The sequence below is a fragment of the Ammospiza caudacuta genome, chromosome Z (genome assembly GCF_027887145.1).
Source record: "Ammospiza caudacuta isolate bAmmCau1 chromosome Z, bAmmCau1.pri, whole genome shotgun sequence".
NCBI lineage: Eukaryota > Metazoa > Chordata > Aves > Passeriformes > Passerellidae > Ammospiza > Ammospiza caudacuta.
In genome coordinates this window covers 2,162,124-2,234,212 of record NC_080632.1, presented here as the reverse complement: position 1 = coordinate 2,234,212, position 72,089 = coordinate 2,162,124, and the positions used below count along the sequence as shown (strand labels likewise).

At 41.5% G+C, this 72,089-nt stretch overlaps 2 protein-coding genes across 4 annotated transcripts; one reads left to right on the top strand and one right to left on the bottom strand.

The window, feature by feature from the left end:
• Positions 1–4,821: 4,821 nt before the first annotated feature.
• LOC131571223 (spidroin-1-like) lies at positions 4,822–5,556 on the bottom strand. The gene has a single exon (XM_058823858.1). The coding sequence runs from the start codon at positions 5,554–5,556 to the stop codon at positions 4,822–4,824; it is 735 nt and encodes a 244-aa protein (XP_058679841.1).
• Positions 5,557–37,152: 31,596 nt separating this feature from the next.
• On the top strand, positions 37,153–70,500 carry HAPLN1 (hyaluronan and proteoglycan link protein 1). Of its 3 annotated transcripts, none has more exons than XM_058824149.1 (5): positions 37,153–37,252; positions 39,029–39,031; positions 50,435–50,815; positions 62,375–62,677; positions 70,211–70,500. In XM_058824149.1, exons 1-5 carry the CDS (start codon positions 37,153–37,155, stop codon positions 70,498–70,500), a joined length of 1,077 nt encoding a protein of 358 aa, XP_058680132.1. The 3 variants fall into 3 exon arrangements, with proteins under 3 accessions (XP_058680132.1, XP_058680131.1, XP_058680130.1); XM_058824148.1 differs by lacking the exon at positions 39,029–39,031 and adding an exon at positions 38,696–38,698; XM_058824147.1 differs by lacking the exon at positions 39,029–39,031.
• Positions 70,501–72,089: the final 1,589 nt, after the last annotated feature.

Genomic DNA, 72,089 nt, shown 5'->3' with positions numbered 1-72,089 from the left:
TGTGAAAATGTCACCCCTTGGAGTCGCTTCTAAGCTCTGAGAGAGCCACGAGTGCCTGAAATGATGTGGTTTGTGGTGTTAAACACCAAAAATCAGTCATGTTCATGCAGACTGGAGAACGCCACCTAATCTGTGTGGGAGGGTACCTGTGATCTCGGTGGGGTGATGCAGTCCCCACACATGGGGAGTTACTGATTTTCCAGCAGTCACAGTGGATACTCACTGCTCCTGAGACTCAGCTGGCATTGCAGGCACACGTGTGACTAAAAAATGAGAGCAGTAAGGGCAAATCAAGTAATTGGAACTGATTATTTTATTTCATTTTGCCTGAAAAAACAGTGCTTAAGACAGCAGAAGTTGGTCCTTTGCCTTTAAAAGTATCTTACCCACTGGTGAGCCTGTTCAGTTCAAAGGTTGCCATTCAATATTTCCCTTTTATCACTTCCTAAACCAGATTCCTGCTGTCTCATGGAATAAAACTCTCTCATTTCTGGGGTGTGCAGAGCACAAACACTCACGACACCTCTGAGAGCTGCAGAAAGCATGGTGAAAATGCAAAGTATTTCAATTACTTGAGTGCTGGTGGCAGAAACTTTCCTGCTCCTATTTATTATAAATCCTTGCTCCCCATCTTCCTTCTTGGACTCCTGAAGATCACTCTCCATTGCTGCCCCACCAACTCACCCTCCACCAGGAGAACAGAAACCCAATTGACATTTTGGGTTTGCAGGAGCTGAGGGAACGCTCCTAGCCTGGCCCTGCTGCTTGTGAGATTGCAGAATCAACAGCAAAATAATCCTCACAAAAAAAAAAAAAAAAAAAAAAAAAAAAAAAAAAAAAAAAAAAAAAAAAAAGCCTGGACAGGGGCCCAACAACGTGCTAATGAGTCAAATCAGATTCCAGGGCAAGGCAAGAGATAATGCAGATCAGGAGACAAAAATCAATGGATATTCTGGAGAGGGCTGCGTAAAGATCGCGTGATGGAGCGCCAAGTCAAAAGTGTGTTTATATGAAAATCATTCTCCTGATACAATCAGGCAGGATGGAGACCACGCAAATTCCTTTTGCAGAGCCCACCCATCCATCTCCAGAGAAAGTGATGTTGGGAGAGAGATAACCTGAATTTTTTTCCACCAATTTTTTTTTGTTGGCGTTCCATTTCTCAAGCCATAGGAATGAGAATGCTGTGAAAAAGGAAAAGATTATGCAGACAGGAGTATTAAAGAGCTACAAATATCTCACTGAAACCTGAAAACCAGTCTGAAGAAAACAGCCTCATAGTGTAAAAAGCTCAACTTGTAAAAAAGAAGGAGAAAACTCTGTAGACTGAGAATCTATAAATAATCTCAAATGGAAAGCTGACTGTTCAGCTGGCATAAAATAATTTCCTTTATTTTCAGTCAGTTTGGAAAACCAGTCCTTTCATATATTTTCTTTTGACTAAATAATTTTTAACGAGCGTTACTTTATTTGTCACCATATTTGTATCTCTCTTCTGTGTTTTCTTCTCCTTTTCATTAAAAATTTGCACGAATGTGTAGGCTTGTTTCCAGAAAAAAAACAAACAAACAAAAAAAAAAAAAAAAACCAAAAAAACCCCCCCATAAATAAAAAGAGTATGTTCTGCTGCCTTTTTTCTTTTTTTTCTCCAGGAGATTTCACTAGCTTTGTGCCAGTGACTCATAGCGTCCACCCTGCTGAATTTTCCAAGCAGAGCAAGTGAATAACTCACATTTTTCATCGTATTCTTAGCTTTTACCTCACATCTTCCCCAGCGGGATCAAGGGTGCTTCATTTCTGCTGCCTGAATCCTTCCCTTTTCCCGGATTCAGAGTGGGCACCTCCCTGGAAATGAGATTTGGGGTGAGGGGCCACAGGAAGGGTGAAGGAGGAGATGCCTGGGGTGTCCTGGGGACCAGCAGCAGATCCACCACCGGTCTGCAAGACGTGTGCAGGAGGAATAATTGTGGAATTTGAAGGCATCTGGCAATGAAAGAGGTGCTGAGGGCAGCTGCACGGAGAAAATGGACTGTGAATTTCATGCAGGACAATAATCTTCCTGCAAGATGTGCCTGCAAACACCGGGTTTTTCTGACAAATCCTAAATGCACCGCGCCGCGGCACTAAAGAACGCAAATTTTTACATCAGTTGTGTATGTTTATGGTTTTATCTCCTTTTTGTCTCACTCCCCCCATGAAAAACCCTGATGGGCACCAACTCCTGTGACTGGAAAATTTCTAAGGATTTCAGGGTGGCAGGACTTCTACAAGCTTTAAAAGCAAGTCCCTCAAGAAGTAAGCAATGTAAAATCAGAGTGATAAACCTGTTAAAAACAAACACCCGAAACTCTTCCTCCCCTGATTTTTTATGTTTATTTGGAATATTATGCTTTAGGTGCTGTTTTCCCGGTGTCCTCCTCCTCCAAGCCTGAAAAATAGCCAATTTTAAGTGGCAACAGTGGGAATTCCCAAAATCTTTTTCCATTGTAGTCCAGTGCAACACAAATGGCAATACTTCCTTTGGCAGAAAATGCCATCTTTGCATCCACATTAAAAAGGAAAACTCAAAAATCTTTCACAAAATGGTTCTGAATGTTCATTTTTTTGGCGGGGTTTTTTTTTTTTTTGGAGTTGTTGCTGTGGTCTGAGGTGCCAGGAATAATAATCAGCAGGCCTGTGCAGCTGACAGTGCTCCTAGGTAAAAGCAAACCTAATATATCTATTCATCTTATCTGAGCTGGGTTTAAGCAAACAGCTTTCACTCTGCACCCTTTCATGGTCAGATACTGGGAGGGGGAAGGAAAAAAAAAAAACCCCAAACTCTGCTTGGAATAAAGGCAATGAGTATCCCTGATCACTATTATAGATATGGTTATTTAATGTTTCGGGGTGTGCGCGGAGCACAGGGAGCAACTCTTCAGCTGGAGCTAACTCCACATCTCTCAAAAATCCCTCCACGGGGCTGGTGCTGAAACATCACCATCAAGACATGCAGACGAGGCCTCCAGAAGTGTCAGAAGTGTGTGAAATCAGGGGTTCTGTTGCTTTTTTTTTTTTCTAACCTCTGTTGAGTGCTAACCAGGCAAGTTCCTTTGAGATGGTGCAGCAGCTCGTGTCATGCTGAGCAGAGATTTTGGGTTTAACCCAAAACTCATGCAGAATTGCGTTTCTCCCCTCAAACAAACCTCATAATTCACATTCTGCTTGTTTTGAGCCCATGCCTTTGGTGAACAAAATGACAACACACATATTGCCCCAAAATGACATTCCTGTGCCCAGCATCTGGCCCGGCAATGTTCAGTTGTGGGGGCCTGACGGATGACTATGGAAAAGCCAAGAAAAAATGAACTTTCCGCAGATCTATCCTCTTGGCATCCAGCAGCTCCATTGGCTGGTCTTCAAACCTCCATAAGGTGCTAGAATTAATTTTAAGATTTACAAGAAGGCTTTATTTTAAGACTCTGTGATGTTTCACCCTCTTAGTTACCTGAACCTGACTTATAACAGAAACCACACAGGTTCACTTTGCAGTTCCTTTCGGTTTACTCTGTCTAATAAACCAAGAAGAGAGGCTCTAAACGAAAAATAGGGCTCTTAAAAGCCTTGCTGACCCAAACCCCACAGCACAGGGTGTGGATGAGCTGGAGTCTCTCGGCCCAAACCCGCTGCAAATCAAACAAGTAAATAACTCGAGCAAGAGCACCGGGGGAAACAAACATCATGGAACATGAGGGCAGTGAAAAACTCAGCAAAATGCCCATTTCTGGTCACTTTCATGGCTCTCCCCACGGCATCTCCCCTCGGAGGGGAGGGACAGGGTGGGGACAGTGAGGTGAGAAGGGCCCCAAGGTGGGAATGGGAGGGGGACGCTGTCCCAGCCCCGCTCTCCCGAGTGTCCCCGGAGCTCTGTGCTGAGCCACCGCTGCCCGCGTCCCACCTGCATCCCACCCACACCCTGCATCCTGCATCCTGCATCCCACCTGCATCCCACCCTGCATCCCATCCCGCATCCTGCATCCCACTCACATCCTGCATCCTGCATCCCACCTGCATCCCACCCACACCCTGCATCCTGCATCCTGCATCCCACCTGCATCCCACCCACATCCTGCATCCTGCATCCTGCATCCCACCCACATCCTGCATCCCACCCCACATCCCGCATCCCATCCCGCATCCCGCATCCTGCATCCCACCCTGCATCCCACCCTGCATCCCATCCCGCATCCCGCATCCTGCATCCCACCCTGCATCCCACCCTGCATCCCATCCCGCATCCCGCATCCTGCATCCCACCCACATCCTGCATCCCGCATCCTGCATCCCACCTGCATTCCACCCACATCCTGCATCCCAACCCGCATCCCGCATCCCATCCCGCATCCTGCATCCCACCCACATCCCACATCCTGCATCCCACCCACATCCTGCATCCCACCCCGCATTCCGCATCCCATCCCACATCCCGCATCCTGCATCCCACCCTGCATCCCACCCTGTATCCTGCATCCCACCCTGCATCCCACCCACATCCTGCATCCCACCCTGCATCCCACCCTGCATCCCATATCCCACCCACATCCCACCTCGCATCCTGCATCCCACCCTGCATCCAAATCCCACATCCCACCTGCATCCCATCCGGCATCCTGCATCCCACCCACATCCCACCCTGCATTCTGCATCCTGCATTCCACCCTGCATCCAAATCCCGCATCCCGTCCTGCATCCTGCCCCGCACACCGCCCTGCATCCTGGCCCTCGTGCCACATCCCTCCCTGCATCCTGCTCTGCATCCCGTATCCCGTCCCGCCCCGCAACTCACCCCAGATCCCGCATCCTGCCCCACGTCCTGCTCCACCCCGCCCCGCCCCACACACCGCCGGGCATCCTGCCTCTCATCCCGCCTCCTGCCCCGTATCCTGCCTCCCGCATCCTGCCTGCTCTCCATCCCACATCCCGCTCCCCATCCCGCATCCTGTTCCCCACATCCCGCATCCTGCTCCCCATCTCACATCCTGCCCCATATCCTGCATCCTGCTCTCCATCCCTCATTCCACATCCTGCTCCCCATCCCGCATCCTGCTCCCCATCCCGCATCCCCCTCATCCCGCATCCCACATCCCGCTCCCCATCCCGCATCCCGCTCTCCATTCCCCATCCCGCATTCCCCGCTCCCCATGCCGCATCCCGCATCCCGCATCCCGCATCCAGTATTCCCCATCCCGCATCCCGCCCTCGGGGCCCCCGCGGCTCCTCTCGCCCACCCGGCCCCGGCCCCGCCGCCGGAGCTGCGTTTTCTCGCCGTGGCCCATCAAAGCCCCCTCTGTTATTGAAATCCGAGCCCGCTTCCCCCGCGGCGGAGGCGGGGACGGACGGACGGATGGACTGACGGGCGGACGGGCGGGCGGGCAGCGCTCCGGCCGCCCCGAAGAATCGTCCCTTTGTTCGGCCGGGAGGGGCCGGGAGGGGCCGCGCCCCCGCCCCCCAGGAGGGTGGGAAGCCCCTGCCCGACCCCCGGGTGCCGCATCCCGCTCCCCATCTCACATCCTGCATCCCACAACCTGCATCCTGCTCCCCATCTCACATCCTGCCCCATATCCTACATCCTGCTCCCCATCCCGCATCCTGCATCCCGCTCCCCATCTCACATCCTGCATCCCACAACCTGCATCCCGCTCCCCATCTCGCATCCTGCTCCCCATATCCTGCATCCTGCTCCCCATCCCTCATTCCACATCCCGCTCCCCATCACACATCCCGCATCCCGCTCCCCATCTCACGTCCTGCCCCCCGTCCCGCACCCCCCATCCCGCTCCCCATCCTATATCCCTCATCCCATCCCCGGGATGGGGACCCAAGCCCCGGGTTTACCTCACATCTTCCCCAGTGGGATCAAGGGTGCTTCATTTCATGCCTGAATCCTTCCCTTTTCCCGGATTCAGAGTGAACACCTCCCTGGAAATGAGATTTGGGGTGAGGGGCCACAGGAAGGGTGGAGGAGGAGATGCCTGGGGTGTCTTGGGGACCAGCAGCAGATCCACCACCGGTCTGCAGGATGAGTGCAGGAGGAATAATTGTGGAATTTGAAGACATCTGGCAATGAAAGAGGTGCTGAAGGCAGTGCACGGAGAAAATGGACTGTGAATTTCATGTAGGACAATAATCTCGGCCATGTCCGAGCGTCCTTGGTCCCCGAACACCTTCCCTGAGGCCGCCTGCACCTCGATATTTCACCGCACAGAAGTGCATTGCAGGCCTTTCACACCCCCCTTCCCCCAGTAAATTTTAATTAATAACCTTTAATTAATAAACCTGAGGTTTATTAACAACCTCACACCGATACCCTGATACTTTGTGGGATTGTCGGGGTGTCCTGTGCAGCTGGGCTCCCGTGATCCTCACGGTTCCTTTCCATGTCAGGACGCTCCATGATTCCAGACAGGGCCGTGTTTATTTGCCCAGGGTTTGTTTTATTTTTGTTTTATTTGTTTTATTTTCATTTTATTTGCTTTATTTTCCTTTTCTTCTCCCTTCCAGCGGGCTGTGCTGGAGGGAGCCCGTGTCCCCTCTCAGATGTGCCTCAGCTCTGGCATTTCCTGCATTGATGGGCTGCTGCAGCCTCTTTTGATGAGAGTTTTGACACCCACCATGATAAAAGCCGAGCAGGGTCCCGGGCTGGAAAATGATGTTGGGGACCTGCAGTGGGTGTGACATGGCCTCATTCTTCTGCTCAGCATCAGAGAAGGAGCAGGGTAAGGGGAGAGGATAAAATTCATCCACAGGACCAAGTTGGCTGGACCGCCTGTGCTTTTTAACCTAGCAAATTTTAGGAGTTAAGAACTCATTTATTTCCTGATGCTGTTGGGAGATTTAGACATCAAGAACCTCGTTTCCCTCAAGCACGGTAAAAACCAGCACCTGCTTTGCACAAGGGACACGATTTGAGCCCAAACTTGCCAACACGTAGTGCACCAACAAGGCTTGGCCTCTTCCCCGCTCTGTCCCTTTCATCTGCTGTTGTTGGATTTGGGGTTTTGCTCCTGGTTGGTTGCTTTTTTAGATTTAGACACGTTCAGAGATGCAACACCATCCACACCTTGTGCCTCCAGTTATCAGGTGTGAGATTTGACTCTGCGTGTGCTTCTCACACCGTGGCGTTTAAGGGGTTAAAACCACACGCTTTGTGGATTTTGGCAGATCCCTTTGGGGCTCTGTGTCTTACGAGGTGTAGGGCACAACAGCACAGAAATTTTTGGTGCTGGAGGAATAATTTGGGGTGGCATTCAGGGATTGCACGAAGCCTTGGGATTTGGGGATGCCAGGGCCCTGAGCAAGGTGTGTTCTGGTTTTGGGGTGTGATGAGAGAAGGAGGGTTTGTTTCCTGGGTTTACAGCCCTGCTGGAAGCTGGGGGTGAGGGAAGAACAGGAGGGGATCCTGTTGGGTCCAGCTGTTTCCCCCCTTTCCCGCTTTCCTGCATCCCTCCCTCGGAGTTAATGGGTAAAAAAAGGAAAAAAGGAGCGGGGGCTGGGAGGCAAGCGGTCAGAAAAGCGTCACGTTTCCCCGGGTGTCACACACCCTAAATCCCTAAACTCAATGCTCTCTTCATGAGGAACACACTACCAACTTCTTTCTTTTTCTCTCCCCTTTTTTTTTTTTTTTTTTTTTATTTTTTTATTTTTTTCCTTTTTTTTTTTTTTTTTAAGTCGCGTGTAGCTTTTAGCTCGGGACTCGCAGCGGAGTTTGAGAGAGGCTTTTTTAGGTGCGGATCTGGGCGGGCAGGACCCGAGGGGCGAGGACAGGGACCTGGAGAGGGGGGACAGAGCATCCTGCAGCTCCGGGGAGGTTTGGGTGTGTGTGTGCGAACCGCAGGGCAAAAACCGCGGAAAAAAAAAAAAAAAAAAAAATTAAAAAATAATAATTAAAAAAAAAAAAAATCCTGCGGGTTTGATCCCCCCCCCTCTCATTCCTGGGAGCTGTAATTAAGACATCTTGGAGGGCGTACTTAACTCATGACGTGTTGCTTTTCTTTTCCTCTCGGTGAGAAAGTGGCTCTCCCTTGCCTGGGTCGGGTCCACAAAGAGACGCTCGGGACACAGACAGACGCACGGACACGACTTAAGGTGAGCGCCACAAACTCCCCTCCTGCGCTTCCCTGCCCTCCGTCCCCCGCCGCTGGAGAGCCCCGAGAGCATCTCGACTCGCCGGGAGCCCCGCGCAAGGTAAAGGGGAGGGGGGGGAAAAAAAAGCGAAAAATCAAACTTTTGGGAAAGTTTTTTGGTGACTTTTTTGCTGCTCCGGGTGGGATGGGGACCCGGCGAGCAGCGCCTGCGGGGCTGCCTGCTCCAAAGGGGTTTTTGGGAGCTCTGATTTGGCAGATGAGGAGGGTGAAAGGAGGATTGAAACCGGCTAAACTTCAGTGTATTTGACTTTTGAGCGCTCTGTGCTGCCGAAGGAGGGATCATGTTGCAGCTGCAGAAAGACAAAAAAGTTCTGCTCTGTGGCTTCCTCCTGTGGGATTGTTCTCCTCGCAGATATTTGTCCTTTCTTTTTGTTTATTGTTTATTCGTTTGGTTTTTCGTTTTTAAGCATTGCTCTTTAAGTATTTCCCCATCCATTCAGGTGCTTTTGCAAGTTTTCAGGACGTTTTCAGGGAAAAAGAGCATGGTAGACTGAAAAACAAAAAAATGTTTCAAGGGCTGGAAGCAGAATCTGCATAAAGTTCTGCCCATCCAGCTAGAAGCAAGAGGATTTTGATAAGATGTGATATGTTGCATACTGATGTCATATTTGGCTATTTATTGTCGAGGGAAGCCTGAACAAGGTTTGGCACAGGCTCCTGCACCATCTCCATCCCTGATAAAGCTGGGATGCCTCAGCTTTATCATTTTACAGATGTACATTTTGCAGATGTAGCTGCACACGAGCTGGTCCAGGGCTCTGGGAGCTGCATCATTTCACTGCCTGTTTATTTGGGGTCAAACCCATAGAGAAATCGCCATTCAGAACGTGTTTTTCATGGCAAAACTCCCTGTGTGGTGGGTTGAGATAGCAAGGGCTGGAGAGCTTTTGGTGTGTTTGAATTAAGGAGGTTTATTGCTGTTTGTGTATAATTAGTGAGGGTTTAATTGCTGCTGGGGTCTTTCAGGGCGCAAAGTGCTGCCAGATATGTTGGTGCTCGGTGTGGTGTAGGTGATGAGCAGCAATAAATTTGTATTTATGTCTGTCTCAATGCCTAAATGTGGGAAGAAGGAAGCCTGGAAAGAGCCCTGCTGATGTCAGGAGCGTGTGTGATGTGGTGTTTGACAGCACAGATGAATTTAGGTGGTGTGGACGTGGGTGCAGACCCCTCTAAACAAACACAGATTCTAGAGACAGGTGGGGAAATGCAGATCACAGTCAGCAAAACTCATCAGTGGCCGCTGTGAGGAAGGGACCTGCAATGCCAAGGTGTGGCAAAGCCCTCCTGCCACGAACACAGGCAAGAGTTTTTCTGGTTTTCTCGGGGTTTTGGGTGGGCTGAAGCCACCAAAGCTCAGTCTTGTAAAGCACAGCTCAGCAAAGCTGCACCTGAGACCCCAACCCTTACACACCTGCCAAGGGGAAAGGGGAGGAGGAGGAATGCAGGAGGGAACAAAAAAAAAAAAAAAAAAAAAAAAAAAAAAAAAAAAAAAAAAACCAAAAAAGACCAGTTTGTGATGATTTTCAACTCTTTGAACCGAAGTAGGGTGGGAAAGATGTGGATGGAGAGCAGCTTTTGCAAGCTAACACCCCTAAAAAATAAATGTGATAATGAAGACACTGCCAGTCCTCACTGAAATTTTGCCAAAAGGCTAGTTTTCCTAATGAGATTCCTGGATGTACCAGCAGATTCCAATAGGAAAGAGGAAAAAAGCCCATCAGGAAGAAAAGTGTTGTCCCGGCCAGAGGCTTCACAGCAGAGCATCCTCTCATCCGAACCCAGGGGGCTCAGCTCCTTCCCATGCCACTGAGCCTGGTTAAAACAACACAAATGCTAAAAAAAAAAAACACCCTAAAAAGTCAACCAAACAAAACCCCAAAGGACTTCAAAAGCTTGGGGCAGAGGGAGAAAAGGTTTCAGGAAAGGATGGAGGGGTTCTGTTGCATTGCAGTTTGTAAAACTGGCAAGAAAAGTGTTTTCTACTGCAGGCCCCCAAAAGTTGTTATTTTTATGCTGATATGTGACTAAAAGGAATGGTTTTGTCACAGCCTGCAGCCAAAAGGACAGTTATCAATATTTAATGAGGCCACTTAACATCCTTTTGCCCCTCAGTAAAAAATTTGCAACCAGTGTGGACCACCCCTTAAAAGGTGCTCTGAGCTCCTCAAGTGGAGGGAGACCTTGCAATTGCTTGCGTTTAAATATATTTAAAATTTTCCAATTCGCTGCAAGGATGAAGGTGCGAAAACTGGAATTAATGTTTTCTGCTTTACATTTGCTTTTTTCTCACTGAAGCAGCGCTTAAAACCATTCCTGGAAGTTGAAATATTCAGCATTTCTGTTTTGTTGTAAACCTGACGGTGCATTTCGTTGCTCGAACTCTATGGAAATGAAAAAAATTTTGTGGGGAAGGGAAAAAAAAAAATAAAGTTATTTTCACATGACAAGCTGCTTCTGTTGGTGGTGAGGAAGTATTAGACATTCTGTCTCCTCTGGTAGGAACTGTAGCACACAGTGCAGAGCCTGAAAAGGCAGCTTGTAACTTGTAGGTAACAAAATGTTCTTTGGGGTAGGGGAAAAAAAAAATAATTTAAAAAAAAGCAAAAAAAAAAAAAAATTAAAAACTCTGAATATGCTTAGGATTTCAATCAACGGTGTTTAAGGAGGATTAGAGGAAGCAGCTGGCTAAACAAATATTAGGTGTAGAGTGGATGCAGTGGTATAAATTAATAATGCAGCTCTTTATCTGCCCTATGAATGGGAGGTTTTGTGGAGATAAGGCGGCCCAAACGCGGTCGCTGGATGCCACCTAGTGGAAATTGCCGAGTCTTTTGGCAGAATTCTCTTAAATTCTCAACATCTGTAACTAATTCAGGTGCAGTTTGACTGTAAGTAGTTAGTTTTATTCACGTTTACCATTAGAAACCAAAATCAGCTTTTTATTGGGGTTATTTTAAATTATATTTTTAGGGAGGTTGTCTCTGTGTTTTGAATATCCATTAGATATGACAAAAATCATATGGGTTCTATTTATAATCTATTTAAATCATCATAATTCTATTTAAATCATTTGGCTTCTATTTATAATTTGACACTAACATCTATTTGCAGAGGCTTTTTAAACCACTCAGTCAAAAAACGCCCACAACTTAACAACCAGTTTGGCTGTTAGTGTGCAAGTGAGGAAATTTCTCCCCAAATATTGTGCCAGGAGAAGCTGTGTCCAGCAGCAAGGATTTCAAAGCTCCTTCCAAAAGTCCTTGATCACATAGGATGTGCTTTTCTTAATTCCCTTTGTTTTTTCCTGAATATTGTGTCAGTGATAGTCACAAAGAAAATGCATTTCTAATATCTGATAAAAGATCGTAAACTTTTTTTTTTCTTCTTTTCACCTGCTGTTTATCCCCACCTTCTTCAGAAGTCAGACACACTCACAGCTAAAAATTGCCTTTTTTACTGGGGAAAGGAAAAATTGTTTATTTAACCATTGTAAAGATTGTTTATTCAGTGGTAGGAGTTCAGGTCCTGTCAGTTCTCATAGCTCTTAAAATGATCCAATCCATGACAAAGGATTTTAGGCAGGCAAACATGCATCTGGATGTACTTTGTGATGGGATTTATGGAATCTCACAGGCTTTTACTTCCTCAGCTTTTCTTTTAAAATGCCTCCATCAACACTGCACATCGCCCAAACGAGGTGGATACATGGTTCTGATCCTACGAATTTAAAATAAGTGCCACAGTGGCTATTGGGGCAAAAGAGTTGTTAAAATAGGTAAATAAGTGAATAGTTATTAAAATAGGCAAATTCAAGCTCCCTGTGCTTAACTTTCTCCTGGTTATCATCACTGAGCAGGAAATCAAATGGCAACGTCACACTCAGCAGAACAGAAAATTCCTGCGCCCTTCTCCTTCTGTCAGCTTTGAAAACTTTGGGTTTTTTTTGTTTTATTTAGATTAGGACAACAGGCTGGGTGTCTCAAACATGATCAATACCTAAAAAAAAAAAAAAAAAAAAAAAAAAAAAAATTAAAAAAACCCACAAACATTTAAACCTTTTCCCAAGGCTCACGTGAAATATTGCCACAGGAGGTTGTTACCAAAATGGTGAGTTAACGGCTACAGCCTGCTTTCCCATTAATCAGGAAAAGTTTATGAATTACAGACTAGGAAGGCAAAATATCACAGCAGCAGGTGAGCTCATTGGCTTTGTCTTTCCCTTCAGCTCTGCCCAGCCTGGTGCTGTGAATCGCAGGGGAAAAAAACAAAAACTTCATTAACAAGGGGCTCTGCAAGGCTCCTGGGACCAAGTTTTCCACTGGCACACAGAGCCACTGCCACTGCAGGGCACATCAGGGCAAAATCTGCATCATTAATGGCTTGGCATAGCAGAAAAAAAAAAAAAAAAAAAAAAAAAAAAAAAAAAAAAAAAAAAAGAGGTGAGACAGAAGAATGTCGCTGGATAAATGTGTCGTGCTCCAAAAAATGTCATCTTGGCATTTGCCTCACTGCAGGAGACTATTATCTGGAGACATCTTTCCATTAATAACAGCTTCTAATTACCTTAAGCAAGGAAATATATCCAATGCAAGGAAAATGTGGGCTATTGGAGGCAGATTAAAATGCAGACAGGCTTGACAGAAATGTTAGGTGGTAAGAAACAAAAAGTTTCAAACTGCTCCAGCGCAAAAAGAGGGAAAAGTTGGGAACATGGAATTATTTGGGTTGGAAGGGGAGCTTAAAGGTGATCTAGTTTCAGCTTCTCTGCCATGGGTTTACTCAGAGATAGCTCAAATTTGGGTTTGATCAGTTTTGTTAGGGTGTATTAAGGGGTTTTTGCATGCCTTATGTTAATTTGCACTGCCTGATAATTCAGCCGGCACCTAAATTGTGTCAAGAAGCGAACCCTGCCATGAGGAATCCCTAAATCTGCTGTGATTAACACTTTTTAATGCTCAGAATCCCCTCCCTGCAGTGCTGCCTGCACACAGGGAGAAGTGGCAGCCTGTGTGCATCCTCTGCTCTGGGAGATCCAGAAAAAACAGAAATAATCAACATTGCTCACGTCAGTGATGGGGTGGAATCAATGGAAACTCAAACAGCCCTCAGTGAATAAAACTTTTCATCTATTTGCATACGCACATGGCTGATCAGGAAGCAGCTCATAAAGCCCCAAATCTGCTCAGATTTTATAGATGTGAGTACCTACAAGGTGATGTCAATAAAGCATTCAGCAAAACTCTGCTCATTTGCAAAGAGCCGAGGAACCAAGGCCTGTACCCTATGGAAGAAGGACATGATTAATGTAGGAAAAAAGAACTTTCATTGCCAAAATAACTTCCCAAACTCTCCAATTGAAAATTAACTACCCACCTATTCATTAACATGCTACACTCCAATATATTTATGTGATTGCTGGTTGGGTTCGGTTAGGGTTTTTTTTTCCCATAAACTTATTTTCAGGCAAAAAAGAAAACCACCCCTGAGCCACATAAAAATAACACTGCCTAGAAATAGGAAAAGCACGGTGAAAAATGTGAAAACACTGGCGTGTTGGGCCCAGTCAAAAGATTTTTAAGAGCCACATCAGAGAAAAATAACGTTGCAGGATGTGTGGTGGTTTTCCCACTGAAATGTCAGTGATGCACGCGAGGGGCAGCTGCAGCAGAGCGTGGTGGTGCCACCACTTTCTGACCATGCTGCCCATGGTCTGAGGTGATTTGCTCAGCTTTTTTAACCCCCAAGGTGCTGCACACACAGCAGGGAAGGTCTGGGATTTTCATTTCAGGCTTAACCTGGAGGATTTATGCACGTGCTGTTATTTTCAGAAAAGCCGCGTTTCTGGGTTTTCAAATATCTGTGGCAAAATGTTGGGTTTTGCTGAGTCTTTGTGACTTGTTTTTCTGATTGCTTTGATTTTATAGGTCTAAAATATGCACATAAAACGTGACTCAGCTTTTGTCAGCACGTCAGGCAGAGAGATCTTTTGTGTTGGGTTGGGTTGGGTTGGGTTGGGTTGGGTTGGGTTTTTCCAGCTGTTGCCGTATTTATTCCTTGTTTAGTTTCACTAGAACCCATTCGCAAGTAAATAAAATTGATGTTTCCTGAAGTTCTTCTCTGAGCCAAACCATTCTGAGATCTGTGTAAATGCGGTGACTGTGCCTGGTGCTGGCGTGCCTGGTCACATTCATCATCCTTGTTGTGCTGTGGGGACATGGTGGCCATCTCTGTGAGCCAAGATCCAGGGAAAGACAGCAAAGATGTTGATCTCCCAAGAATTTTCCAGATTTTGCCCAGCTGAAAAAGCAGATAGGGAGACCACTAATTCATGATGCAGAAAATACAGACAATTCTTGGGTTGTTGCTCCCAATTTCCAGGCACTTCATCTGTTTTCTCCCCACAAGCAGGCTAAGAGAAAGAGGCAGATGTTGCTTTTATATATACATATATTTTTTTTTTCCCCAAAGCAACCCCCATAGCTGACTCCATCTGCATTTTAATGCGAGCTCTGCTCTGATCAAACCAGACAAAAAGAAAAACTTTCCAGCCCAGCAGGGCATTTCCCCAGCAGGATGGAGGAACAGCAGTGGCAAGTTTAACATCTTCATAAGGGAGCTGGGAAGATGTTTTCTTGGCAAAACTAGTGTGACATGTTTTCAAAAGTGGTTAGGAAATAAATGGCTCACTGCGACAATGGAGGCACATTTCAAATGGGGTTTTGCCAGGGCTAGTCAGCATTGGTGCCCTTCAAGGTTTTTCATTTTCTATTCCTTGGAAAAGGGAAGAGAAAATATGCAAAGGTTTTTTTAGAAATTGCAAAGTAGGAAGAGACTGAGTTATTTTTCTTTTGAAGTTTTTTTCTTAATTTATTTTGCCTTTAAATGGTTTTGCCTGACTGGAGAAATAAAATAAATAATAATAAAAAAAAAGGAATATATTGTTTTCTCAAAACAGAAAGGGGTAAACTGAGGCACCAGTATAACAACCTACAAAGACACTTTGGCATCTAAAAAAGCAGAAAAATATTTAACAAAATCTAAAGAGGCAAATGACAATTCACACTTTGCAGCCCAAATCATAACTCTGTTCCTGAACAAAGCAATTCAAATACAGGAACAGTTCACCCCAATCTGACTTCAAAACTCATTTGGGCACTCAAAACTTAAAAAATATTTATTTTCAGTCACATTCTGCAAGTCTGAGACAGAAGAGGCATCCTCACTTGTGAATGTTACTGTGCTGAGTGATCCATTCTTCACACCAAGTTGATAGAAGTTTCAGATTTACTCTTTTTCAAGACCTATCAGGCAGCAAATTATGCAGAGAATTATGAGATAACGTCCCATAAATAGCACTTTTCCAAGGAATAATGGCTGCCTATAAAAAGTTAAACTGTCACACTTAGGGAAAACTCTGCAAGTGTCAAGAGAAAGCACAGACATTTATTTCCAGACCAGGAGACAGATTCTGTTAAGCCATATTTCAAAAGTGACTTATTTTTGCTGCATCTGGTGATTGATAGAGATTCTTTTATTTTATCTGAGGAACGTTGGCTGATCATTACTGAATTATTGCAATTTTTTTTTTTTGTACTTCAGCCTTTCCCTGACATTGTGCTGGGGAAATGTGGTTTTACTTCCAGCTGGTTACAGCTTTCTGTAAATCTGTATTTATTCCTGTGACTTTACAGTGTGCAAAATAATCATGTCAGACAACAACCCTCCTTACACACACAATGATATTCATCCACTCTTCATTATTATAACTGCAGAGTTATGGAAGGGAAAGATGACTGACAAGTTTTATGCTTTTATATATATATATATATATATAAATGTAATTATTTCTATAAATATATATATTATATCTGTGTGCATATATATATGTATGTATATATATATACATATATACACACACACATATACGTGTATATGTATATATATATATGTGTATATGTATATATGTGTATATATATATGTATGTATATGTATATATATGTATATATATACATATGTAGTAACTTTCCATTTATATCGAGTTTACCACATAAAGTAAAACAAAATCTTATGATTCTAAGTATAAAAATGGTGACCACATGGTGGAGGGTCTGAGCTCACCCTGAAAAATCCCTAAAGAGAGGGAGGTGGAGGTCCCTAATGTGGAACCACACCATCTCTGAGTTTCTTTGACACCAAACAATCAATTTGACTTTTCTTTTTTTCTTTTTATTTTTTTATTTTTTCTCTTTTTTTCTTTTTTGTCTTTTTTTTTTTCATTTTTTTTCTCTTTTTTTTTCTTTTTTGTCCTTTTTGTTTCTTGTTTTTTCTTTCTTTCTTTTTTTTTTTTTTTTTTTTTTTTTTTTTAATCTGGCTTGAATATTCCCTAAAGTTTTATCTATTTTGGCTTTCTTTTTGTCCCACCTATGAGGAATGGCTCTTTTGCCCGAGGACTCACGACCCCATTAGCAGGGAAATTTATAGATGGAAATTTTTTGTCTGGAAGAAAACAAGAAGAAGGATACTCCTCTTCTTTTGCAACTAAATGTTTGCAATTTCAGTTAAAACATGCCAATAAAAAGGAGCAAAAGGACAAATTAAACCCTCTTCTGGTCAACAGCCATAGCTTTTTATTCTCTTATTATTCTCATAAATATTGCTATGAAAAAGGCAATTCTGATTCCCTTCACATATATAAGCTCTTCCCAGACTTTAGTTAGGACAGCAGAACACACAGGGAATGCAAGGAAAATTTGGTTCATGTTCGTCTGCCATGGAAGCTTAAATATGGCAGGTGGCCTAGAAAACACTAAAAAACTAAAAAAAAAAAAATTCTCATAACATTTTGTGTGTTTGTTTTATTAAGTCACCAGTTTTGAAGCCATAATATCAGATAAGAGCCTTGACTCCCAGTAGGAAAACTCTTTTGGCCTTTGTGCTTACAATGGAAAGCTCAAATATATGAACTGCAGGAGTAAACTGGAGAGAATGAAGATTTAAAAAAGGAGAAGATAGCACAAAAAGCTGTGTTTTCTAGAGCCTTTCAAGGAAAAAGGAAGGTAAAAATAGTGGGGGGAAAACAAAATATATCAAAATTGTGGTGTTGCTTTTTCCTCCAACAAGAACAGAATTAGGCAGAAAAATTATAAACTTACGTTTCTGTAGTTGTAAGAATGTGCCTTCAGTAAGAAAGTGTATTGGGTAAGATGGTGAAGGATTTTATAATGTAGTAATGTAATTATACAGGCAGCTTCATTAAGAAGCTGAATCCCAACACTTTGCTGCTTGAATCTTGTGGGAAATGGAAAGATGCAAACTTCCAGAGACATAGAAGAATTTGATCTGCAGCCTTGGGAGAGGCTTGGGTTGATGTAAAAATAAAAGGACACAGAAATTAAGCAGAAAAATCATAAGCTTATGTTTCTATAATGCCTTAAGTAAGTAAGAAACTGTATTAGGTAAGATAGTGAAGGGTTTTGTAGTGTGGCAATGTAATCATACAGAGTAAGCTAAGAGTTTAGATGTTATAATGGAAGCATTTGTGTGTAAATGCAATAATACATAGTAGGCCATTGGACAAAAGTATACACATTGCAGTAGAATTAAGTAAAAGTGATAGGTTAGAAAAGCAAAATAAACTTTGTAGCAACTGTCCATTAGATTGAAATGTCATATATTGTTCTTGTAACAAAGAACTTACGACCACTTTAAGCTGTAGCTGTAGCCTCTTAAATCTCACAGACTTTAAAACTGATATTTATCTGAGCAATAACCATTTTTAACCCGACTGTAGTGCCATCCCTTCATTAAAAACAGTAATAATATTAATAATAATGATAATGATGATGATGATGATGATGATAATAATAATAATAATAATAATAATAATATCATCTCACTGCCACTCAGAACAACATCTCAATGCACAATGCAGAGCCCACTCAGGATTTCCAGGGATCATTACTGCAATCCTAACTCCTCCCTGTTCCAAGGAGAGAACTTGCTGTGCCAGCAGAGAACGTGGCGCAGCATCATTTTGAGATCCAGGCACCTGAAAAACCAATATTAGCCGTTGTCTTTTAATTATGTATTGCTTTTAATAAGAGAGAGAGGATTGCTGAGTAGTTAGGACACTTTCCTGTAAGGATATTTTACTGCTGCTGGTGGAGCCTTGCTCCAGTCCCCTGCTCAGACCTAAATCCTGCTGTGACTTGGAATAAGTTGGAGGCTCTCGGTCCTCCATCCCTCCACCTTCCAAAACGAGACGATGAAACTTCCCCTGCTCGCAGGGGATGGCGTGGGGACACAGATATTGCTGCAGCTCACCTGGCACCTGTGCACTGTGTCTGTGCAGCCAGCTGGGCCAAGCAAGGCCAGCTGTGCCCTTCATCTCAGGGAAATGTTCGTTTCTCCTCGTGGCACCATCCCCAGGAATGTCCCTTGTCCCATCCTCTTCGTGCAAGCCACGGCTCCTGTTCCTGGCCATGCCCAGTGGCTTTGGGAGGGATTGTCAGGGAGGAAACCAGAGGAGCTGCATGGGAAGAGCATCTCTGCCATCAATCTCTGCTCACTTGGTACCACATCACTCTTTTTTCTATACAAAATCACTTTTTTTTTTTTTTTTTTTTTTTCAAACTCACGGTTTGTGAGCTTTGGCGAGATGTTGAGCCACTGAGCCCACAGCAGCAATTCCTTTGGAAAATGGAGTTTTGTGCTGCCATCTTCAAATAGGCATTATTGCAAATTCAGGAGAGATGTCTGAGTGTTGCAGACTGCAGTGAAAGTGGATGGGAGTGAAACAGAAGGATCTAGACTGCCTGAGAGTACTGGGAATCATCTAGGAGAGAAAAAGAATTCAACTGCTTCAACTTTCCAACTTGCTTCCTGGAAAAAATACAAATTACACAGGCAAGGTGTGGAAACAAAGAGAGAGCCTATCTAAAATTCATACAGACTGTCACTTATAAATGACACATTTTAGTGAGAAAAATTAAAATTAAAAAAACACACGTAATAATATAAATTATATATGGAAATCAGTGCAACCTTTTGAATGCAAGAAGACCCCTCCCCTTATTCACTTTGCGGAAGATATATTGCATGTGCACTTACTTTACCAAGACAAATAAATGTCTACATGAGTCAAAGGAAAATAAAAATCCGGTCAAAACGCCTTGAGCAATGAGGTTATTGTTCTTTTCTGCAGAAGACAAAAAAGGCAGTTCTGGCTCCAGCTTTGTTGAAGACAGTCGTGCAGCTTTCCACTATTTACTTTTCTAAAGGTTAATACAGCAGCCTGAAAAATCTGGAGTAATTACAGTGAGGGCTGTGTGTGCTAATGTCTTCTGACTCATTGACTCAGAGGCCAATAATATTTCATTTGATTTTCTGACTTCATTTTCCTGTTAAAGTGTGGATAGCCTCTGAAATTACTGATTTATAGATCCGCAGGCATCACCTGAAGGATTTTAGGCACTTTTTATTCAAAGTAGGTAAAATTATTTCATGTGCTGACCCCTTGCTCTGTGGGTATGTGCTTGATAAAAGATGTCACAAAGTAAATATCACTTTTATTTATTGCACGAGGAGATGCCACAGATTTTAGATAATGTGGGGTTTTCCACATTTTGGCACGTGGGATTTAGGCGCATTTCTGACCTTGGGGATTCAGGAAAGCCAACATGAACTTTGACATACAGCTTGGAAAAGATATTCCCCATGAAGGCATTAATTATGTTGCATTTTAACAGCCAGTTGTTACACTTCTGACATTACATTTTCAGTTTTTTTAAAAAATAGGAGCTGTGGGACTCTCTGAGAAATGGCAGACTACTGCAATGTCCTCCAGCAACCTTGCCATAGCTCATCCTCAGGAGGATTCCTTCAGAACCATGAACATAATATGTGGCTCTTGCAAATTGTTTTTTATCCCTGCATCTTAAATGCCAAAAGAGAGAGATGGCAGCCAGCATCAAGTAATCTAAGTGGACTCAAAGTTAAAATTTCATATATTTTTAATCTATTTTTATATTTATATATATATTTAGATATATTTAGATTTATATACATAGATAAATAAATATGTATATACATATGTACATAAGCATAAATATGTCTATAAACATAAATATAAACATACATATAAATATAGATTAAATATTAATATAAATTTATTTATTTTAAATTAAAACTGATGTTCTGGAACACCTTATTATTATATAATAATATATTATTATTATATGATAATATATTATATTATATAATAATATATTATTATATGTAAATCGCAATATTTATGATATATATATATCACAAGATTTATTATATATAAATCACAAGATTTCCCTTCGATTTGGAACTCAGCAGTTCCAAATCTAAGAGAAATCTTGTTGGTTTTTTTTTTCCTGTACATACCCACAATGCAGAGAATCCTAAATACACATTTATAAACTCAAGGAACAGCCTAGCAGGGAACACTTGGGCCAGAAAAATTTCCAGGTGAGGATATTCCCCCCATCTACCTTGCAACTGAAAGGGTTTCTTGAATTTGCAGCTGTGGATGTCTCTTGTGAAATTAATATCTTTGCTCCAATGGCCAGGAGCCATAGACAGTGTTGCTTAACCTCTCATTTTGCCTGCTGAAAACCAAACAATATTTATCTTTGGCAGCATCCACTGCACTGTTTTGCCAGTGCTATAAAATTAAGTCACTTTTCCTTTCATTTCTGGTGGCCAGCAAAAGGAAAACTGGGCCTTCACAGATATATCCTTAAAATATTAAAATATTTACAATATTAAAACCCAGAAGTCTCAAATAACTTTGCATACTTCAGAAATATTTTCATTAGTTTGGGTGGTTTTTGTTGGGATTTTTTTAGTTTGTGGGTTTTTTGGCAGATTTGTTTTTCATAAAGATTTGTTGGAGAATTTTTTCAGGTTTTCATGGTTTCTTTCAGGTTTCAGCATTATCTCAGATGTTTTAGGACATCTAGAGGAACCATTTCTAGATGTCCTGCTGGATGCCAGGTTCTTAGATCTTATTCTCTTGTATCCTTAACATCCATGCACAAGAAATGAGAATTCTGAGAATCTTTTCCAGCTGAATGTCCTTTTGAAAGGAGGGGAGCACACAGGTGGGAGGACAGTGCAAAATATTTACAACTTCTCATGAAGGGAAGGAAACCTGGGGAGAGGTAAAAAAAATATCATTTTGGCTGAAATTAAAAATAATTAAGAAATTATAGGTGCTTCAAAGCTGCAGAAGTTTGAAGTGAGTGCAGAGAAGTTTGATCCTGGGCCATGGCCCTGGATTTTTATTTTTTTTCCCTGGGATTTGCTGTTTGCTCTGCCATGGGACAGCAGGGAAATGCTCTGTGTCCTTCCCTGAGTTGAAAACAAATCTCTTACACCCAGAAGAACAAGACAGAAAATAGTTTCTTACAAAATTTTGTTTTTATAAAACTAAATAAATAATAAATGAGTGGTAGGATTTATTTATATAGAATTATAAAGAAAGAAATCAGCTGAAGTCCAAATATTGTTTCTGAATTCAGAGCGCATAGGGAAAATCTGAGTTGTAGTGGAGGTGCTATTTATAGCTTTTATGTTCAGAGTTTATAGTAGAAATGAGTTTATAATGGAAAGTATGTCAGGTTATGAGTGTGCCAGTGCCTTTTTTTCCAACAAAATCTAATTTGAGATATTTAAACAGAGGTGCTTGGAGTGGAAGACTAGCATCAAAAACTTTTTTTTTTTCCTTTTCTGATGACCAACGTGAAATCCTTCACAAAATATGTGTGCTGCTCCTTTTATAGTAATGATGAAGGGAATCTCTGGCATTTTAAATAGCATCTGATTTTAGAGCCTTTGAAATAAAGGTCACCCAGTACCTCAGACAAAATCTGTGGTGGAAGGAGCCACAGCACATCCCCAGCTCCTGTGGTTTGGGCTTCCCCCTTTTGCTCTCACTCCACAGTGAAAACTGAGGTCCCAATCAGATGCCCAAGGTTTGTTCTTTTCCTCTCCCCTCCAGCTCCACACCCACATTCCTGTAGTAAAAAAAAAAAAAAATAATAAAATAAAAAAACAAAACCTAAAACCTTTTTTGGTTGCCACAGTTGCTGTCCCCTTGCCACGGCAGGGAAGGCCTCATCGCATTTCTTTAATTGGTTTTCCCTGCAGCACATCTGGGACGCTGAGACTCCCTGGAATGCCTCTGGTACCTAAAGGCAGGGATTGTCCCAGCCTGGCACCAGCAAAGATCAAAGCCAAACGCCTCAAGTCAGCCTGGGAGCACCAGGGAAATGGTCCCTTACTCCGGGTTTGCAACAACACACTCCCCTGGCTGCATCTCAAAAGATGTGTTGTGTAAATCTGAGATTAAAACAGAGGGGCTCAAAGGCATTAATTCTGTCTGGTGTAATCTTTCAGTGGCACGTTGGAGGTGAGAAATTTATCTTCACTGAATGCAGGGTTTGTATGCATGTTCTCAAGTCTGTGTCAGATCTAATTAGAGCAACAAGCTGATTTTTTGGGGGAAGAGATTTCTACTGTCTACAGCCTTTCCAGTGAGACTAGACCATTAAAAAGCCCATCAACTATATTTATGCCTCTCAGATTAGTTCATTTTGATGCTAGGAGACTGCTTTTTAAAGAGTATCTGTTTCCTCAAAATTACCAAAAGTCAGGAATGCTTTCCACTATTCCCTTGATGTATCAGCTAATGGAATCCTATTTTCTAATTTTCTGTTGTCAGTGACATTTTCTTGACTACTTTTTGCTGTATTAACAGCTGTGGCCCCTGAAACGAGCAGATATTCTCCCCTTGGATATGCAGCTCCTGTGGGAATGTAGAAGTGGCCGTTCCACATGAGTAACCCACTTTAGGAGCAGATTAACCATCAGCCAGGTTGTGGCTCTGCTCTGCTCAAGCCCAGGGTCCAGTCCCAGAGAACAGGAGGTTAATAGATATAAAGTTTATAAATAAGTTTATAAATAAGTGTTCGCTTTCTGCCTGGGACCCACAGTAGCTGCATGAGCAGTCATTCTTCCACCAGAGCAGATAAGAACATATATTGATGCCTCAAGAGTGAAAAACAGAGGGAAATTTATTTTATTGCAGTTTTCATGTTGGGTAATTTCCCTCTAGAGAGAGGAAGAACAAATTCCTGAGCACTGGTTATTCTAACCAGCTTTCACCAGTGCAGTCATGTCAATCTAAAATATATCTTGCTTTATCAGGGTGTTATCAACAGCCAAAGCTGGGATAGCCATCCACACATGTGTAATATACAGATAAACATGTTTTCTACAATGAGCATTCATTTTGCTAATTAGTAGTCTACAATTGACAGGTATTATTATTATTTTTATTATTATTATTATTATTATTATTATCATCATCATCATCATCATCATCATCATCATTATCATTATAATCATCATCAATAATCATAATTATATTTAAATATAATAATACATTCTTATATATAATTATATTATAATATATTAATATATTATTATATATTCTACATATATTATAATAAAATATATTATACCACATGAATATATTAATATTTATAATATATTAATAATAACAAGTAATAATAAATATAATACTATAATATAATAAATATAAATATATTTTAATTATATTTAAATATCATACTACAATCTTATATATTATTTTATTAGAATATATTAATACATTCACATATATTAAATATCATATATGTTATTATATATTTTAGATGTAATATGTATTATATTATATTATATTATATTATATTATATTATATTATATTATATTGTAGTATAGTATAGTATATTATATTGTAGTATAGTATAGTATAGTATAGTATAGTATAGCATAGTATATTATATAATACAGTAAATATAAATATGTAAATAAATATAATAATAAAATAATTTCTCTCTCTTTTTCACTCCTGAACCATCCATTTATGTTATTATCTCCTCTGAAGAAATAATGACTACTAATTCAACTGCTTCCAATTATGCTCTGGGAGGGCTTATCCCCCCTCTACACCAGGCCTAACCTGTCAGCCTCTCCTTACCCATCTAGCTAAATCAACAAACCCTCTCTAGTGTAGATTAAATTTAATTAGGAATTAGCGCAGCTCTCAGTTCTGTCAGGCAGCCCTCAGGCTGGGAGGTGGAGCTGTGCTGGGCTTGGTTTATTTAGGCCTCCTCAGGATAGGTTTGGGCATTTCTTTTTGGTTGTTTTTTTTTTTTTTTAACCCTGCTATTTGACTCTTTAAAAACCCTGGAGAGTCAGCATTTAGAGCGCAAAACCTGACTTTTGGATGTCACGGAATCTGTACCTTTGCCCTGCAATGAAGCTGAGCTGACCCCACAAGATTGAAGCTCCTGGTAAGTGAGAGATCCTGGAACAGGGGTCCCATGCCCCACGTGCACTTTTTGTGGCTTGGGGAATTTATGTGTGTCACTGAGATGAAAGCTGGCCTAAGCAGGAGCCAGTGCCTCAAGGTGATTTATTTGGTAATTTATGGTCCTGGTAGAAAAATCACAGCCCTCACTTCTAAAAGCAGTTAAGGGAGTTTTAAGATTTGATGGTGCACGGATCCCTCATGGTCTGACAAATACCTGAGGCAGGGGATGCTGCATGGGGCGTGGAGAAAAATGACGATTTTCCCATGACTGTGGAGCATCTGGGAAGGAATGAGCAGAAATATCAGCTTTTCAGGGAAATCCTCAGCAGATCCTCCCGCTCTCTTTCCTTTGGGGCTAAAACCCCCACCATTAGCATACCAAAAAAAACCCCAAAAATAAACCAATCCTTTTCCCAAAAGCAGCACTTTGGGGCAGGGATTCTCCTGTCAGGCAGTTTTGGAGATGCATTGTTTCTGCTGGTTTTGGGTTCTTCACCCCAGGCCACAGTTTTTAACAGCCCTGCTTGCAGTCAGTGGAGTTTAAAATGGAAATTTTCTCCTTGTGTCTGGTGCAGGTGTAAGATTTCAGTGAAGCTTTGGAAACTGAAATAAATAAATAAATAAATAAATAAATAAATAAATAAAAATAGAGAATGTCTATAACGCACACATCAAGGCAAAAGTCATCCTTGCCCTGTGACCTGTGATCCCCTGTAATTGTTTAAGGATAAAATTTTTAAAAAAATATAGCTAGGATGAGTGCAGACCTTCTGTCCTGTGTATCTCTGTGAGAGATCCCTGCCACCCTCAAGAGTGTGACAATCCTGCCTCAGGAGGATGAGGATGTGGATTTGAGGTGTTCAAAAGCCCTGGCGGGTGCTTTTGGAGCACCTGGAATAATCTCTGCGAGGCTGAAAAACAGCCTGCATAGTCCTGAGGACATCCTGGGGTTTATTCTGGATTATTGTAGAACTGCTGTTCCCTGTAATTAACTAAGTTTGGAGGAACTTGCAAAAAAAAAAAAAAAAAAAAAGTAAGTGAATCCTATCCATTTGCCATTAATTTAATCTTTGAAACACGACTCATTTTCAGCCTGCTAACGTGGGTATTCTTGTTGACTAAGCAAGCATATAACCTCATCTGGCTTAAACAAAATCAGTACAATTTCCCTGTTAATTGAGTCTCCCAGTTCAGAGATTGTCAAGAGAACCTGCTGTTGGGTTAATGTTTTGGTTTGGCTTGCTTTGGGGTTTTTTTTACTGAAATCTGCACAGGTTTACTTTATCTTCAGGACTGACCACAAGCCAGCAGATATTGCTGGCAGACAAAAATAAGTCTCAAGCCAGTCCATTTACCAATTACATCAATGTTTTTTTTAAATGTCTTCTGTTTCATGTCACAGCTCCACAAATTAAACCCCGTCCTTGGACTTTGGTTCTCTCAAACTTTGTGTAAGCTAAACACAATTCTCTCCTGTTTCTGGATTTTCATGCATTATTTCTCCAAATATAAGTCACTTTTCTCTTCAGAATGGGTCACCAAGGCACAGGCTCTTCAGTCATGCCTTCCTACATCTGAGTGAACCTAAAATATGATGCACTTTTGTAATTGTACAAGGTGCACTGAACTGCCTGCTCTGCAAGCCTTGATGCTTACACAGCTTCAGAGGTTTTTATTTGCCATGGCGTGTTCTGCATCGTGATTTCATCAAGCAGTTGCAAATTGCCCAGTTAATCCTCTGCCTTGCATTTTCTCAGATTTGCTCAGACTATTGTGGTTTCCCATTATTTCCAATATTCCATTCTAATCAGGGTGGTTTGTTCAGGGGAGTTCCTGCATTTTTATTTTTTTTCATGTTACACCTTTTATTTACGAGCATGTGCTGAAATTATCTTTATTTTCACAACTTATTACCTTGAACCACTCTTAGACATCCAGAGTGGAAACAGAGCTGCCATTTTTCCATTCATTCTGGGATGCAAGGGTGAAAAATTCACATTTTGCACATAACCACTGCTGCAGGCAGGCAGGCAGGCAGGCAGGCAGAAACCTCCTGCATGACCAAGCATTTCAGCAGCCAAGCCATTTAAGCCAGCCACAAATGCCTCCATTTCATTTGCAGATATTTAATGATCCTTATCAGGGGGGAACAGAGTTGCTGCTTAAGGCAGAGAGTCCACTTAGGAAATTATTGGAGTCAGGCACCGTGAGAGAGGCCCAGAGATGAGAAAGGTGCTTTGCTGGCAGTGCTGAGAGTTACTGGGAGCAGGTTTGTGGGATCAATAGGAAGCCATTCCATCTGAATGGGTTGGATTCTGTCATTAGGAGACGCGGCCAGGAGAGCTTGGACATGCCATGAGGGGGAAGGAAAAAAATTCTGCCTGAATTAGGAATCGGTTGTCCTGCTTATATTGAGGTTTTTGCCAAAAATCAGGCATACAGGAACAAAATAAAAGGGATCCTCTATGTCATAACCTACTCCTCTCCTATCCACATTCCCCTTCATCCAAGACAGTTTCTCATAGAGCTGGCAAAATGTGATTTAAAACTAGCTGTGTTTCTTTCCTCCACCCTAAAATGTCTTTGTGGAGGCTGTGAAGTTTTCCTGCAGCTTAAAATTATATCACTTCCAACTTAACCTTATTTATGGCCCCGCCAGTTCTGTTCCCAAGGTTTAGCTGAAATGTCCTTTAGCTTCTCAAGCATTTGCTCTGTGATATATTTACAGAGAGCAATTATAACCTTGCTGAGGTGTGTTTTGCCGGAGTCACCCAGTCGAGCTCTTTTGGCCTCTTTTTATAAACAGGTTTTCCTTTCCTTTTCTTGCAGCCATAAACCCTTTGCCTTGTCCTGTTTCATGGCATTCCATCCCCATCCCAGGGATCAGGAGCTTGGGAATTCTGCCTGAGGGAGCTGCCAGTGGCTGTGAGAGGGAGGAGAGTTTGCCAAGGTGTTGGTGAAACCCAGTGGCCACTCCAGCTCTTTGATGTTCCTCCCTGTTGCCAAAAATCCTCTTTTTCAGCACCTCTGGAAGCCAAGCAGCCACCCACCCACCCACTAATTCTGGTGCCACATGGCTGATTCCCTCCCCTGGACTCCTCTGTGGAAAAGTTCTGAGCTTCAGCACAGCTAAATCACCCATTATTTTTAAAATTCTTTGCCTCCTTAAACCCAGTCCATTCCTCCTCTATCCCAAGTGATAATTCCTGATGCTGAGTCACCGCCAATGTTCTGTTCCGCTTTCCTTTTCAAGTCCTTATCTAGACACCTTTTGCACCTTATCAGAACTTTTCTGGTGCCATCTGCCTCTGGTGAAGCTTTTCTCCGCTGCTGGCACATTGGCTGTTCACGTGTTGTGAGCAATATATTTGTTTATTTCTTATTGAATTCCCTCACAGAGGTATTTCTGCAGCACTGTCAGTTTGCAGCATCAGTTTTCAAATTATTGTCCTTTCCTCTGGAGCCCAGTAAATCCTTTTCCTATTTCTTCCTAGTGCTGCTGTTGACTTATTTAGTTCAAAGTGCACAACTGCAGTCTTTCTTGTCAGCATCTGCAACTGCAGATACAGAGAGTCTGGACCTTTGAAAAAATACTAAGTTCTGTCATCTTTCTCACATCTGACTGACCAAGGATGGCTGTGTAAATCATTGTTATCATTGCTGTAAACCAGTAAAGAACTTTTTTTTTTTTTTTCCCTTTTAAATAAATGAGTCATGCATGCATTTCTGGATCCGAAACAAAAAGTGGTATTCAGACCATAGTTTGAATGTAGTGTTTTCTTGCTATTGTTGATTCTTTTGTAAATCAAGCCAAAAAAAAAAAAAAAAGGTGTATGCATAATACTGAGGTGACACTGTTTACTTTAAAAGTTTGAAAGGCTTGTGTTTATCTGGAAATATTTTCTTACAGACATCCACAGTCTTACAGTTGTTTATTATTTGTTTTCAACTGAATTTAGCTAACAAGACTTTAACTAAACAATCATATGACTCATGTGTTTTTCCAGTGTTCTCAGGCCTAATACATTGCAATGAAAAGATACTTAAGAAAAGCAGGGAAGGGGGAAAATGGCACAAGTGGACATCTGAATGCTCTTCTGTGTGTAAACACACGGTCAGCTATCACACAGGGCCTCAGCATGTGGAAATATTTGGGTTTTTTCAGTGGGCTCATGAAAAACTCCAAATCTGTTCTAGGCGCTGATAAAGTCTCATTGCTGCCATGTTGCAGCTCCTTCTAACCCTAAAAATATTCAAAAAATATTCAAGAAATATTCAAGATAATTAAAAAAATAATTTCCACGATTTTTAAGCAGCAAAAAAGATAATCATGGTGCCACCAAAAGGGAGTTCAGGGAAGAAAATTAATCCTCCTTCCACCTTCCCCCCATGAAGGGCTGAACTCAAGTCCCCCCAAAACCTGAACCCATGGCCTGACCCCAAGACCTCCCCCGTCTGCAAAGCCACTGATCTCAGTAGAAAGTATGTTTTGCCATCAATTGCAGATTAATTCAATTACGGAAATCGCTGGAAGAGTTGTGCTTTCACAAGTGATCCCCACATGGCTTTGATCTGGCTGCACCCCCAGCCTATTCCCCACCACCAAATGCCCGAAGAAAACCCGAGTACATTTGCAGCGAGGGGCAGATGTTTGATGGAAACAGTTCTGTTGTGAAGCTAAAGTGTTTTCCTTCTCAGAAGCAATGATTCAGCTGGGGCTTGCATTGGCAACATGGAAATATTTTCAAATTTTCAATGTGAAGATATGCGGGTCAGTCATCGCACCACGGGTATTATTTCTTCATGAGAGTGAGTGAGTGGCTTCCTAAAGTCATTCTCAATGACATTGAGAGTGCAGACAGGGCAGTTCTCAGGCCACAAGGCAAAAAATAAAATATAAAGAGGGGGGACAGGAGTGAGTTCTCATGGCTGGCTGGACAAGGAGTCCTGTTTTATGCTCTGCACCAGGGCTCATGACAAAAATATTTTACTGCCCGTAATTCCTTGCAGCAGGCTGGCAGCAGCCCCTGCTCAGGGTGTCTGGCAGCGCATCTGTTCTCTCACAGAGTGGCATCCTTGAAGGGTGTAAAGGCACTGTTGATGTTTTAAATTTCAATTTTTATGTTTCTGGTACAGCCAGCTTGGCTGGAGGAAAAGGAATGGGGACGCCACCACATTAAATTTGGGTCAGAAAGGAGATGCTGCTGGAGGGAGCAGAGAGTGCCTGACCCATTTCCAGATCTCAGATTAATATAATTGCATGGACAATTCCTTAATGTTTGTTCCTATGACTTTTACCTTATTTCCTAAGCAAAAAGTCTAGGAGTAAATTTGAAGTGATTATCAGATCACTTGGTTTGAGATGGGTTTGGAAACCAGCTGCCTGCAGTGACAAAGAATTTATACAAAGAGTATCACTTTGTGGTTTACCTCTCTGCTTTTGAATTAATTAATTTGTGCCATGTTTCCAGAAAATAAACTTTTCTCTGTCCTTTTAGGGGGAGTGGGGCTCGTTGGTGTTTGAGGCTCATTGCCTTTTCCACGTGCAATAACAGTTTTTCCACCAAGGATTTACATATTTTTGGTGGAAACTGGAGAAGGTTTAGATTGTGGAGATTCATCTTTTAGGTCTGGCTCAGAGCTCTATCATAATTTCAGTGGCTGGGAGGGCATGGGGAGACTCTGAGGGGAGACACGGCATGGGTTATGGGAGGGATGAGCAACCACCCATCACAAAAGCACTATTAAATGGGACTACGATTTAGAAAAAAATCCATTTCTCGTCATCCGGGGTGCTGTGCCTGGCAGAATCTAGACAGTGGTGCTGCTGTGGTGCCCAGTTACCTGAAAATTGATAGTGGGAACTTACCCTAGAGCCTCCCTACTCAGATATGCCAGTCTCATCCTAATTAATTAAATTTCCAAATGTCCACCAGCCTGAATGGGCTTTGAGTGAATTATTTGCCTTTTCACTGCACACAAAAGCCTCAAAAATTCTGTCTGACCAATTAGAAAAGGTGGGTGGACTGGACTAATTATTCAATTTAAGGCATGAAATCTGTCACAACTGGTTTAGGTACAGAAAGGCAGTTCAAGGTCCCAAAGACAGCAACTATAATGATAAGATAAGAATAATATTATTGTTAATAATATAGTCATATTGTAAAGAAGTTAAAAGAACAGTTTGTGAGAAACTGCCCAATGTTATTTGATAGATTAGGGTTTTTTTAATTGTCTAAAGAAGACAGGCACCCATCTTATGTTCACCTTTGGCAGGGGGATAGAGCACTAGAAAATTAAAAAATTTATGACCCTGTAGAAATCCAAGCACACAGGAAAAAACAGGCAGAACCAGAAACACCCAAAAGCCCCTGGCAGAAATTCCCAAGGCCTTGCACAAGTTTTGCAGTGGGAAAATATTCCTACCACCAAGAAATCACCCTGAGGAAAAAGTGTGGGTAATTGTACAGGGCCTGGGGAGCAGAAGAGCCCTGAGGAAAAGCCAGTTTTGTAAATATGACCAAAAGGCAAAGAAATTGAGGAGGAGAGATCAGGTTTTCCACCGATTCTCACTGACGTCCATGCTTGTGTGCTCAAGAAGAGCTTTTTGCTTGAAGAAGGTGTCAGAATACAAACACAATCTGTCTGGAAACACAGCTCTCAATTTTTTTGAAGACCACTGATAAGTGGAGATTGAAGCAAGAGCTTTGTCTAAAGGAAGGGACTGCAAAAAAAAAAATGTCCAGTTTATAACAAAAAAAGCAAATTTTCCTTTCTGTGTTATCAAAGAACATCCTGCTGCAATACTGAAAGCAAAAAAATCCAAATTCTTGAACTAAAAATGTTTATTCAGAGCATTATTAAAATAAAATTTAAAAAACTAAAACCAAACCAAAAGCAAAAAGAAAACCCCAAATCAAACAAACAAACAAACAAAAAAAGAAGAAAAAAAAAAAAAAAAAAAAGAAAACTCCAAGAAAACTCGAGAAATAAAACTAATGCAGTCACTGAGTGAACAGCATTCCTTCCAGGGTAGATCCTATAGCACATTTGCTTTATCCCTGATGGTATTTAAAACCTAGAGTACCAAATTTTCTACACCACATGACCTAGACTCTACCCTACCAATAATGACAGAATCGTTTTTGCCCTGTGTTTCTGGAATAAATTCTGGAATAAATTCCATATCTGGTGCAAGGCAGGCACTTCAAAGGCACGTAAAGGCCATTTTCTTTCTCCCTGCAAGCCATTTATCCGCATTCCCACTGGGAAATTGCTGGGCTGCAGGGGATTCCAGACGTGCTTGGGGTGTCCTGCTGCTTTTTTTTTGCACTGAGCTGCTCTGCCCAGGGCTGGAGAGCCACGAGCACAACCTGTTCTCCAGACAGCCACTGTCTGCCACCTCAGATGGCCCCAGATCCCTCACAAATTGCCTTAAAAACTCAAGTACCAAGGAAGAGGGAGGCCTTGGAATGTGACCTTTAAGTCATCCTAATAGAGGATGTAAATACTGTCGTTCCTACGCCACCAAATTGCTCTTTCTGTTTCACCATGGCACCAGTAAATTTTATTTTGCAAGAAAAAATTTAGCAATTTGGGGATTCTTCTGCTGAGTCGGTCCTGCCTTTATCCTTCACTCTGGGGGACTTTTACAAGGAGAAAAATTATCTTAGCAAAATGAGTGAGAAGTGGAATCCAGAGCAGGAATTGTAAGGGTAGCCGTGGCAAGAAGAGGATTTTCATCAGATTTGGGGGGCTGAGGTCTCAAGTCTGTAGCTGGGAATTAATGTTTTACTTTTGTCATTGGAGAATGGAAGGTTTCTGGAGGAGATGGAGGTTATTTAAAAAAAACCAAAAATGAATGGACAAAGGGCATCCTAGGCCAGTCAGACACTCAGCTCCCTTCCACTGACCAGGTACAAACTGACTGTGACAATGGTCTAAGAGGCGTGTAGACATTTTGTGCCCAGACAAAATAGCCCAGGTGCCCACAATCTGGAGCTAAATTCCATTTTCGTGGTTTGACTCAGCTGCCAACGCCCAGGGGCTTACACACACAGATAAGATTTGATCTTTAGCAGCCTTGGGACCGAGCACAAAATCTGTTTAATCAGCTGGATTGAAGTGTTCTGCTCCAAGTCACCAGTTTTAAGAAAAGCTGCTGAAGGAACTGTGAGAGTGCTGCCTGGACTGGTCCTCTTCTTATTCTATTACCCACCAGAAATGCCTAAAGATGAGACACCCTTCATCACTGCCGCTGGCACCATCTCCCTGTAAATACACATCTTTTGTTCTGTTAAATTGATATTTCTCTCTGTTTAACACCAGCTCCCAGATGGATCTGAGCTCCACAGAGAGGAGACTGTAAAGGCTTATATTATACAGTAGGTTTGTGTGAATAATAACAGATTTGGGGGTTATTTCAACCCCAAATTATCAAGACTGATTTTATGTTTTCTGATCCCTGGTTTAGATGCCATTGATTCCTTTTGTTTCTGAGCCTCATTTTACTAAATTTAGAATACTCCACAGAAAAGCACAAAGTTTTATTAGGAAGCCTCCTGTTTCTGCCCAAGGAGTCTGGGTTTCTCCTCTGCCATTTTCAGCTCAGGCTTCCACAGGTCTTGCAACTCAGAGAAACAAACATTTGATGTAAGACATTGTCACCTCTTCACATAAGACAAAAATTAACTCCTGTGAACGAAAAATCTTTCCACTTTAAAGGCTTTTAACTACCGCCAGAGAGGGAATATTGAGGTACGTGGCCCCTGTCCTCGCACAGTGGATGTTTGCATGTTCTGCAGCTAGGCAGCAGTTGCAAAAGGAAATAAGAAATATGTTATTCTATTCAAAACAGACATTGGTGGGTAATGCTGCTTTTCACTGCTCTGCCCTTCAGAGAGATGTTTGTCGCTAAAACAGCCAAACTTCTTGAAAGCATTCTGTAAACTCTTAGATTATGATGTTAAAATACAAAAATCAGTGCTTTACAGCCTTTTAGATATGCCAGTAGTTGCTGAATTAAGGCTATGTAAGTACTGAAAAATGGTGATTTAATGTCAGAACTTAAAAATGTATCTGAGAATGAGCAGTTCTGCGGAATTTAAACACTGAATGACCTTGAGCACTTCCCTGAGCCTTGAGGTTCTCCCTTTAAAACTCCTTCCCAGATTCTTTGTGTGCCTGTCCAGGGAGATAGCAGATTCATAACCTGCAGTAATTGAAACCAGTGTGAATTTCTTGAGTATGACTAATCTTTACCATTCCTTACCAAAAAAAAAAAAAAAAAAAAAAAAAAAAAAAAAAAAAGAAAGAAAAAAAAATCACCCAGTCCCAGCCAAGACTTTATTAATTTTAATATGAAAACATCCACACCTATCATGTCTCCCCTGAGGTCCTCCCAGGCTGCTGCAGAAATGGAGTCTGACTTCTATTGCTTTGGCTGGAGGCTGAGGATGTGAATTCCTCTGGCTAATTGCCTTTTTGGATAACCTACAAAGCACCAGGGGTCAGATTCTTGGCCTGGTAATGTTGCCTTGGCTCTGTGCCCCCACTCCCATCATGGGGAATCCCAGGAGGAGAGAGGTACCAGGTCATTCCTCACAATCTCTGCCTTTTAACAAGTCTAAAAATGCTACCAAATTGGGTAAATCCCCCCCCCCCCCCCAAAAAAAAACTGTGTGGTGATCTCCAACCATGTCTGTGACATGTGGGATTGGTCAGCTGGACACTGAGGAAAAGGAAAAACACAATTCCAGGTCAGCAGTGGCCTGTCACCCTGCCTGTGTGATGCTGCCACATAAAGCCTCCAAAATCAGATCATACCTGCCTGGAGGAACCAGGTAAATATCCCCAAAAGGTGGACCCTTCATCCTGAAATTATTTACTCTGGAAATCATCCCCAGATGGTGCTGCATGGAAGAGTTTCTCCCATCAGCAGGGAAGGAAAGGGAGGCACATGTGGAGATCTCCATCCATGTTGCCAGAAGGAGAAATATTCCTCACTCCTCAGCAGGGCCTGTGCACACAGTGCTTGGGATAGATGGGGTTGCTGTGCCCAAAAATATCCCTGTGCTTGTTTTTTTTTGTCACATAAAAGGGCAGATTTGTGGCTAGAAGTCAAAAAGAGCTGATCTGCAGAGCCGCTGTGGGCTTCTCCTCACTCACAGAGCCCAGAGGTTTTGCCTCCAAGCTAGAATACTCCCACAGGCCTTGCCTTCCCAACCAAAGCATTTTTGTCAAACAGGCCACATCTAAATCAATAAAAATCATTAATAAAAAAGAATTGTCAGATGTTAGCCAACAGCCAAAAAGAAAATTTAAAAAAAAACACCAACCCCAGACCCCAAACTTACAGGATTTTGGAGTCTGAGAGGGAACACACAGTGTGGGGCTTGTGAGGGACGGGGCAGGCTGGTGTCACACCCTGCAGGAGTGAGGCCTTGGAGTGGCTGCCTAGAACAGAAGCTGCACAAGATCAAGAGAAAAAAGTGGGTATTTATTTAAGGCCTTCAACAGGTACAGCTTGGGCAGTCAGAGGCTTCCCAGAGGCTACACCCAAGATGGACAATGGACACGAGTTTTTCACACAATTATAAGTTTGGACCATTTGCATATCAGGGGTTAATCCTCCAATTCCACCTTCAGGTAATGAAGTCATTTACCCCCAGTTTGCTCTGCCTCAATTCACTTTTGTTTATACTTTTGGAGCCTGAAGCTGCCCTTGAACTTCAGGCCTAGAGGGATTTTTTGTCTGACCAAAATGTGAAGACAGCAACTAACTCTATATATGGAGTTGAGAGTTATCCGCTAATTCAGTACAAAATTTGTAAAAATATGAATGCTTAAATCTTGAGGCACTCAGAAGGAGCACCCAGGCGCCCTGGGGTGACCCTCCCTGAGGCCAGGCTGGGGCTGATGTGCTCTAGAGGGAGCCACATCTGTCCTTGCTGTCCCAGATGGAGGTCACAATCCTCCATCCAGGCTTTCCAGGAAAGAGGGAGTGGCCGAGGCTGGAGTTACTGAGCCTGGACCACCTGGGAAAGAGAGAGCAGCCAGCACTTGTCCTCCACGTCTAGGCACTCCACAGGAAGGATTCAGGGATGCTGAGCTGGTTTTGAGCTCCCCACCCCAAGCTGGCTGTGAAGAAATGGAAGGGCAGGCAAGTAAACGTGCATGTTCTGATAGGGGAAAATGGCATTTTTTCTTTTTTTTCAGTCTGCAGCAGGGGTTGGTTCAGGTTACAGCGTTTAGATCTGGACTTGAAGCACTTCAGGGTTTGTGTGTGTTTGGGGGTAGGGGACTGCTCTAGACCCTAGACTGCTCTAGACTCACACCTAGACCCTGGTTTTGACTGAGTTATTCTGCAAATTTTATGTGTTTCTAGCTCTGATGGAGAAAGAGAAGGAGGAAAGAATTATCTCTGTGCATTTGAGGAAACAATCATATATTTGATATGGGAGGGGGGAATCCTACTCTCTTTAAAGGCAAATTTGGGAAACAGCTACCTTTTATTTCAAGGAGTCAGATTCACGGGAACTACAGCCATAAAACACAACAGCAGCCCAAAGAAACCACACAAAAACCTCTTGTGTTTTATGCCTCCTTTTCTATTTCAGGTCCTCATTTACCTAATTAGTTCTCAGAGGCTGGCAGAGATTTTCCCTGCAGCGCTGGGCTCTGCTGACTGCAGAGACCCTACCTGGCACACTCAGCCAGTGCGTCAGCATTCCGGGTGGAAATGAATGAAAAATCAATCAGGGCAGCTGCAGTGGTAGCATTTTCAACTCTAACCTACTTTGTGCATGGTTTCAAACATTTCATTGTGTGTTCAGGCAGTTTGGTTTTTGGGGGTTTTTTTGAGTGATAAGTGGATCTGAAGTGAAATTGATCTTCCTTAGTCAGCCTAATAAATGTTTTGTCATCTTTGCTGCTTAGCTCGAGCAGATTTGCCACCCCGACTGCTAAGTTAAGCTGCAGACTTGATTGAAATGCCAAAACCTACAAGAAGATCGTTTTAATCTTGAGAACCTGTCATCAGCAGATTGCATCATGCACTGGATATAGATAGAGTGATAGAGCTTTGATTGTTTTAATTGTATTTGCAGACCAGATTGCAGACCACAATTTTACAGACCAAAAATTGTACTTTTGATTTTCCAGACAAAATCAAAAGTACACCAGAACCTCTTTTGAAGCACGGGTACTGCTTATGTGTGGTCTTGCAAGGAGTTTGGCTTAGGAATATTGGTCTGTGCACTTTCTTTTTTATTTTTTTTTTCTTGTTGCATTCTTGCATAGGCAGAGTTAAATATGGATTTGTAGTTTCACTAAGTTAAAGTCCACAATAAAGTGGTCCAATATTCATGCCAAAAAAATTAGCAGCTGTTGTAACTTCTGCCAGCTGAGTGGGTTCAATACATTTAAAAAAAAAAAAAACCCTCATAAAATCACTGCTCTAACAAGTTGAGCAGTGCAACACTGTAAAAGGTCTCCCAAAATTCACAATCCTCCTTGTGTGTGATGCCCTTACAGTGAGGAAGATTCTTTTGGCAGTAAAGATGAAGACTCTACTTTTTCTGGTGCTGATCTCTGCCTGTGGGGCTGAACCTCATCCTGGCAACTCAAGTCTGGAGCATGAAAGAATTGTTCACATTCAAGGTAAGGAAATAAGTGAGAAAATACCAATATCTTCATATTGCTGAGGGAAAAAGAATAATGTGCTTAATGATCCTTAATTTATTTTTAAAATTATTTTTGTTTTGTCACACTACTTTTTAAATACTTGTATTTCTGGTGTCCAAATGTTTTCTTTTCTGGTTCTGTTGCATTGTTATTTCTCCTAAGAAAAGTCAAAAAAAGAAAGTTGTACTGTTTAATAGCACTTAGTCACAACCTTGCAAAAAGGTTAGTGAGTAAAATACAGCATGATTTAAGACAAAGAGAAAAAGCAGGCATCCTAAAGTAATAAACAACTGCAGTGGGTTGAAATACTTCAGTTTATTGTAGAATAGATTTGATTTTAAGAGGTCTGCCATACACAGCTCTCCACAGCACAGATATTTATTGCTGTGGTTCATTTAAAAAGGCTCAGCACATCAGAGATCATAACTGGGCAACGTAAACTGGTAAAAAAAAATAAAAAATAAAAAATGTAACTTACCCTGAAAGAAACGTGCCTTTAATTCACACTAAATATTATCCTGGCCTTCTGCAGAATCCTGTTTGAGTCCCAGAGATTATAGCTGTGGCAGGATTTGAGCCTGCAGCACAATGCAGCTGTTTTTTCCAGTCCCAGCTTCAGTCCTTGAGGGCTATCCTGCACAAGAAAATTCAGGGGGTTAATGCAGTAAGGACAGGCAGAATGAACAGGGATTCTCCTGCTTTCACCCCTGCCTTCCCTGAGCCTGGCTAAAATTAATTTTGCAAAATTAAGGAACGCAGAATCACTGCCCCTCCCCTCTCCCTGTCTCTCTCTCTCACTCCCCCTCTCTCTTTATAAAGTTTGATTTATTTCTCCCAACAGCCAGAAAATCGTGCTGTTTGGGTAAATATGAATTACCAAGCCAGAGAGCAGGGTACCAGGAAGGGCTGAACGTTCAGGAGTTCACAGGAGAGGCAGAGAAGTTAAAGGCACCCTGTGCCTATTAAAGCAGGGATTGTCAAGGTCAGGCAGGGAGCAGCAAAGAGCTGCTCTCCCTCTGAGGATGAAGGTCAAAGGAATGTGTTATCAAACGTGAAATGAGGATCTATCACTACCCTGAGTGATAGATCCTCATGTTATTTGTTTCCCAGGGCAAATTTCAAATCGTACATCGATGCCTAATAAACACATATTTTGCCTTCCCTTGTATAATGCAGATTTTTGTCTCTGAGCTTGGCTTTTTTGGAAAATGAAATTGTGATATCCAGCACTTTAGTGCAATTCAGCAGTCATGCATGTCAATTGTCACTAACCCAAGCAGTTCAAAGCTGAGAGAAGTTTCCAGGTGAGCCCTTCTCCTTCCCTGGGAAAACTCACCTGTACCTCAGGAGTTTATTCCTTGAAGGAGAGATGGATAAATATTTAAATTCGAGCTGTATCACAAGCCCTCTCCTCTCAAGCTGGTTCAGGCTCTGAAATGCACAGAGCCACAAATCAAAGAGACTGAAACTGCTGAGGATGAGGCATTTCTGCTTCTGGTTTTTGCCACTCCACTCTGCATTGTGGAACCCCACCAGGGCTGGGATCCCTCTCTGCCCAGTGCTAAAAAAAAAAAAAAAAAAATTAAAAAATTATAAAAAATCTACACCTGTAGATGGGATGGAGATCGGGGAACACTGTAGAAGAGGTTCAGGTGTTTTTAATCACATTAACAAAACCCAGCATCCCTCTCCACAGCTGAAATCCAGGAGATGTGTGGCTAAACTTTGCCTGGGAATGCCTTGGAATTACAGAAGGTGTGAAAGGGATTTCCTGAGGCAGAGAAGGAAACTGTGTTATATTCCCCATTCTTTACATTATGTAATCTCCTGTAGGCTGAGTTTTATTTGCTGAAAAGCTGTGTTTCATGTCTTCTTACTGCAAAAGGGTTCTGCACCCTACTTTTCTGACATGGAAAACACTCTCCTAATATTCCACATTTATTGTATGGTCTTATTCTTGTAATGCTGCTATTCTTTGGCTTCCAATAATATTTTTTCTTCTTTGAGGTACACTTTAAAGCATCAACAACACCATATCCCCAGAGCTACCATCTGAGTGTGATTCTTCAAATCCTTCTCCAAGTGTATCACTGTCCTAATTGGATATTGCAACCTGCTAATATCAGGAATTCATCTTTACACTAGTTCTGAATTCTTACTCCCTGAGCGCATCCAGACAGGACTTTATTCCAGATAAAAATTTATTTTATTCCAGATAAAATCCTCATTTGGCCTCAGTGTTTCTGTTTTCCAGTTTCCATGCTTTGTTCTTCAGACCTTGGATCAAATTTGCTGCTCCAGCTGTGCTGCAGTGCTGATCAATAGTCTGTGGTGATGGACAGTATTTAGCAGTCAGTCTCCCTCACTGCCACTTAAAAGTAACAACTACAAGCTCTACATCAATAATTTTTCATCCTAGACCTCAAAAAGCTGAGTTTTGCATTCAGCATTAAATGTCATCCTAATTTTTCCACCCTTCTTTCTTCAAATGTTTAAATGCCAGCTCTCCTCCTTTCAGTGCTGCTTAATAAGCCATGTGAAAATTTTGTTTATCCAAAAGCCACAATTACTTTATAGGATAAAATTAGTGGAAATATTAGAGAAATTGTACTTAAGGCAGTTCACTGGCCTTTTTTATATATTTTTTCCATATCATTCAACTCCCTAAGCTCCAAGCAAATGATACCTCACATTCCTCAGCCTTATACATTTGGTTTTGCTACATACCTGATATCAGATTACTCTGACTTTCCTTGGCAAATATCTGCTTAACCTTATCCCACTTTCTAGTACTGACTTTATTCCCGTTGTTCAAAAACTTTCCTTCAAAATTTGTTCTAAAGTCATGTTTGCTGCTGAGGTCAGGCTAATTATCTGGTTAATGGTTTAATTACTTTCTTTGCATGAATTTGTTATTTTGCTGCTGTCCAGAAACACTTCAGGTACTGTCCTGAAGTGACAGGTCAGGCCACAGCAGTGCCAGTAGGTCTGGGTACCCCAATTTTCTGCCCCTCCATCAGTGTAAAATCTCCTGACACCCTCCTCAAACTCAATATCTGTCAACCACAACAAACAGTGTTTCATAAATTGTTAATTCTCTGCAATTATACTTTGCTTTCAAGGACACAGAGCTCTGCCTTTCAAATGTCCACTCTCTGGAGAAGATAATTTTCATTATTTTTACTAAACACTTTCCCAGTCTCTAACACTGCAACAGACATAGTTCTGTGTCTGTGTTATCTTTTAAATATTTCAGTTTTTCTCTAGAAATGATTTGCTGGTTTCATCAGCAGCTCTGCTGACAGTGTCAGTTCCAGCTCCTGGTTCTCTCCTTGTTGGTTAATGCAGTTAATTTGGACTTAAACAACTGCAAGACAGTTTAACCTCCCTACTTTTCACAGTGTTTTCAGGTTATTTCCTCTGTCCCAATTGCCTTTTTTATATAATTTTTTCTCCTTTGGTTTTATTCCGCTATGCACAAAACTGATAAATTTATAACGTTTATATTTATATGAAAAGCTGCATTTTTTTACTTCTGTGGCTTTACTTTCTTTGCTGAAGCCTGTGGTGGATTTCATGGTTTTGCTCTTTTATCCAGGCTGCTTGACCCTCTCCCCTTCCTGTCGCAGTTTGTCATTCCAGTCTCACTTTTGGGGATAAAAAACAAAAATCCCAGAAACCCCACACCCCAGAAAAACCCCGTGTGCCTCAGGGAGACACCAGTTTCACTCTTCAGAAAAACCCACAACCATAAATGAAATAATCTGGGGAGTGTAAAAATTAATATTCATATTCATATTCATTCATGTTGCTTTGTTTGAGATGAAAGTATGCACCCCTTTGCCTATCAAGATCCTTGCACAGATTTATTTATGCATACCCAAAAGATATTTCAGCATGGAACGAACAGAAAACTTTTTAATGCTGCCCAATTGGAGCAAACAAACAAACAAACAAACAAACAAAAAAACTAAGCACACGCAAATGATTTAAATCAATTAACTAATAAAAAAAGCAGGGGAAATCTTTGTCCAACTCATTCTGCAGTATTATGAGTTTTATTTACAGTCCACTTCTTTTCCTTCAAATCAAGTCAGCACCAAAAGAGAGTAAGAATCTGAGCAGAGTTTCTGGGCCAGCTAAAAACCTGATAAAAGATTAAATGCACTGCTCATCTGACCTCTTAATTTATTTCTTATCCGCTCAAGATAATCTTAACTTCTTCCTTTTCCACTTTACCTTTGACTTCTTTCCTTCTTTCCACCTTTCTGCATTTTTCCATTTACCGTGACACTGACATCTCTACATTTCTTTCAATTTCCTTGCCTTTGTGCTTTCTGCTTTATGTCTGGCGTTTTGTTTGTTTTTTTTTTTTTTTTCTTGCCCTTTTATTTTGCCATTCAGGACAATGTTGATGATGCCACGATGCATTTTCCTGCCACTTGTTGCAATTTTCTTTGATTTCCACAGAATCAAAGATTTTTCTTTGATTTCCACACAACCTGCTTCCCTCCTCAGATCATGGCCTGTTGCAACTGCAGGGGATAGAAAAGTCAGCAGAGAGCAAAAATTCCACCTCCAGAAATTCCACAGAAATCAACAAAATCCCCCACCTAAAAAAAAAATCCACAAAAAACCCCCCAAAATCCCCCAAAATACAAAAAAATCAAAACAAAAATGAAAACAAAAATGTGCTCTCCTTGAAGGTACCCTGGACTGCATCTTCTGGAGCAGACCTTAACTGATGGGTGCCATCTGAGTTATTAAAAAAAAATATAATTACAGAAACACAAGGTTTTGCGTAGAACGTGAATTGAAATCATTAATTTCCCTTTGCTGGTTATGTCAGTGGAATTCCATATTTATAAGTAGCATTTGGGTGTGATTAAGGGACTGTTTATGCAGTTTCTGTGTAATATTTTGGTTCTGTCAAACAGTCCTCATGCCACCCATGAAGATTTACTTCTGTGAGGAAGGGGTGCAGAGACTTTGCCTTGATTTCTGCTCTGCGACACCTGATCTCCATGAAATTTATCTACACCCAAGCAAAACACACTTAGAAGTTATTTAAGGCAATAATTTAGGAGAGATGAAGTTTGTTATTTCCCTGATGGTTTTATGTGCTCTTAGGTCTCCTAGAAACCTAAACCTGAGTTAATGTGTCCTCTTTAACAATTCCCTCCCCAAGCTGAGGAGATGGAGTCAGCTGAAAAATGTCTTATCTCAGCTTTGTAATGTCTTTGTTACAAAGACTGATTTATTCTCTGTTATATATAAACCAGCTTTACTATTTTTTAGCCATGCCGTTGTTTGGAAACTGAAGCTTCTAAATAAGATTTATCTAGCATTTCTCTTCCCAGTTTTATATCAAAACTTAAAAGTGTGTTGGAAGTGTCCTGTCTGTTCAGAGGCAGGAACACGGGAGGTGGGTCCTTGCCTTTTCTTTCTCATGACACAGCAAAACTGCATTAGATCTTGAGCCAAATAAAAAAACCCCATATTTTACCAGTCCTGCAGATGATATATAAAAGATTTTAGATTTTTTTTCCCCAAAAGCAGAAGGAAAAAAGTAATTAGTTAAAACACAAATAGAAAAAATGTGCACTATGTGCCAAATATGTGTGTGATTCCCCATCATGTTTTCCTCAGTATTCTTTGAGTGATACACCCATATATTAGTTCATCAATAATACACTTCTCTACATATTATAGAAAACAGGAACCCTTGTTTTCACAAAAACAATTTATTAACTTTAAGTAAAATTTTAGATTAAAAAAAAATTAAGGGTAACAACTGCTGTGAGAAGAGTGAGAATATTTTAGCATGAGCTCAAATCCCTGGAAACACTACAGGAAAGCCAGAAACAGCTCTGTTTATTTAAAACATAATGGCACAGGACAACATTAAGCTAGGAGCTTGCTAACAGTGTGGAGCATTTAGGGAATACATGAATTTATCTGACAAAACACTTCTGTAACGCCATCATAATGGCTTATGAGTTTGTTTTTCCTATCTGTAAAAATGCACACCTTTTCCTCCACTGTCACTTTGTGAGGCACTCCATGAAAATGCTGGAATAATCAATTTTTGTGGCCAGCTCAACACACAGGACTGTGGATACTCCTGGTGGATAAAGGAGATAAAGCTGTTTGCCAAGGGTTGTGGTGTGATTCATCCTCTCTGCCCCACACTCTGTTCTTGGCCCCCTCCAAGCCTGGCTTGCCATCATTCTGCTGTGCAGAACCCAGGTAAGGGAGGAAAATAAGGAAATGAAGCCAGGAGAAAACCCCACAGCAAAAGTATAGTTAAAACACACCAAAAAAGAGGCAAAATAAACCCAAAAAACCCCCCCAAAACAAAAAACCAAACCAAAATTAAAAAAAAAACCAAAAATACAACAAAAAACCCCAAAAAACAAAAAACAAAAAAAAACCAAAAAACCATTTAAAAAAAAACTAAATCAAAAAACTCCACAAACAAAAAAACCCCAAAAAAACCATTAAAAAAAACAAAACAAAAAAACTCCACAAACAAAAAAAACCCCATTGAAAAAAACAAAACCAAAAAACTCCACAAACAAAAAACCCCCCAAAAAACTGAAAAAACTGCAAAACAAACAAACAAAAAAGAAAACAAAACCAACAAACTCAAAAAAAAAAACAACCCAAAACACAAAAAAAAATCCAAACACACAAACAAAAAACAAGCACCAAAAAAACCCACAAAACCCCCCCCCCCAAAAAAAGCCCAAAATATCGCAACACAACCCAACAATCAGCCCTCAAGTAAAAAGTCAAAAAAAACCCATTAAAACATGCCCAGCAGTAAAATTTAGAGCTAATTAGTCACCAGTGGGGCCTGGTTCTGTGCTAACAGCTTGGCTGCTGCCTGCCTGACCATGCAAAATGTGCCTGGAAGGCTGGAAAGCCCCACCTGGGAAATCTTTCTCCTCCCAGTTCTGCCCTTGGAGCCGTGAAAAATGCCAACCACTTGTTTTTAAAATTTTAAAAGTTTAACAGTAATAAAATGGTTAAAAAAATTAATAATACAATTGGAGTAATAACAATTTGGACAATTTGGATTAGGACAATATGAGACAATAGAAACAAAGAGTTATGGGCGTCTGGGTACCTTTTCTGGGCAGCACAAGCCCGAAAAAGGGCCCACGTTAACAGAGGATTTACCCTTAAAAACAATAGCCTGTTGCATATTCATACACCTCATCCATGATGCATAAATCCCATTCAAACACAGGATTCTGTCTGGTCATGTCAACTTCTTCCTCCTAATCCTGACAGCGCCGTTGAGGTGGGAAGAAGTTCGTTTCTTCTGATAATGGGGCAATAAATTCTCTTTCTCTGAAAGATTCAGATGTCCTGTGGCTGCTATCTCAGTGCGAGTCCTTTCTTTAAAAAAAGTATCCTACATAGCACAGTTTCTATTTTAACATTTTTTATAACCTAAAACTATATTTAACGCAGCATCACTTTCCAACACAACACATATAATACTCATTTTAATATTTGCGAAAAGCCAATCATAAAACACATGCGTTTTTCACAGAGCTGAGCCCAGAGGCAGCCACCAGGGCGTTGCCACCTCTGTCCCCAGCAGCAGGAGCAGCTGGGAGCTCTTGCACCATCTCAGGCTCAGCAGGGGCACACCTGAGCTGCCTTGTCCCCAGCCACGATCCAAACTCCTCAATGAGGGTCAAACCCTCCCGAATCCAGGGGTTTCAGAGCTCACAGCTGTTTGGCTGCAAATCTCACAAGTTCTCTGATGGCATTTCTGAAAGAAGCAGTTCGGGGGAAAATGTGTTATCCTCCTCAAGCGGCCGCACCTGGGTGTCCCGTCCTTTTTCCTTCTTGCAGGCACCTTCCAGATATTCCTGCCATTCAGAGACAGAAATAATTTTATTTAGAAGGACTAGCCTTGCCAGAATGCCTATGAGGGGAGCAAGGCAGGGAGCTACCACCCTTCAAACCAGTGTTTCCTCCATCTCCCATCACTAGAGGTCCGTCCTTGTTTCACTGAGGTAACCCAGGAAGAAGAATGCATTCCTCATTTTAGCTGAGTTTCACAACAGTAAAACCAGAGACAACCACCTATTTTAAATGAAGGAATTCTGTTTTCCTCTCTGTTTGGTTTCTTGGGAGTTTGGATTTGGTTTTTTTCAATTTATCAGCTCCAGGAAGAGTAAGACCATTCATTGTGCCGCACTCCCAAAAATGTTCAGTTTAGGTAGATTTGGCCCTAGCTCTCACGGGCTACTGGATAATGAGAACCTCAAGGCCTCTTGCCAAACCCCTGTCATCTCATTTTCTATCCCTGCTGCCTAAGCTGTGCCTCATCCCCCAGCCTGACATCTGCTTTTCCTCAAAAGCCAGGGATCCTTCCTCCTCTCCCAGATCTGGGAGAAGCAGCAGCAGCAATGTCATTTTCTGCCTCACTGTCCTTCCAGTGACAAGGGCACACCATCCCATTTTCTGTACAAAAAGAGCTGGCTTTTGCAAAACTTGTGAGTGGAGGCACATTTAGGTGTCACATCTTCCTTGGAACATCTAGGGTCAAAGGAGGGAGATATTCCAGGATGAGAAAAGCCATGCTTTCCTTTTCCCTTTTCCTTTTCCTTTTCCTTTTTCCTTTCCCCTTTTCCTTTTTCCTTTCCTTTCCTTTCCTTTCCTTTCCTTTCCTTTCCTTTCCTTTCCTTTCCTTTCCTTTCCTTTCCTTTCCTTTCCTTTCCTTTCCTTTCCTTTCCTTTCCTCTCTCTTCCCTTCCCTTCCCTTCCCTTCCCTTCCCTTCCCTTCCCTTCCCTTCCCTTCCCTTCCCTTCCCTTCCCTTCCCTTCCCTTCCCTTCCCTTCCCTTCCCTTCCCTTCCCTTCCCTTCCCTTCCCTTCCCTTCCCTTCCCTTCCCTTCCCTTCCCTTCCCTTCCCTTCCCTTCCCTTCCCTTCCCTTCCCTTCCCTTCCCTTCCCTTCCCCTTCCCCTTCCCCTTCCCCTTCCCCTTCCCCTTCCCCTTCCCCTTCCCCTTCCCCTTCCCCTTCCCCTTCCCCTTCCCCTTCCCCTTCCCCTTCCCCTTCCCCTTCCCCTTCCCCTTCCCCTTCCCCTTCCCCTTCCCCTTCCCCTTCCCCTTCCCCTTCCCCTTCCCCTTCCCCTTCCCCTTCCCCTTCCCCTTCCCCTTCCCCTTCCCCTTCCCCTTCCCCTTCCCCTTCCCCTTCCCCTTCCCCTTTCCCTTCCCTTCCCCTTTCCTTTCCCTTTTCTTTTCTCATTTTTTCCTTTCCTCTTTTCTTCCCTCTTTCCTTTCCTTTTCCCTTTTTTCCTCTTTTCTATTCCCTTTCCTTTTCCCTTTCCTTTTTTTCCCTTTCTCCTTTCCTTTTTTTTCCTTTCTTTTTCCCTTTCCCCTCCCAGGCTACCATCCTCTCTGTCTCTTCACACCTACCCAGACTCAGCCCATGGCTGCTGCAGAGGGCCAGAGGAGGTGGGAGGCAGCCAGCAGGGAGGAACATCCCCAAATTAGGGTGCTGCTGCTGGAGTCAGAGGTGACACTGCTCTGGGCAAGCCTCCAGGCCCTGCTGGCACAGCCACAGTTGTTAGAAAGAGTGAGCATTAACAGCCTGAGTCACAGCCTCCCAGCCCTTTCTGCTAAATATTTATTAACTTGACTATTTCAGCACTAAAAGCCCAACATCGCTCAGCTCTGAGTCAGATTTCTTGGTAATAACCACCCCAAAGCATAACATTTCTCCTCCCAAGGTGGACAGAGCACTGTGGAACGTCTTTGTCCCCAAAGGAAACAGGAAAATTTGCAGACAAACTGTGCTGGCTGTCTCTTCACTTTTCTCCTTCTCCTTCTCCTCCTCCTCCTGCTGTGGAAACTGCTGGTAAAGCTTTCCATGGTGCCTTGCCTCAGATCACCTCTCTCCTTGGATGCTCTCCTCGGGAATGGATTGCTGGAGCATCCCTGAGCCTCTGGAAAGGAGGGCAGTGAAAAAGAACATCATTGAAAAGGGGCTGTAGGCAACCTGCTCTTCAGCTTTGTTTTCTCACCAGGCAGGAAGGTCTCTCACCCTGCAAAACATGTTGCAGCACTCAAATTTGCTCATTCTTGAGGAAGCTGAGCCCTGAGCAGTGCAGAGAGCAGCAAAGCTCTGGACACAGCGCCTCCCAATGAAGAGCTGTACCTTTGGGATACCTGTTCTCCCCAAGCAGATGCACATTTGCACTCAGCAAGCTTGTCTTTGCAATTACCATCCTCATTTTGTGTTTGCATAAACACAAAATCCTGCATTCCCTGGGGTGCAGCTCAGTGCAGCAGTGGGCAGAGAAGGAAACCCAGCTGAGGCTGCAGTTTGGGCAGGTATTTCGTTTAACCACAGAGCTGCCACCAGGCCTCAGAAGCCTGGGACTGTCTGGAGGGCTCCAAAAGGCTCTCTGCATGCCCCTCATGCTGTGGACACATCACAGATTCCTGCAGTGCTGTGGACAGAGAGCTGGAGAGGTGGGATAGACACTCCATGGAGAGCTCCGCATCCATCCCCGTCCTTCTCTCCTCCAGCCACCCACATATCCCTGGCTGATGGCATTTTTTCATCCCTTCTGTCTGAACCAGCACAGAAAATTGCTGCCAGCCTTCACAGGGCCATCCTCTCAGCAGCCTCTGTGTTTTTTTTCTGGGAGCTCACCCACAGCTTTTGCTGGATTCAGAGAGAGCCAGGTCGAGCCTCAGAGTGGGGAATCACAATTTCAGGCAGCCAAATCAACTTGCTGAACATGGACAGGGGGTTGCAAAGTCTCTTTTCACAGCCTGTGAGTGCACAGGGAGGTTGGTGGTGCTTTCCCAGAGAGCTGGTGGTTTTTTGGGGGTTTTGGTCACTGTCTCGGGGCTCAAGGACAGCAAACCCAACAGGAATGCTGAGCTTGCTCAGCCAGTTTTGCAAACTTCGCACGAAGAACAAGGCAAGAGGTACTGAAAGGAGGCAAAACTCTCACTTTTGGGTACGTCTGCTGACTAGCATATGAAATCTTCCAGGGTTTTCCCAAGGCAGCACAGCCTGCAAAATCCCCAGAGACTCAGGGCTGGAAGAGAGCACCTGCCCCAGACGACTGTCCTAAGCCAAATTATTTCACAGGGCAACATCTGCTGCTAGAGGGAAGGAGAGCAGGAAACCTGGGGTGAGGAGGAGAGGAAACAGACAGTCACATACAGGCTTGCATGAAAAGTGTGATCAAAATATAAAAGATAAAGCAGTGACAAGTTTTAAGGAGGAAAAACTACATTGGGACAATGAAGAGGGTGGACAGCAGAGGAACAGATTTTACGTCTGAAAAGCAACTGGACTTCCTTACTCTGGTCAGAAGAGGAACTTACACTCAAAATTTAGAATAAAATAGAAGTACAAATGCCTAAAATATCTACTTTAGAATTTTGCTGACACTTTTCATGTCAGTATAGATAATGCTGTTTGATGCATTAATGGTTTTTCTGCTTTGTGAGTGGGATTCTCTGCATCCCAGACTGTGAGAAGCTCTGTGTGCTGCTGCCTGAATAAGCAGAATCCCTCCAGAAAAACTGAATTATGAAAATAAAAAATAAAGAACTGATACACAACTCATGAAAATAGGAAAATATGGGAAGTATTTTGAAGCCTTTTATGGGTGATGGCATTCATTCATCAGCATTACAACATTGTAAATCTATTTACACAACTCTCTCTTCATGAGTACAGGACAGTCTCTGCCTGTGTAAGGGGCACTGAGATGCTTTTGCACAAATAATTAAATAATAAATTATAATATTTAATACACATTACAATTTTTAATCTTTTATTATCATAATTAAATAATAATGACAAATATTTATTTAAAACTGGCTTATAAACCTTATTACTAAATAGGTCCAAAATGATTGCAGGGTGGTAATCCTGCAGATGCAGCTGGTGAAGGCTGAGCTAGAACAGAGGGTGAACAGAGTTACAGAATAGAGCAGGGATTTATTCAAAGGATCTCCTCCATGGATCCACCTTGGGCAGCACAAGAGCCCAGCCAGGGCTGCACCCAAATGAACCCAAAATGGTCCCAAAATGAACCCAAGATGAACCAAAATGGCCCCAAAATGCACAAACACTCCTGGGGTCTGTCACTGTGATCAGTTCTGCTCCATTTGCATCTTGCAGTTCATTGTCCAAATCCAGCTTTAGCCCATGAAATCCCATCATTGTTTTTCTCTCTTCAATTTACTGTTGTTTGTAATTTTTGGGCCTGGTGCTTGTAACTGTTGTCTTTGGTCAAGCTGGAAAAGGAATTGTTTTCCTTTTCCGAGGAAAAGGAAAAGACAAGTCCAAGGAATTGTTTTCCTTTTCCTACCTATCCTGGGAGGAGAACTCGCTAACACTAAACACGAAGCTCAGAGCTACACACTGAAGCAGCACAGAATCTGAAAAATATAAAAGCTAAAACTTGAGACACCAACAGCATTGACCACACCCACTGCGTAAAAGGAAGACTGCAAGCCAATTCTTGGAGAGCAGGTTGTCACAGACATATTTTATGAAAAATCCTTTCATTAGGATCTTTTCTCCTGAGAAGCTGTGAATCTTCAGCTTCTCCATGTTTTGCTGCTCTGGAATGTGATTTGGAGAATTGTTTACCCAGCATGTGAATTGTTTTTAATTAATGACCAATCACAGCCACCTGTGTCGAGGCTGTGAGCAGTCACAAGACTTTATTATCATTCTATCCTTTTCTTTTGCTAGCTTTCTGAGGTCTCTTTTCTTTTGGTATAGTCTTAGTATATCATTTTCTTTTAATATAATATATATCATAAAACAATAAACCAGCCTTCTGAGACACAGAGTCAAGATTCTCATCTCTTCCCTCATCCCAGGACCCCTGCCAACACCTTGATTTCATTATCATTCTATTCTTTTCCTAGCCTTCTACTGTTTATTTTCTTTTAGTATAGTTTTAGTATATAATTTTCTTAGAATAGAATAGAATAGAATAGAATAGAATATATATCATAAAATAATAAACCAGCCTTCTGAGACACAGAGTCAAGATTCTCATCTCTTCCTTCATCCCGGGACACCCTGCGAAACCAAACCACAGTGAGTGTTGGTTTTTGGTTTTTTTTTACCTTTTCCCCCTTAAATCCCACAGAAAACGGGCCTCGTCTCCTGGTGGTAGCAGAGCAAGCCAAGATCTTCTCCCACCGTGGCGGCAACGTGACACTGCCATGCAAATTCTACCACGAGCACTCCTCCTCCTCCGCCGCCGCCGGCTCAGGAACGCACAAAATCCGCGTCAAGTGGACCAAACTCACCTACGATTACCTCAAGGAGGTGGACGTGTTCGTGGCCATGGGGCACCACAGGAAGAGCTACGGGGGCTACCAGGGCAGGGTGTTCCTGCGGGAGAGCAGCGAGAACGACGCCTCGCTCGTCATCACCAACATCAGGCTGGAGGACTACGGCAGGTACAAGTGCGAGGTGATCGAGGGGCTGGAGGATGACACGGCAGTGGTGACCCTCAATTTGGAAGGTAGGTGACACCCTGGGACACGCCTTGGGTGGGACTGATGAGGTGTTAGGGAATTCCTGCGGTTTTTTCCCTCCTGGGTGATGTTGCTTTATCAGATATTGCATTATGGCTGACGTTGCGTTATCGCTGACGCTGCGTTATTGGCGATGTTGTGTTATCACTGATTTTGTGTTATCACTGATTGTGTGTCATCACTGATTTTGTGTGTTATTATCAGTGATAACAGCAAGCCGGGGAAGCAGGATTCATTGTGCTCTGGGGAACCTTGCCCTGACAACAATCATAAATTGGAGCATCGTCATGGCTACTATAACTTACGCTGTCCTATGGCGTATCCAAATTCCAGCCAGACCTGGTGTGAGAGGAGCCAAGAAAGGATGGGCAAACACAGTGTTCAGAGTTCCATGTGGTTTTGATTTTCTCCTCTCATTTTGCAGAAGGAGTTGCATCTTTTTACCTAGGTGAAATTATATCAAATTCCCCCCCAATGGTAATTTTAAGAAACTTTGGGATATTTCAGATTATCAATCAAATGCAAATCTTCTTTTAAGGATTAAAAAAGTTACAGTAGTTACCCAGAGACAATGGGTTTGCATTTTTCCAGCCTTATAATTAGATAAATTAGATCTTGTTATTGTCTGTCAGGACAACTTCTACATGTAGTGCCTAGTCATCTTCTTCAGCATTATTTTTGAAAACAGTAGAGTTAAAAAGTAATGAAACAGGTTTAAAGAGGACAAAATTTCAGCTTTCCTTACCTCTGATGCAATCCAGATACATTTTATGAGTTTCAATACACAAAAAAGAGTGTTCGACCCTTTCTTTTTTTCCCCAAAGCACTGCACTGAACACAGAGGTAAATAAAAAGTTTCATGAGGACATATCACATACTCATACATTCACCAGCAAGTGTATGCCAGAGGGATCCTGAGAGAGGGAGCAGAAAAAGAAATTTAAAAAGGAAAAGAGAGGAAAAGAGAAAGTGAGGAAAGAGGGGGAAAAGAAAAAAAGGAGGACAATAGGAAAAAGGGAAAGTGGAGAAAGGAGGAAAAGGGGAAAGGGGGAAAGGAGAAGAGAAAGAAGGAGAAGGAGAAGGAGAAGGAGAAGGAGAAGGAGAAGGAGAAGGAGAAGGAGAAGGAGAAGGAGAAGGAGAAGGAGAAGGAGAAGGAGAAGGAGAAGGAGAAGGAGAAGGAGGAAAGGAAAAGGGGAAAATAAAAGGGAAAGGGAAAAGAATGAAAGAAGGAAAAGAAAAGGAAAAGGGGGAAAGGAAAAGGGGAAAAGGAAAACAAAAAAAGGATACAGCTGCCCTGCACAATAAGAATGTCTCAGTGGTTCTTGGAACCAAATAAACATAATGGGCTTATTTTACTTCTTTACATCTATTCTTCCATTCCTGGCTGGAGGCCACAGAAACTTCCCCTTTTGGATTGCAGGAAAGCCCAGTTTCCATGCCAATGGGGTAGTGCATTTAGGTTGTTCCACCCCACATAATTCATCTTTAACAAGAAGGGACCCTGTTCTTTTCAAACTTATGAGATAAACAGAACTGGACACTTACGTGTTTAGCTTCAGTTCTCTAAAGCAGTTATGAGTGAAGACAGAAATCAGCTGGAGGATAAAAATCTTTATTTTTCTCTGCTGGCTAAAAGCTCTCATGTGTTCAGCCTCCCCTCCACTGGGGCAGGCTCTGCAGGGGCTGCTCAGCCCCTGAAGGGAGAAAATTCAGGTAAATCTGAGTGAGACAGCTCTCCCCACCTGCCCAGGCTCTTGCTTCCTCTGCAGCAAAAGTTCATTATTTTTCTGCTGTGAAAAGCAAGGGGATTGTGCTGTGGCTGCTTCCTGCTGTGCCTGGGAAGGGGAGATGCTGGTGGACGTGGAAGCAGAGCAAGTTTGCCTGAAGCTTGGCACAAATGCTTGTGCACATGCCGAAATCCAAGCCTGCAATTCGTTATTGGATTAAAGCTGCAGTGAGGAAGCAGTGAGGAGTTATTTCTTTGCTGCATGCAATAGCACATGGAAGATCTGTTTTAAAAAAAAGGAGATTTTCTACCTTTTCTACTGTTACTGTTTTGTAATACAGCACCAGCCTTGGATACAAGGTCAGGTGGTCCCTCCTCCAAAATAAGGAAATTCATAAGTAGAGGAGGAATCATATTTCTTCAGCCAAGTGTGTTCCAACCTGCTCTCAAATTAAAGTTTACATATTTTAACCAGTGTCTGGCTAACGTAAGGAACAACGGTTTTTCAGTGATTTTTGCCCCGCATGGGGCAGGTGTAATGTTCATTTCTGACATTGTGAAGTGGTGTTTCTTAAACTGGAAGGAACATTTTCTTTGCAAAACCTCATGGTAAAATGTAACATTTCAAGTAAGATAAGAGTGGTGAGAGTTTCAGTGTCAGCCCTGCTTGTGTTGACTAAACCCAGTAAATCTGTGTCTATAGCACACTGAACTTTCCTAATAAAAAGATAAGTATTAAAACATAATAATATTACACTGGAGATATATAACTGATAGAATATATTCCTCTGTTTGTATGGCCCTGTGCTTATTGTTGCAACACCCTTGCAGCTTTATGTAGTTCTGGCATTAATTTCCATTTAATGTATTTGAGCAAAGCAGAAGAGACCTGCGAATGAAAAAAAACCCACAATATTTGGACAAAAATTAAAATATATCAGCTAATTCCAACATTCTACAGTCTGGTGTAAATAATCAGGTTAATCTCACAGTGGGAATGATTTGCATCAGTTGCCTGATATCCTGAGGTGGTGGCTTGGAGGGTGTTAATTGGTAGCAGGAAAAAGCCATTTACACCCAGGAATGCCCAACAGCAGTGCAAAGGAGCTGATGGCTCCCTGGGCAAAACCCATGGCCCTCTATCAATACCAAAATTCTCGACCTCCATGGACCTTTTTTTCTTCTCCCACCGTGCTAGCTTTTATTTTTTCCAGCCTTAAAGGCCTCCTGGGGGTGTTATTAAATAAAACATTCATAATAACAGGGCACTTTCAGCTTTGGAAAAAACCTCTGAAGTTAGAGTCAGTCTGAATTTTTTACAGACCTTATATTTTTCGCGATATGTTTTCTTCATCTTTATTAACTGGGAGCCACAGCATTTTTTTCCCTGACCAGAGAGATTGTGCTGAGCACCAGCTAAAGCTCAGGACTGGAACCCACTGCAGTTTTCCACAACCACCAGCTTTAGTTCATGAAAATCGTGTCCTGATTTTCAGCCTGAAGTAGCAGGACTGGTCAGGGTTGGTCTGGGCTCAGTCAGAAGTGCCAAGCAGTGAGAAAAGCAGGATATTCTTTATGGAGACCAACCTCGCCACCAAAGCCATCTCTCTCTGAAATGGCCTTACTATCCTCCTGCCATAAAATATGGACCATGAGTTTTACACTCTTTGTTCAGCGCCCTCAAATCAAAAGCCTGATATACTAAAAGGTCTCTGACAGCAGCCAGATATCGTTGTCCGAGTCGTGAGCAAAAAAAAAGAATTCCCAGCTCACATTAAATTTTATTTACGGCAGCTTTTTACGGTCTCACACTAAATTTTCTTTATGTTTGCGCTTTGCTGGTTTATTTCCTCATGAATACCTGGCACTGTGATGAAACTCACTGCTCCAGGTCTGTGGGTTTGGCCTCCCAGCCCTCAGGTGCTGCTCAGGCACAGGTTTTGTGTGCCCTCCCTGCAGAAGAACCAGAGAAAGTGGGACAATGCTAAACAGCCAGAGGTGGGATTTTACCAAATGAAATTATTTTTTTATAATTAAATCATTTTTTAAAATAATTATATAATTTTTTTAAAAATAAAATTATTTTTAATAGTATCTCTCTTCAAAGGGAGATGAGAGTTGAACACAGTAAGTTTGCAAAACAGGCTATGAAATAATTAACTTTTACATCAACGCTACTGGGAATTTGAAGATCTGGGTAAAATCATTAAAAGCCTCTGTAGAAAAGCAGCTTCTAGATAGAAGCTAACTCTTCATGTGGCTCCCCAAGAACCACAAACCACCAGCATTCATGTTCTTGCTCTGATGTATGTTGGCCTTTAGATCCAAGAAAGAAAAAAAATACAAAAAACCAGGCACCTCTTTCAAAACCAGACTCTTTAGTTCAAAATGGCTCAAGCAGATCCATAAGCTTCATATAAACAAATTTTTTCAAACTGCCAAAACAATAATTTTTTAATCTGTTCATTTGGTCTTCAGCTGGATGTAAGAAATGGGTAGTTCAGAGTTGAAGCCAACAGGAAATCAACTCCATGCTCTCAAGAGCAGGAGAAATCAGATTTAGCCTAATAATGTCATATTTGTTTCCTCTGTGTGTTGCTGTTCCATCCATACACACACCAAAAAAACCCACATATTTCTAATATCCTCTGTGTGACGATCTGTCCCACTCTCTGAAAAGCTGATTTTATAGGACACACTTTTTGTGGGTGCCTGGAACAAAAACCAGAGAGGGGTTGTCAAGAGTAACTCATGGCAGAGCAATGTAATTCCTTCTGTGACAGGGCTTTGCAGATGGAGCTGTGGTTGCACATGCTCCAAGAAATGGTCCTTGAATCATTCAGGTGAAACAAAAAGGTTAAAAAATTGGCAGAAATTGTAGAAGTGTCAAAAGTAAAGTGTCAAAAGCAAAGTGTGAAAAAAATTTGGAGTAATTAAGCTAGGAAGAGCAGAGAAAGGCAACGGTCCCCAGATTTTATAAAAAGTCTGTAGAAATACAAGGGAATAATCTGCCCTGGGCCAGACCAGTGTGTTTTATATGTTTTTATTGGTCAGAAGCAAGCAACCCCACTGACAGTTATGGGATGCTGGAGGGACAATATTTCATGGTTGAGTTTCATTTTTAGGGACATTGATGCCTGAGATTGACAGCCAGTGGCCAGATGATCAGATATCTGAAAGTTCCGACAGGCAAGAAAATGGAGGGGGACACTGTGAAAATGAGGGGGTCACCAGTTTTTATGGAATTTTAGGAATCCAGCAAGGAAAGTTTTGCCCTTGAGTGTATGAACCTGCCAGTACAAAACTGTGCCCTACAATACAGTAAATAGCAAACTCTACTGTTGCCCCATGTTTGCACTGGCTGTGAGAAAAATTATTTTTCAGTTTGGGCTAAAAATTAAGAAATCCTATTTCTTTACTGGCTGGTTTTTTTCCCCATATGAATCAACAGAAATTTGTGTTATTCTGTTTCTACGTGTCAATACTCTTGAAACTGCTAATTGGCTTAATTAACACACACAAATCATTACAGGGGTTGAACTTTCTGAGGTTATTTGCTCACCTTGTTGTCCTGCATAAGTGCTCCAGCTCCTTGCACTGATGGTGTGTGTGAAGTGAATTTGCTTGCACTCAATTTTAGCGGTTCATGTAAGGGGTACATATAAGACTCTGAAATACAAATAAGACAAATACACTCCCAGAAAAGCACAGCAAGTGGAGAAGAGTTGTACATTTGCTCACTTGAATGAGAAATCCATCCAAATACTGGTGTGGCTGTGAGGAGGATATATAATACGTCCATTTTTGGTGGAAATCCCAATTTCCATTACAGGACTCATTTTCCAAACTGCAGTTGCTTGGTCACAGGTGCATGCATCCCCTCATTTCTCACCGACAGACTCATTCTCTGCTGAGCTGACGCGTCTCAGGCTCTCCCTGTCTCTTTTGGGAGCGAGGAGGTCCTTCCCTGGGGGCAGAACCTTTCCCAGAGAACCGAGGATTTGGGAGAGCAGCCACACCATGACTTCCTTATAATGGAAATTAATATCCCCACCCAGCCTCCACATGGGTAGGGATTGGAATGACCAAGGTCAAGCTAAGGCTGCTCAGCTCTGCCTTCCCGCAAAGTAACCAGATTTTAACCTTGTGAGGCTGGAAGGTTTTTGCCTCCCTCCCTTTTTTTAAGCTGAATTTGTTAAGGTTTGGGAGCGGGTGTTTTGTCTAGGGGCTGGAGTCAGAAATTGAGGCTCAGGCTGTGCCTTGGGAACAGCAAGGAGCCTCAGGACAGCTTTTTGTCCATTCAGGAACAGATGGGATGGATTATACTTTGGTGGGTTTGTAAGGTCCAGCAGGACTGAGGAAGATGCCCTGCCATTAAATGAGGATCAGCACTGCTAAAATGCAAAAGGAAGGGGAGATGAATGCTGAGCTCTCACTGTGAATTTCAGCAAGGTTTGATAGGGAAGTGAAGGAAAAAAAAAAAACAAACAACTTTAACAAAAATTGCAAGGTAATTCAAGCTGCACAAAGCACAAACCCAGTACATTTTCCTCAGCAAAATCAGACCTGGCCACCCCCAGCTGCAGGGTGAAATTAATGCTAATCAGTTGCAGGCTTGTACTGCAGATGAACTCCAACAAAAAATCAGCTTCTATGCAGTCTGCTCCAATATAGCCCAAAGCTAATATTACAGTTTAGTGCATATTTATGTTATAAAAACATTATGTCCCAAACTGTCAAACTCAGATTTGTAACACATTTACATAACACAGTTTAGCCCCTTTTGAAAAGTGATTTTGGAAACCTTACGGAATCAAATCTGTTTGAATAGTTATCAACTAGTTGCTGCTCAGTTTTTAGAAGTATGTAAGTTTATATCTTGATCTTTCCTACTTCTAGGGTGTTTTTTTAATGTATATGCAAATCAAACACATGTACTGGAAAAGGAGTGTGTTGTCTGGGGAAATGTAGTTCTGAAAAAAATAATAAGTATTAGATTTCTAATAAAGTAAAAAGGCTTGGATTTCTATTGAATTTGCTAAATTTTTATTATACCCAGTGATATTTATATCCATTGACAAAGAATGGATTTTTTTTATTTTAACAAAGATATGATGAAGGAAAAACAGAGATGCTGAAAAATAGGAAACCTCTTCAGTCTTGTTTATGAAGTTGAATTTAACACACATTGTATTACATTACATTCATACACTGCAGCTCAGAACATCACATAACAGAAAAGCCCTTTAACAAAGGATTTACAAAAGGAAACAACTGAAGCAGACTCTCTAGCTAATTGATGAAGCAGAGTAAAATGCTGTTTATTATTACCCTGCCAAGTTTACATTTGCATGCTTTATTTTCTTGGACCAAGTCACTGAAGTTTAGTAATAGCAAAGATTTTGTTAAACAAAAATAACACTTGGACGACAGAAGGGTGAGGGAGAGAAGAGGAAGCAAGGGGGTTTTAGGAAACTGGTGGAACAGATACAGAAATGGGTTAGAATGTTCTGAAAGAAGAGTGGTTTTATCAAAAGATGACTGCCTTGCTTGACCACTGGGTAACTTCTCCATCCTATTCTGCACTGCCCTGAGGACAAAGAAATTGTTATAGGCAAGAGGATCCAACAGCAGGAAAAAAAGTAAAAAGGAAGGTGGATATTTATACCAGTGCAAAGTTTTTGGCTCATGTGCTATCTTGTCTTCAGTCCCCCTGAGTCCTACAGCACTTAGTTCAACAGAGATGTCTGAGGATAAACATTCTGAGCTGGATCTTCTCTAATACCACTTTATTTCAGCTTATTATGAGACTGGGCTAAAGCCAACTGTAAAACTTAGGTCTGGGTTAAGTTTCCAAGCCCTGCCAAAGATTAGGGTGGTCTGATCCAAACTTTTGTTTCAGGTCTCTCTTTTCTGCCTTATCAAACCCACATGGGGAGGTGGTTCTTCAGTGCTTTCTGAAATGTCTTTCATGCTCCAAAGAACAATGTTACATTCTGATATTTTCCATAAAACAAGAATTAAAAAAAAAAAAAAGTGTCAGGTTAGGGCAGTGACTGTGATTAGATGTCACTTTCGAAACCATCCTGGAGGTGTCGCAGACATATTTTATGAAAAATCCTTTCATTAGGATTTTTCCTCCTGAGAAGCTGAGAGGCCTCAGGAACAAAATGCAAACATTGATTATCTGCTGCTGTGGAATGCAACAGGTGCATCTGGGATTGGGCTCATGTGGTTGTTGGTAATTAATGGCCAATCACAGTCAGCTGCCTTGGACAGAGAGTCTGAGCCACAAACCTTTGTTATGATTCCTTTCTGTTCTTAGCTTAGCTAGCCTTCTGGTGAAACCTTTTCTTCTATTCTTTTAGTATAGCTTTAATGCAATATATATCATAAAATAATAAATCAAGCCTTCTGAAGCATGGAGTCAGATCCTCATCTCTTCCCTCAACATAAGACCCCTGTGAACACCGTCACACTGGAGGTGTTCCCACATTTCCCCGCCCCTTTTGGATGTCCTCTGTGGTGAGGTCTCTCTGCTGACCCTGTCTGGCCAGGGATGAGCACCTTGGGGACAAGGCTGTGTCCTTGTCCCCTGGGGGACACAGAGCATGTGGCAGGGCCACGCTCCCTGCACAGTGACCCCGTCTCAGGGTGAGCCATCACTGCTGCAGGGGCACACAGGGAAGGGGGTGTCACACATGGGCTGTGCCACCATCTGTGCCAGGGCAAACCTGTCCTCTGAGAGGAGCTCTCCCTCCCTGAGCGGCGGCAAATGGCCAAAAAACAGCAGAAAAGTCTCCCATACACCTTCATCGATTTCATTTCCCCATAGCCTTAAAACCTTAGGATGCTAAAATTGAGCCTCCTGCCAGATTAGCTTTGAAACTGCTGTTGTTGAGGCAGACATTATTCCTGGAATAATGTGAAATTTTAAAAAATTAAAAAAAAAAAAAAAAAAGCCACCCAAAAAAACCCACAAAAAGCAACTGTCCCGAACTTCTCAGGAAATCTTGGCAAGGGCTCAGGCAAAGAACACAACGATCTTTTGTGTTGATCAAAACATTTCATCTTAATGTCTATGAGTCAAAAGAAATAATTCATAGAAATTCAGTGATTCATTCAACAATTCCTTCTTTCTAAACAGCTTCCAGGAACTCCCCCACTCCCATCCCACACTAAAAAAATCCCACCAAACCAACGAAGCAACAAACAAAACCATACACCAGAAAAAAAAACCCCACCAAAACAAAAAAAAAAACAAAAAAAAAAAAAAAAACCAAAAAAACCCCTAAAAAAACCGCCAAAACAAAGAAACAACCACCCAAACAAACAAACAACCCCCCCAAAAAACCAAACAAATTCAAAAAGTAAAGCTATGCTAGGGTTTAATTGACTCTTTTTAAAATGAGAAATTGACCTTGCAATGGATAAATGGAAATTTTCCATGAAAAATGTGTAGTTGCATAATTCCAGCTAGCTCTGGTCCTCCTAGCACTGTGAGAGGAGGGCACTGAGACCACCTTGATGACAGCAAGGCGCAGGTGGGAGCAGCATGCAGGTCTGGCAGGATTCCCATTGGGAAGGGGATGAGGGGAGATGATCCTGTGAGGCAAGGCAGCACAGAATCACTGAATCAACCACACAGTCACAGAATTCACAGGATGAACTAGGTTGGAAAAGACCTTTAAGACCATCTAGTCCAACCCATGACCTAACATCTCCTCATCAACTAAACCCTGGCACCCAGTGCCACATCCAATCTTTTTCAAGCCAATCCAGGGATGGTGACTCCACCACCTCCCTGGGCAGCCCATTCCAGTGACCAATCCCTCTTTCAGTGAAGAATTTCTTTCTAACATCTAACTCAAACTTTCCTTGGCACAGCTGAAGAGATACGGCAGCAGTCCCTAACCTCTTTGTGGTATTTGCTGGGTCCCCTGGAAAAAGGAGGGATTATGAATGTGACTCCATGTTCTTAGAAGGCTAATTTATTACTATATATTAGATTAGATTAGATTAGATTAGATTAGATATTATACTAAAACTATACTAAAGAATAGAGAAAGTTTACAAGAAGGTTACAAAGAATGATCATGAAAACTCATGACTGCTTCCAGAGTCCTAACACATCTGTTGGTGATTGGTCATTAAGTCAAAACAATTTACATGAAACCAATCAAACAACCACCTTTTGGATAAACAATCTCCAACCACATTCCAAAGCAGCCAAACACAGGAGAAGCGAATCAGATAATTCTTAGTTTCATTTTTTTCTGAGGCTTCTCAGCTTTCCAGTAGAAGAATCTTGGGCAAAGGGATTTTTCAGAAAATATGACAGTGACACCTCTTCCCAAAACCAGAGCTGCTGTGCTGCCAATGGGGCGTTTTTCCCTCCCCCAAAAAAATGGACACTGCCACACATCACGGATCCAACCTTTACTTCCCATTTATGCCTCCTCCAGGTGGCTGCCAAAGCTGTTCCCATTCTCCCTGCCGTCTCGATTTATTAAAAATATGGATATTGATCTAGTACCGATATCCAACTGTGATGGACAAACACTCTCTAGCAGTTTAAAGTTAGAAAGCATGTGTTTATTGTGAGATAGCTCCTAAAAACACACTGTGATTTACAGGTCATTACAGAGTCCTTTTATCTACACAAGTATTCAAGACTCAAAATACAAATGCATAGTCATCACTTTGGTACATCCCATTCCTCACTTCGTATGGTAATTAGTTCAAAAGCCATTAAGTATGCGGAGTTTGTTCTTTGAAATGGGTTGGTGGTCCCTTTCATGGGGAGGGGTCCCAAAATGAGTAAGTAAATGAAGTCTTCCTCATTCTGACCTTTCTACCTTTTCAATGCAAATATGACAAATGAACTCTTGGTAGAACTCCCATTCCTCATCTTCAATTGGCTTCAGAGCAGAGGAGGCCACAATTGTCTTACGTTCCCAAAAGCTTTTATCAGTTTCTATATTCTTCATTATAAACCCAGCTAACCAAACACTGTATTGTCAAGCAATCAATTATTAGTTAACTACTAACTCTTTACTTCATCAAGGCCTACCCATTTATTTTGATTAACTCCAATATGACGCCAGCAAGGGGGGCTATTTACAGACGCGAACGAGATGGGGCTGCTGTAGAATGTGCCTTGAGTTGTTTGATTTTCCAGCATCACTCTCATTACATGGCTATGGCAATGGGAAGATGCCAGCAGCTCACATCCCAGGCAGCAGACCATTCCAGTGGCTTAAATGTTACACCTCACTTCATAAGCTTCTTGACCAATCACATAAAGCAAAAGCACACTGGCAGTATTTATATCTGTATAGTATATATACAGATATATATTCTGTATTGACAGTAGTTCTGTCCAACCACTATAAGCACAGGTACCTTTGGTTAAACAATGCTTGCTTATTTCAAATACAATACCTGCTTGTGAGCCTTCAAACACAATGCACACAGCTCCATTATTAAGCTTCAACCTTCCTATAATCTTGCTAGATAAACTTTTCTGCAGCTTAGGGAGTTATTCCAGACAAGTGTTAATACTTGTGCACCATTGTTCTATTTGCCCTTGCTTTTCTACAGTTAAAATAATTTTTCTGCTGACCAATCTCATGGCTGCTGCCATCCAATCACAGTTCTGCTGTATCTGAAGCCTGCAATTTGCGGTTTTCCCAAAACTCTCTGATTTGGCGAATACCCACACAATAAAGCTTATCTCTAACTAAAACCCCAGCTCCTATAAAATCCCTAAACTCTTTAAAGCTTATGCCTGGTAACTCTCTCTCTGCCCCTGCCCCAGGTGTGGTGTTCCCCTACTCTCCGCGGCTGGGGCGGTACAACCTGAACTTCCACGAGGCGCAGCGGGCGTGCGCGGAGCAGGACGCGGTCATGGCCTCCTTTGACCAGCTCTATGACGCCTGGAGGTCGGGGCTGGACTGGTGCAACGCGGGCTGGCTCAGCGATGGCTCCGTGCAGTACCCCATCACCAAGCCCAGGGAGCCCTGTGGGGGCAGGAACACCGTGCCCGGCGTCAGGAATTATGGGTTCTGGGACAAGGACAAGAGCCGCTACGACGTCTTCTGCTTCACGTCCAACTTCAACGGTGAGAGCATTTCCTCTGCCCTCCCCCCAGTAAACAGCTGGGCTTAGGCAAGGTGCTCCAGGGGCAGAAAGGGGTGTTTGACAAACCAAACACCAAACCAAAGGGGTGTTTGGTTTGTCAAAGCTTGTGTTAAACCTGGAAGAAGCTAGGAATGAAATAACCATGAGTAATAAAATAATTGTTGAGTTTTTAAGGGTATGCGCGCAGAGTCGTGTTCGCCACATGGTCACATAGGTAGTTTTTACAACTCAGGACTTGTACTGGCAGGATTTTCTAACGTCTCCCCTTTCACTCCTTCAAAATTTATACATACCCTTTGTTATGGATACGAACGAGGCCAAACTTTCTCCAGAGAAAGAGGTTCTCGTTTATTAAAATAGCTACAAGGAACGGAGTGCCCCGGATAAACCCAGGCACCCACACAGCGAGCCAAAAACGAAAACAGTGCACTCATCCCAAGTGCACTGGGCTCTCCCAAACAACTAATACCCCAAAGGAAGAACCCCGACCGAAATGAACTCCCCACATTTATAGTCCCCCTCGAGTCCAGGATTGGTGCACTTTGGATCCTCATGATGATTGGTCCATTTCCAGGCTTCTCATTGGTCTTTACCGCCGTTCATTCTGGACCAATCGTTTCTGCAGGGCTTTGAATGATTGGTCAGATGTTTCATCCAATCTCTCTTCGACCTTGCCTTGCCCCATCAGACCCCTGCTTCACCAAACCCTGGACCCTTCTAGCATATTCGTATAAGCCCCCCCCTTTTAACATAATATAAATAATATAACATAATTAATACAATATAATTGAACTATATCCTATTTTAACTTAACTTAACTTTTACCTATAACGCCTTTATACATACCCCGTTAAAATTTCTACACATCCTTTTAATGCTGGTGTGTGATCAGTTTAATTCAGTTCAGCCTTTGAACCTGCAGTTCGTTAATTAAGGTTTCCTGTTGAAGTCAATAATTCTGTTCCTATTGCTAAAATCTGTCAGCAAAATAAAATTTTGATCATCACTGCACCTATTCTGCATTGTTCAGCAGCTCCTGCTCATGGACCAGGTCTAATATGACTAATAGTTCCTTATCAGCAGACCTATTTCTAGATCTATTCATAATTTAGATTTCTAATCTTAGTATGCTGCGAAGCCACTGATCACTTTTGCTCTGAGGCTGGACTTCTGTAAACCTTACTTTAGCAACTGCAAGCCTTTTTTTTTGCTATTAGCTGATATATTTTTTTTAGGTATGAAATGAAATTAAAGGACCCAATCTCAGCTTGCTATCATTTCAGGGTTTACCTAGTGTCAGGAAAAGATTTAGAAAGCATTGCTGTGAATGCATCCAATCCTCTACAGCATCCAACTTGTGGATAATTCCTACACAACTCTGTACAGGTTTGGCTTGCAGCCCACTCAGACCATGGAGCGTGGCCTTTTTACATTTATGCACAGATTGCTTAGCCACAGTGAAGCAGCTTTGTCCTACAGCACAGCAAAAAATAAACATAAGCCTTGGTTTCAGAAGATGTGCTCCAGTGCTAAGTCTGCACCACCCTCCACAGAAAAAGACCCATCAAAAAAAAAAAAACAAAAACAAAAAACCAAAACAAACAAAAAAGTACCCTCCCAAAACAAAAATTAAAAATAAAAACGAAACAAAGAAAAGGCCTAAAAAACTCACCACAAAAAAAAAAAAAAAATACACACAAGATTACCCCCACCCAAAAAAAAAAAAAATACAACAGAAAAACCCAAACAGATCCTCTAAGCCAACAGTATTACATTTGGTTCAAAGTGATCTGAAACAAAAGTTTGGCTGATTTCTTTATCGTACTGCTTCATCCCATTAAAAGCTGGCTCAATTTTTCTTGCTTCATTTATCTGAGCTGAAATCCTGTATGAACTCATCTTTTCTATGCAGACTTAACCCTGTGCTATAGAAATATCACCAGGGTATTAAATAATCAAACAAAAATAACTAAAATATGATAGCTGCACTTTTTTCTAACCCTTGCAGAGTAAAACCTTGTGACTACTGCTCAGTGATCATCACCCTTTTACACAGCAGGTGCTGAGCAGTGCCTTTTAAGGAACAAAATGCATAATTTCTGGGGAAAAGAAAGAATAATAACTACTGACTAAGATAAATATTAGAAAAAGAGAGAGAGAGAAAGAGAAAGTTTAGACAGATATATATAGATGATATATAAGTATATAGATATATAAGTATATAGATATATAGTTATATAGATAGATATATAGATTATAGATATAGATATAGATATAGATAGGTATAGGTAGATATAGACAGATATAGATGATATAGATAGATATAGATGGTATATAGATATAGATATAGATATAGATATAGATAGATACAGATTATAGATATAGATAGATAAATATAGATGATATAGATAGATCTAGATCTAGATCTAAATATAAATATAGATATAGATATAGACATAGATATAGATATAGATTATATAGATTATATAGATAGATATAGATATAGATATAGATAGATATTCCCACAATTCAGTGTCAAATGTCACTCATGACATCAGCTGAAAATCCAGATTTCTGCTTCTCTCAGCTTCCACTCCCTTAATTCACCAGACTGCATTTTCCTCACATGTCCCTGCTGTGTTCTCCACTGCTCCCTGTCCCAGGCTCACCTCCATAACCACAATTAACCCCAGCCACTCTGCCAGCTCCCTGTTTCCAGCACAGCATTTTGGATAAAGTGTGTAAAAAAACAAACAAAAAAAAAAAAAAAAAAAAAACAAAAAAGAAAAAAAAAACCCACACACAAAAAAACCCCCAGCAAAACCTGGAAGAAAAAAAAAAAAAAAGAAAAAAAAAAAACACGAAAAGAGGAAAAAAACCCAACAAAAACAACAAACCCCTATTACTGCAAGACCCAATATTGACACTCTCAGGCTCAGGAAGAGGCAAGGAAAATGAGAGGTGGTTGAGACACAGTGCATTCCCAGTGGCTGCTGGAGTCTCCTGATAGTAGGAAACAGAGGGGCCTTCAAGGTTATGCAATGCAGATGGGAAAATTCCAAGGGCCACAGGAGCAGGGAAGGATAAGGAGAATTTAAAAAAAAATAAGTTGTGGGAATTTCTATAAAAAAAGAGTCAGGTTTAGACACCTTCTAAATGGTTTCTCTGTAGGGAAAAAAATTCCCCCAAATATATTATGATCTCAGAGATTATTTAAAAAAAAAAAAGGATCCATTTCAAATAATTCAGCTCTAAAAGCAAAAAATCTTGGTCTGAAATACATGCAAAGCTTGTTTTTTACCTGAAGAAGGATGGTAAAAGCCATGGTACTTAGCCATTTGGGTAAAAAAATTAAAATGCAATCATCGATGCAGTGAATTCAAATCCAGGTTCAGTGTTTTCCCTGTGGAGTTACTGGATCCTAACTGCAATGACCCGGTTACACAAAAAATAATGGTTAAATATGAAGGCATTGTACCATTAATAAAAACATTTACATGCTTTTCTGTTATCTGCACAAGGAAATAGTTTGAGCAAAGCTGCAATATCAAATAATCTTGTTACTTTATGAAATTATCCTCCATGATGACTTTTCATAGAATAAGGCAAATACGACATACATTTTTTTCTGCCCATGTAGCTGATTTATACTGAAATGTTTCTGTTGGTTCATACAAGATTTGTTCGTGTTTTGCACCCAAGAACATGAAATAATTTCATAGCCCTTATATCTAATAGTACCAGCAATCTACCAGTATATACATATAGTGATGTGTATATATATGTATAAATATATATATATGTGCATATATATATATATATATATAGTGATGTGTTTCATAAAACAAAGCAAAGAGTAACACAGCCTGATGCTGCCTGACAAATCCATCAAAATATTTTGAAATAACAAAACATTTTCTGCCTGCACTGGATGGCAATATGCTTCCCAATCTGTTTTTACATTCCTTGTGCTGATAAAGACTATTGAAAATGAATGTACACGAGTGGGGAGGATCTAACTTGAATTTGAAAATTCCACATTGGAATTTCCTGGTGCCTGAGGGCTCAGCTTTGCTCTCTCACAGCCATTTTTCTCCTTCACTTGTCCTGCTCAATGGAAATCACTTCAGTCCATGTTATCTTTAGAAGAGCTGAGGTGATCCAAAGGTTTTCCAGGGCTGAAGATCACCCCAATTTCTCTCCTTTCCTTGTCCCAAGGAATGAGGATATTCCTCCCCCGTGCAATCTCTCCAGATGATCAATTTGAGCAAATAAATGCAGATAAATCCTTTTGTTACAATCTTCCCCACTTAGCCTAATAGCCATAAAGCAAGGAATGTATAATGGAAGAGCTGAGTGGTTATTCCTTATCTATTTTCAAAGGTCTTCTGAAGAGCAACAGTTGTTTGTTTTTGGGGGTTTTTTTTAAGGAAAATCCCTGAGAATCTCTTGCACTGAAAAGTGCTGAAAGACCTAAATGTAAATGTATTTATCAGATCCTCTATAATTAAACCTTTTTGAAGAAAATAAAACAAAGTACAAGTACAGCTTGCATCACACTTTCCCCTCAATAACATGCATTTTATTATATACTTTTTCCACAGAACCATGGTGCATAATTGATCTTTCATCAGCTCTAAGAGAATCAAGTAAAAATCTTGTTTTAACAAAATTAAGAACACAAGGAATACATTTTTGAGAGCATGTTAAAAGCACAGCTGTGAGCCATCTGTTTATTACAGCAGCGCGTGTGACAAACAATTGTCACATTTAAATGGGAGAAAGCTGTGGAAAGTCCTGTCTGAATAATGCTGACTGTTCATTTGACTATGTCACAGCATTTTATCACTGGGAGCATGTAGCAACTGTGCCAAAAAGAGAAATTGAACCCAAAATAAAATCACACACCCTTTATTAGCAGTGGTTGCTTCTGACTCGCTGGAGTCATTACTGGTATTGGTGTGTTTAAATTTTTTTTTTTCCTCACATATTTAATTCAAAATCAGTTATTTGATGGGATCACTGGATGTCAAAATATTTACCAGGTCTTAAATATCTCTCTCCTTTTTTTTTTTATTTATCCTTCCACATCAATCAACAAGTTCTGAGATTGAACAGTCAGGAACCCTTCCCAACTAATATCGGGGGGAAAACTGCAAATCTGCACAGAGTTTATTAATGGGATTTTATGTAATCAGACATTCTGGATACACATAGCACCCCTGTGGCGTTTACTATTAAATTTCTCTTGTTTGAGGGAGGAGCAGAGTATAGGAGTATTTTATTATTGATGTCATATGTCAAAAGCCTGACCTTACTACAAATCCCTAGGAAATTACATTCCATTGACATGGTGTGAAGAGGAACTCACAAACTAGGTGAAGTTTACTAAACCCTATCAGTCCAAACCCCTGTTCCCCTAAATCAGAAATCCTGTTTGCTTTGGGGAAACCTCTTAAGAGAGTATAGTAACAGGATTCCATTTAGTAAACATTCCCTTCAGCAGCACGTTGTGAACGCTATCTACTTGCCAAAACAGAGTTTTAAAAAGTGTTCCACAGAGGGATGATTGCCTCTTCTCAAGAGTTTTGGAAATTATGGAAATTTTGAAATTTCGGAGTTAAGGAAATTCTGTAGATATTGTCTCTGACATGAATGAATTTTTTTTTAAAAAGTCTCTTTTCCACCGCAGCTGCAATGTAAATTCCTTTTTTTAAAATGTTCTTGTCTTGATATCCAATTTCCAACCTTTAGGCAGAGTTAATTCAATTACTTTTATATTGCGATCTGACCTGACTTTCCTTCATTTAGGAAAAAAAATCCTGTTTGATTTTTGCAGGAGTATGAAGCTGACATGACTCTTAATTTACTACTTTTTCTTTACCAAGAAAGCAATCTCATACTAGGCATAGTTTTGTGTATCTACCTGATTTTTGTGAGACAGAAAGTGGATATTATCTTGGAGTACATTCTTAATTAATCAGCAAAGAGTGTGCTCTGGAATTAGAAGGTGCCCAGAAGAATAACGAAAAAATTCCTTTTTTTCACCTAACTCTCCTCTCCAGGAGCAGGCAGATTGATATTAGAAGAAATAAATATAGCATTGCCTTTAGTTTTGGGGGGTTTTCTGGGGTTTTTTGGGGTTAGATTTCTTTCTTTTTTGGTTGTTGGTTGGTTGGTTGGTTGGTTGGGGTTTTTTTGTTCAAATAGTCTGTTTTCTGTACCTCTGCTGTTTCTTGGGTAAGATATATTTTTTCCTCCTGACACTTATCAATTCACCATACCAAAAAATCACAGTATTTTCAACAACACAACATCCAGCTGGCACAGACCCAAATTAACCACAGTTTCACATGATCCTTCAACATAACATCTCCATTTCTCCTCGAAAGTCAGTGTTATTGTGTTGTTGCCTGAAATCAAAGCAGAAAAAAAGCCTTGCTACAGTATTAAAATGGTAAGATAAAAAAGAAGTTCCTTATTGGAAGCCTCCAGGTGTATCCATAGTCATGGGCTATGAGCACAATGGTATTCAATTTGTACAGTTTTCATAAGGTTAATTAATTAGGATATCTAAGAGATACATCCAATAGGAGATTCAGTTGCCCCTTGGGTTGGTGCAAGGGTTTCTATGCCCCAATTCCTGTTATGTCTTCTTATGGTTCTCTTCTTAGGTTCTCTGCTTGACAATAAGACCAAAAAGTATTTCAGGAACATGCTAAAAGGTCAGCTTATTACTGTAAAATCTTGGAGAAAGGGTAGGAAAAATACCAGGAGCTGTATAACTGGTATACAGAGCTGTGGATGTATGAAAAGTGTATGAAATAGCATAAGAAGTAAAACTCTTTGGGCAACACCATTGAGGTCACAGAATCACCTGAAAGGAAGTTGTAGTCAGGTGGGGTTGGTCTCTTTCTCCAGGCAGCACTGACAGGACCAGAGAAGACAGTCTCAAGGTTCTCCAATGGAAATATAGGTTGGATAATAGGAACCATTTTTACAGAAAGGGTGATAAAGTTCTGCAATGGCTGCCCGGGGAGGTGGTGCAGTCCCCATCCCTGGGTGTGTTTAACAAAGCCTGGATGTGGCACTGATGCCAGGGTTTAGGTGAGATGTTCGGACTGGGTTGGACTCGATGATCTTGAAGGTCTCTTCCAACTTGGTGGTTGGACTCGATGATCTTGAAGGTCTCTTCCAATTTGGAATTCTGTGGTTGGACTCAATGATCTTGAAGGTCTCTTCCAACCTGGTGGTTGGACTCGGTGATCTGAAGGTCTCTTCCAATTTGGAATTCTGTGGTTGGGCTCGATGATCTTGAAGGTCTCTTCCAATTTGGAATTCTGTGGTTGGACTCGATGATCTTGAAGGTCTCTTCAAACCTGGAATTCTGTGATTCTGTGTGATTCTTTGATTTAAGATTGTCAAGATTTAAGCCTGCAAAACCCCTCCAGCACCGCCGACACCCAACCTCCGCACACCTCTAACAACCCCGTCTCTCCCCCTTTCTCCCCAGGCCGCTTCTACTACCTGATCCACCCCACCAAGCTGACGTACGACGAGGCCGTGCAGGCCTGCCTGAAGGACGGCTCCCAGATCGCCAAGGTGGGGCAGATCTTCGCGGCCTGGAAGCTGCTGGGCTACGACCGCTGCGACGCGGGCTGGCTGGCGGACGGCAGCGTGCGCTACCCCATCTCGCGGCCGCGCAAGCGCTGCAGCCCCAGCGAGGCCGCCGTGCGCTTCGTCGGCTTCCCCGACAAGAAGCACAAGCTCTACGGGGTCTACTGCTTCAGGGCCTACAACTGAGAGGGTACGCCTAGAGCGTGAAAGTTTTCTGAGGGTTTTGTTTGTTTTTTTTTAAGTGTGACAGATGTCTTGTTGTTCTTTTCTTTTGGTTTTTTGGGGTTTTTTGGTTGTTTTTTTTTTTTTGGTGTGAACTCATGCAAGCTGCCAAAACTGTGATAAACCTCTTTTACTTACTGTAAAGAGTCATTTTCGTAGACACTCCCTCCCCCAAACCCATTGGTTTGGTTTTGGGTTTTGTTTTGTTTTAGTGTTTTGCTTTCTTGATTATTTTTTTTTTTTGTGAGAATATCATTCCATAGATATTTTAAATTAATATAATTTAATGGGAGCTCTAGGTAAGGAACTTTTTAGATTCAAATTCTTTAAGCTATATCATCCCAAAAAGATTATAATTTTCGTGAATGGGGCATGCAATAGAGCTTGACAATTGCTAGGGCACAATTATGGAGTGTAAGGCTACTCAAAGCAGAAGCTTTTAATAGCACAGATTTTACATATTTGTACCAGTTTGAGAAACACTGCAAATTGATTATGATAGGAATTTTAAAATAAAACAATCTTTTTGTTAAAGGGGATCAGTGGGGTTTCGGAAAGAAATCTCACAACAATATATGTTAGCAAATAACTGTTTTCACTGGTTCACATGGGAACAACAGAGAGTTTAACAAAAGCAGCTAAAACGGTCCACAAAAATAGGACTGGTTTTACGATTTCAAACCTTGCCTTTCTGAAAAATAAGCTCATGGTCCCATGCATAGGAAGAAGCACAATTAGTTCTCCTGAACATTTCAATTGTGTTTTCGTTGTGTATAAATCATTGAGTGAATAATTAACTGATGAGAAAACTCTTCTTTTCTTCTTCTCTCCAATTAAAGATGCCTGAGAAGTGTTGTATTACCTTTGAGTAGCTTTACTGAGCTATTTTTAAACTCTTAAAGGCCATTTGCTAAGCAGCATAATAGCATCTACTCAGGGCAGTTGTATAAATGAACTGCTGGACAGAGAAATTGTAAACTTTAGCAGCTTGATTTTACATTAGCCTTTGAAATGTTATTGTCTTAATTAAAGAACATTACAGTATTTAATATTTCTTAGCTACTTACACATCACAAGAAACAAAAATTAGAAAAAAAAAATTTAAATTGTGAAATCTTAGACTATTAGACAAAATCTGAAACCAGCCATTAAATTTTAGAAGAGAAAAAGGAAAAAACACCTAATTTCCTTACATCTTATTTGTATCTAAAAAATACATCTGTTTTTTAAACTATCAGTGAGATAATATAGTATCACTAGCCCTGAATTATTTAGTTAGTCCTCCTTAGAGTTAAGAGAAAATAAAGCTATTGAAATACTTCTTTTCACTAAATCTGCAGTGGTCTAGGTGGAAGATGTTTACCTAAATCTGCCAGTGTCAGAGAAAAACACGCACTGTGCATGGTGCCTAGGATTTTCAGAGCTGCCTAAAGCACTAGGTCCTCCCTAAGTACCAGTTTGAGGGAATTTGGGATTTCTAATGCAAGCTCACTTTGGATGCAGCAATTCTTGGTGCTCATCTTCAGCTACCTTAATGCAACCAGTTTTTCAGA

Bases quoted from the DNA above. Each gene is read 5' to 3' on its own strand.
- HAPLN1 (XM_058824149.1), top strand. From the start codon at position 37,153: ATGAAGACTCTACTTTTTCTGGTGCTGATCTCTGCCTGTGGGGCTGAA. The intron at 50,816-62,374 runs GTAGGTGACACC...CCCCTGCCCCAG, and splicing joins GGTGACCCTCAATTTGGAAG to GTGTGGTGTTCCCCTACTCT. The intron at 62,678-70,210 runs GTGAGAGCATTT...CTTTCTCCCCAG, and splicing joins CTTCACGTCCAACTTCAACG to GCCGCTTCTACTACCTGATC.
- LOC131571223 (XM_058823858.1), bottom strand. From the start codon at position 5,556: ATGCAGGATGTGAGATGGGGAGCGGGATGCGGCACCCGGGGGTCGGGC.